At 38.3% G+C, this 63,234-nt stretch overlaps 1 protein-coding gene across 2 annotated transcripts; it reads left to right on the forward strand.

Moving 5' to 3' along the window:
* Positions 1 to 6,607: 6,607 nt before the first annotated feature.
* Positions 6,608 to 40,364, forward strand: prdm1b (PR domain containing 1b, with ZNF domain). 2 transcript variants are annotated; one of them, XM_088603044.1, is made up of 7 exons: positions 6,608 to 6,764; positions 13,836 to 14,111; positions 24,152 to 24,271; positions 28,408 to 28,660; positions 35,446 to 36,458; positions 37,045 to 37,173; positions 37,411 to 40,364. In XM_088603044.1, exons 2-7 carry the CDS (start codon positions 13,842 to 13,844, stop codon positions 37,948 to 37,950), a joined length of 2,325 nt encoding a protein of 774 aa, XP_088459170.1. In that variant the 5' UTR covers positions 6,608 to 6,764; positions 13,836 to 13,841; the 3' UTR covers positions 37,951 to 40,364. The 2 variants fall into 2 exon arrangements, with proteins under 2 accessions (XP_088459170.1, XP_088459169.1); XM_088603043.1 differs by lacking the exons at positions 6,608 to 6,764; positions 13,836 to 14,111; positions 24,152 to 24,271 and adding an exon at positions 27,768 to 27,888.
* The last annotated feature ends 22,870 nt before the right edge of the window (positions 40,365 to 63,234 follow it).

Here is a 63,234-nt window from a genome sequence, read left to right on the forward strand (position 1 = left end):
TTCAAGACAGTGGGTTGCATGTTCTGTGGTTGCGCCCACCACATTGGTTTAGAAAAAAGATAAGATTTACACACAAACATGCAGTATGTTATAACATAAAACGTAAAGTTTCTAAAGAGAGCTTTTTGCACATCAAGCCTCTTTGGTTGCTAGTAGCTAACTGGTCTGAGGAGCCAATCCTGATGTTTCCTGAGAGACAGCATTGGCCAGCAGCCATATCACCCTGCAACTCACAACTGGTAACCCACTGAAGCTAAGCAGGTGTCGGTACCTGGATGGGAGACCTCCTGGGAAAAACTAAGGTTGCTGCTGGAAGAGGTAATAGTGGGGCCATCAGGGGGCGCTCACCCTGCAGTCCATGTGGGTCCTAATGCCCCGGTATAGTGACGGGGACACTATACTGTAAACAGGCGCTGTCCTACGGATGAGACGTCCTGACTCTCTGTGGTCATTAAAAATCCCAGGGCGTTTCTCGAAAAGAGTAGGGGTGTAACCCCAGCATCCTGGCCACATTTCTGGCGCACTATGGCTGCCGTTGCATCATCCAGGTGGATGCTGCACATTGGTGGTGGTGGAGGGGAGTCCCCATTACCTGTAAAGCACTTTGAGTGGAGTGTCCAGAAAAGCGGTATATAAGTGTAAGCAATTATTATTATTATTATTATTATTATTATTATTATTATTATTATTATTATTATTATTAACAACATGGCTAGGACACTTTTTTCAGCCACCTCACAACTCTGTGTCAAGAAGTTCTTCTTACTCTAAAGTTTGAATGTATAACCAAGTTTCCACTTGTGTCATCTGATTTCTTATTCACTGTTCATTATGAAGAAGTCCATTTATTCTTTTCCTTGATTTTGTAGGATTTGAATACTCGAATCAGGACCCCTTCTTCTCTGTCTCTGTTTAAGACTAAAAATGTTCACTGTCAGCTTAGAACGTTTCCACTATTCAATTTATGCCTGAGACATTGACTTTTTCGGTAGTGCCTCTTCAGGTTCTTTGGTCAAATACATAAAAAAAATACACATTGGTTATACAGTAACTAATAGGTGGAATTACATTAACTTGCTGTAGTGCTCAATAAGAGATTTTAAATCTTGTAAAACGAATAAGGCTAGTGCTAGATTTCTTCACATTCTGAATATATTTATCACCGGTAATTTCTAATGAAATGGTTTCCCAGCTTGCAAACTAAAACTCAGAGCAAAATGAAGAAGTGTGTAGCAATTCCATCACAATATTTCCTACCTAATTGCTTCCAGAGATACAGTAGATCATCCAGATCACCCAAAATATTTTTTTCTGCTGGGTTTCACAGAGTACTGAAAAAACGTTTTTCCTCTTCATGATATGGCACTGCTTCCAGGCTTTGCACTGTGCCAGAAAAAGAGATTGTCGAGGCAATGAATATTAAAGCTATCTCCAGTGTATTATCCGATCTACAAAATTATTTTCTGTTTATTAAACATGGAAGACATGAACCGGGATAAATGGTTTATGAGATTAAAGAATGTAGGATGCAAATTATTCAGCACAGTTCTTTTATTACACTGGAAGCTGAGCTCAGTGATGGAAAATTACCTGGCTTACCTTTTGTAAAGTCTCATGGCACTCACCATACAAGCGTGGTATGAAATTAAAATTGATTTATTGATTAATCTGTCTGGCTATTCATCTAATTATGTGGCTTCTTTGTGTTTTTCATATTGTGGCATATCAATACAGTTGAGTTTTAGGTTTTTCTATTGCAGCAGAAAATATCTGGGTCCATAAGTAGAGCATGATGGTAAACTCTATGGGCCCTCAACACAGTGCCTTAAAAGTAAACCACCTAATCCAGACATGGAGATTTGGCACCATTGAAAGCCCAGAGTTGTGATGTCATTGACACGAGCACATTTCACACAATGGAGCTTGTAACACACCTTTGACATGACAAGTACTAGTCATTATGAACTAATTTTCCATGTTTACTTTTTAATTCACTCTAGTAGGAGTCATCCTTTATTGACAACTGGCAACTGACCAATGTACACAGATATATTATACTTTAATTCAACTTAATCCCGTAATGTCAAAATCTCTTTTTGCCTTCAGGATCAGATATACAAACTGGTGACATCACCATTTCACTCTTGCATTGTCTTATTTTTTATGTGTCGCACCACCAGTAATACATGCAATTCAATGAATCTTGAAGGAGTAATCAATCTTTCCAATGAACTTTCTGAGGTTAAATATAAAAGAAAGTTACTCAAACCCATCCAAGTATCTGTATGGATAAAAAGTGAAAGTGTATTTAAAGCCAAGAACAGGAGATAAGTCTTTACCCAAAGCGTGGTCCAATTCATACTCTTTAACCTAAATTGATTTTTTTTCCCAGAAACAGCTGGTTGAGATCCTTGCATCAATTAAAAACAAACAAACAAACAGGCTAAATATGCCCAATGACCTCTCCTTGTCTATAACCTTTTTATCTTCTTTTGCTGTTGTGCCCCTGGTTCAATTCTACAATAATAATAATCTGAAACTTTTATCTGTTGAGGTTATGTCAGAGATGATCCCAGGGTACTCAGAGACAGGGCAGGTTCTTAACGTTGCTGTCAAACAGAAATCAATGTATACATTAATTTAATTGCTGGTACTATATCACCTGGGTACACAGAAATATTCAAAAACATATTAAAATGCCTTTTAAAATATTTTTAAACATTAAAAATTGCTTTTTTAAGCAGATATTTTATCTACAGAGAATTTAAAAAACCTGAACAATTAGATAAAGCACAACTGTGTTGCTGTGCAGCTTCACCTATCATTACACCCAGCATCATACAGTATGCAACAGAGGTTAGATACACAGGAGGCAACTTTACAAACTGTCCTTCCTCGAGTGTCCTATAATAATGGCGCCATGTGACAACTCCTGCTCCAGGATCAGACAGCCTTGCACTTATAGTTTAGAAAAAGCTCATTTAGTCCAGTTCCCGTTGTCAGTAGGGCAGGAACAGAGACAGAGGCCGAGAGGATTTCCCTGTCTGAAATCTATCTGAAACTCCTTGACTCGGTTTTCTGAGGTCACAGTTATCTCGCCGTCATAGCTTGCTTACGCTTGCGTGAGTTAATGGAATTACTTGCACCTGAAAATGCTGGCTCCACCCAACATGTATGCACCCAGTGCATAAATAATGAGTCTAACGATACACAAGTTTGTGTTTCAGTCTATAGTAAATATCTTGTTTCTTGATTGTGTCTGGCTTCAGCAATAGCAAACAAGGAAACCACGAATAAGAATCAAATCAAATCAAATCAAATCAAATCAAATCAAAGTTTGTTTATCAAATGCGCAGCAATACAGTGTGCCGCAGTAGTTGCTGGCAACGAAATGTCTTTTCTGCGAGCTCACAAAAAACAAGAATCACAAAAATAAAAAAAAATAAAAAATCACAAAAATCACTAAATTAAGGTTATGAAAATAAGGTTACATAATAACGGATAATAATGCAATATACAGTATACAAGTAGTGCAGTATGCTGAATACAATGAAAACAGAATGTCCATGTAGCCACTACAAGTGATATAGGTGCTGCAGGTTGGCTGCTTAGCAGTCTTACTGCCTGGAGGTAGAAGCTGTTCCGTAATCTGCTGGACTTGGACCAAATGCTTCGGTACAATTTACCGGACGGTAGGAGGGAAAACAGTTTGTGACTGGGATGACTGGGGTCCTTGAGAATGGACCTGGCCTTCTTAAGACATCTAGCTGAGTAGATATCCTGGATGTTTGGCAGTTTGCAATACATACTGAGATGGTGTAATCCTCAGCCGAGAGTCCACATGCGATTAAAGGGTTTCTTATCGAGAGTCTGTCAAGAAGCAGGAAACCAATTTATTGCCCACATCAAATCCAGACTGGACAGTTTTGTTTTAACAACATCTTATCTCAAGCAGAATGTTTCTGACATTAAGGACATGATGTAATTGGTTGGCCTTGCTGTATAAATAGGTCTCCAGATTGTCACCATCAAATGGTGATTTGTTCTCAGTGGACCTACCTCTTATAGCATAAAGGTATAAAAACCAACAAAGATGAAAAAGACGCAGGCTGAAAGTGCACACCTTAAGCAGCTGATGACTGTGTCAGGCTAAGTGGTGTGGAGCTCAGTATCCATGTGTTTGCAGAGTGCAGAAGGAAAACTAAGTGCTGCTTAACTTGCTGTTCAGGTACTCTGGGGAGTGGCTGTCACGAAGTAGTGCATATTGAAAGTTATAAATGCACAGATCCTTTGCACATTAGTGAACCATCAATTATAATACTCGGTGCCTTGATTAGATAATATTTATTTCTTTAACTTCAATTACAGGATATATTCTTTAAGGAGCATATTTGTGGTGTTATTTATTTTGAAAAACTTGGACTGGTCCTTAGAAAACAATATCTGTGAAACACAATTGCTTTACTTTGTGCCATTTCCTTTTTTTGGGCTGTAGCATAAGGCCAATTAAAAGAAAAAAATGTCACACATTTTCAAGTTATCAAGGATGATTAGATTTATGTCTTTATGTATCCAAATAAGTAAGACTCTGTTATGTTGAATTGATTTACAACTCACAACAGATGCCAAGACAATAGATTAACTCAAAAATGTCACATGTGCAGACATGTGTTGTGACTTTGAGGTGAGTTTTCATTGTGAAAGCCAGCCCAATCGGGATCACCAGAGTTTAACCCTCGTCATCATCTTCCAAACTAAACTCCTGCCCTCTGCACATAAAGCAGCAAATGTATTTAAAGATACAGTAGGACATTGCATATTATCTAAAATGTAAAAAAATGTCCTGTAGATGTTATGGGAAAAGAACAAGTGCTGGAAAATATGCAAGGTGCAAAGTGGGAAGCTGTGTGGAGGGTGAACTGGGAAACTTTATTTTATTTGAATTCTTTCTCTTTGTTTAATGCCCCTAGTAAGAGACCAATCCATCCATCCTTCCATTATTATTTTCTAACCATCTTATCCAATACAGGGATGTGGAAAAGCCAGAGCCTGTCTCTGCAAACAATGGGCACAAGGCAGGATACACCCTGGAAGGGACACCAGTCCATCACAGAGCACACACAGACACAATCACACTCACACCAGGGCCAATTCTCCCAGAAGCCAATTAAGCTATCAGTATGACTTTGGATTGTGCGGTTAGAGTTAGATCACCCAGAGGAAACCAAAATAAACACAAGGAAAACACACAAACTCCACCCCAGGCCTGGAATTGAACCCAGGGCCCCAGCGCTGTGTGTCTGTAATGGTAACCACTGCACCACCGTTCTGCCATATAAACATAACGCATGGTATGGATGGCAGTGTGGAGTCACAGAGAGGACTCTGGAATCCTGACTGGATAGTTTAAATCCAGGTGAACGCACTGCTGCTTTACACCTATGGAAGACACTTCACCACGATCACTGTAAAAAACCCAGATATAATAAATGGGTTCAACTATCTGTGCACTTAAAAAGGCAATTGTAAATCACTGTTGATGAAAGTGTCAGTCAAATACTAAATTATAGCTGTGAAATAGGGCTGGTATGAATGTTTTTGTTTAAGTGTCTGGACGAAATCTGAAACTGAACACCTGAATTTTGTTGTAAAATTATCCAGTCTTGTTCAATTGTTTCTCTTTATGTTTCAGAGTTGCTCAATCTTTCAGAACTGCAGAACTGAAAATTATTACTCATTCTTTCTAAAAAACGAGTCTGTCAACATGACTGCATGTTTGGATACCAAACACCGTTCCTTGATATGTCAGGAACAATTTTAACATTAGAGTCATAGTTAGAGAGGGAGTTCGAGTTATAGTTAGAAGTTCTTGGTTTCTCATCGAGGATTGAAAAGTATATGGAAAATCTGTTACAGTGTATGGTATGTTTTCCTCATTCTTTCATCAGGAAGAAAAACACACTTAAACTGTGCATGGGACGGTCTGACATTGTATTTCCTTGTGGGCAATGTGTGACCCTTCCAATAGTCCTTCAAAATAAACTAACACCATTGGCGCTGTTGGTCAGTTATCCACCCCCTACCTGTGTCGTGACAGGGAAAATAATAAGAATGGGCAGCAGTAGGGGGAAAGTAAGTAAGGTCTCAGACGGATCTCGGGAGCGTCTGAGCCCCTCTTTGGGAAGGTTTCCGGAATTACCTGCCGAGCTTTTGACCTGGTCTATTTTATTGACCACTCTTCTTCACGTCCTAATCTAGGTCAGTCTGCTGGGAGGGTTAAGTTCAAGGCAGGAGAAGACTGACGCCAGACTGCTCGTTAAATAAATCAGCCTATGAGTGTTGTTTGTGTGTGTGTGTGTGTTACCCAGGCAGACTGCAAATCCTTCCATCTGGAACAGCATTTTTTTTTTCAGAGATTGCAGTGCATATGTGTCTGTAGATCTTATTTTAACCCCCCCAGTGGGTGTCAAACAGTTCTCCTTCTGTAATCCCTGTCACATGACACCAGTGGAAACCAATGAGGCTGGAGCATGTGCTCAAAAGCCTGGCAGGGCCTGGCTTGGGATCTATTTTGAGACGAAGGTTTGATCGGGGTAGCTTTTGGGGGAGCGTGGCATATGGATATCTGACGAAGGAAGCGGGGAAAAGGAAAAGTAGGGGAGAGAGAAAGAGAAGAAGCAGCAACGTGGATGGGTTTTGCTTGGGAGAGAAGAGGGATGGTTGAACTCAAGGGATAAACTGAAAGCAGCTCAATGACCACCTAAGTACAGTAAGTGATCAGGGCGCACACTTCTTTTGAGTTTTTTCTGTGATTGATGGCTTTGAAGCTTTCATGCTTAGAATGGATGTGTTTGGAAATCAGGGCCAATGTTTCTGTTTGATCGCTTGTTGTGTTGGGAAATAGCTGAGCAACAATGTGAGGAAAGAATATGGTGAATGAATATGAGAAACATGCAAGCTTAATCTGCATCCAACACTACTGAGGTACCATCGTAATCCACCATCATACATCTTTATTTGTCATATGAACTAAAAACAGAGTTCAGAAGTAGATGTTTTTCATAGCAGATGCCAGGTTCCTCTCATGACAGAAGTTTGTTCTTAGTGTATAATAATGTTATTTGCCACTGCTATGTTATTTGACACCTTGCATTACTTCTTAGCTTTCTTTAGTTGGGTTTTTATCCAGACAAACCTTCTTATGCTGAACCTCCTTGCCATGCTAGTGCAAGGTGTCAGCATGCAGTATCAGAGATGGTGTGGTGAAACGTAAAAACAGAAAAGACAAATTGTTTACTCCTGTACTAGATAGCACAGTCCAGTGCCTTTAGTTTTAAATAAAGTGCAAAAAGGAAAAACAAATGTCTGTTGTGTTTGACAAGTTAACATATTTCTTTCAATTCTCATAACTGGTTCTACCTATTACATAAAAAAAATCTAGAGAACTTAATGTACTGTACTAATATAATGGTTCATATAATGAGGTAGAACACTACCTGCATCATCACAAAAATACTTTGAAAAAGGGAAAATACTATACCCTTAATAATACCAATCCTAACAAGGTAACATTTGAAGGAAAGATACATGCAAAAAATTATGAAAATATAAATGTCAGCTTTGCAGCCTGAATGCCTTCATATATAATGACTATCAACAGGGACACAATGAAAGAAGCAGAATGTTTGGCATTATCTCATACAGTAACCTGCTTATCAAGCAGGATTTTAGGAAAGTGATAAAATACAAAGAAACAAATAACGTAGATTTCTAAGATTCACCTACACTTTAATTGGTCTTGGCTTTAGTGTTGGCTGGGTATTGTATTCTATACAGCAGTTCTTCGATCCTGTTAAAAAATGTCTTTAAAAAATCACAAAGTTCATAAAAGGCCATGCTGAGTTGGCACAAGACACAGATCTGTAACTCCTTAATACACGTACTTGTACCGCAGGAAATAGAGCACTTGCCAATTCAAATCTGGTAATTATGTTATACCCCAAGGGGTTATGAGGTTATAGTGTTTATGAAAGCAAATTAAGCTCATCCTTTTATGTTGGATGAAGTCATAGTACTTATATAAGAAACTTTCAGAACTTATTGGTATGCACATACTTCTCAGAAACAACTAATTTGCATGCTGACACTGTAATTAATGGACACAGTGATTGATATAAACCCTTCCCCAAAGCCAATACAATCATTCTGAATGTATTCACAATATCTCAAAGGTTTTTAGTGGGTGCTCTATGCAGGCTCAGCTTCAAAGGAAGAAAGCCTCCTTTCCCAATGAGGCACTTCAATAATGTATTATTGTGCTTTTCAGAATATAGTAGTAATTATGGTGGGCTCCTTTAATAGTTTACATTAGAAACAATGTCTCCCTGCACATATTTTCTAACATTTCTGTCAACAATCCCTAGGTTTTGAAAAGCAATGGACTGTTGCAAGTATGATTTAACATTAAGAGCATATATGAACTGTTTTTAATCTAGACTCAAACATAACAGGTGAAAAAAGGAAAGTCTTTGACAGATGCAGGAAGAGAGTTGCAAAGTCAGGACACGAATTTAAACTGAATGTTGTCTTTCCTTTTTTTTTTGCCTTCAACCTCACCCTTGAAATTCCAAGAAGTGCAGCAGCATCATCAGGCCTCAAGGTTTTGGCTCACATGGAGAAAGCCATAATGCAATTAATTCTGGTGCCATTTTTTTAAAATAATTTAAAGTCAATCCTTTATTTTACTAGATGTTAGAATAATTCACTCTATATGGTTTAGATATAAAAGACACCACAATATTAGTTGTATTTACAAAAAATTGAACTAAAGACTCAATGCTGCCTGCAAGACAGGTGTGATCTAAACCACATTTTAGCCAATTGCCTTGAAAATTGAATCGCTCTAGTACAGAGGTCTCTAACCCTGATGAAGAGCCCAGGCCAGCAGGTGTTACAGGTCATTGCTAAATCAATTCTTAAAAACAAGAATCAATTTGTTATTAATTAGGCAGAGAATTTGGTAATTAAAGTAAATAAAAGATAATTTAGAATCACACTGGATGTATCCTTAAGCCCACAACAGGAATCTGGCCCTTAATTGAAAGTTTAGCTCAATTCTTTAAAATAAAAGCAGGTGTTGCCTTCAGAAACAGGCAACATGACTGGATTGGGGCTTTCAGCATTAGGGTTGGAAAGCTCCAACAGGTCACCTTAGGTTTTCTCACATTATTTTTAGTTGGTCTTTCAGGACCCCTACAGGATCTTAGTTCTTCCTTGTTATTAGCCTCCAAAATAAGAGTGCAGTCTTTTTTTTCCCACTGGTCTTCCCTATTTGTTCCATTCATGACTCATTACAATCTGTAGAATGTCTCACCTGCTCTTTACTAAGCACAATATCTTCAAAAACCAGTAGCTCACCATCTACAGATGGCTGATCCCATTTGATCAGGGATGCCTGATATAAGAAACACATGCGCCCCTGACACAGCATAAGCCAGTCTGTTGGCTCTCTCCGAGATAATTCATTTGCTGGTGGTAAGGCCCAGGGAGTGCTCGGGAGCCATCCTGTGCTTTCTAGACTCCTTTCAACTGCAGGGAGAAGAGACAGCAGTAGTGGCAAGTTACAAAATGCCTCCAGTCAGCCCTTGTGCAGCTGGTCAATCCTGTTCCCTGGCAGTGCGTTTCAACCCCATTGAGACTGAAACTACCAATCCTCAGGAAAGGAACACGTCCCCCTCACTTTCATCATGACGTTTGGGTAGCAATCCCCTTCCTAGTTACTAAGCAGCCTGTCTGCCCAACACCTTTGATGGCCCCCAGGACAGCCAAAAATTCAAAGCTTGCTGAGCACCCCCCCCAGTAAGCCAGCTCAACCCATTACTAAAATGATCTGCTCTTGCACTCTCAAACACCCTCCTTCCAAGCTGAAGTGTAGACACATATGCACTCTAACCTTTTGCCTCCTAGCTGTTCTTATACAGTAAGTCTTTAGAACAGTCCAGGTGCTCATTACAAGCAGGGCCTATCCTGACAACTCCTTTCCCTTCCCTGGAATTTCACTCCCTCGGAGTGCTAATTACTCAATCAGACCAGGTGTGGCTCATTCTACTGTACAGGTTTTTTCCATTGCATTAACTTGTGATTAACAGGTGGCTCTGTCTAACAGTAGTACCTACTACTATGGTCTAACAGTTCAAATTAATCCTTCAATTCAAATTATTAAGTAAATTAAAGTTACAATTGCATATCTGAGTGCTCAGTTAGGTGGCAGGTTAGTGGGCCTCCAGTATGTATTACATTACATTCATTCCTGCTCTAGTGTATGAAATTACTGAGAGGACAGAAACTCAATTTCTGAGGAGAGGCCTTAACAAGACATTTTAAGACTAGAAGAACAGTTTGCTTTTCCAGAGAACTGTTGATATCAAGAAAATATAAAATATTAAGTGAAATGTAAAGCCATTTATTAGGGGTAGGGTCTAGAGTACTACACTCTTATAAAATGAGAGTTTAGCTCCATACCCTCATGTTTGTGTTGAGTTTATTAAAGCATATGGTCTCTTGGGTTGTTTGGAATCTAAACAACTCCCGTCACAAACACGCATACCAAGAGTGGCTTAATTGATAGAATAAACTAAATCGTTCACTTCAAAAGGTTCCACACAGCACTTAAAAATCAGTTCAATAATTTAACATTGTTCTAGATGAAAGCAAATTAACAACTATCTATGGTAAAGAAAATAACTTCCATCACTGTTTTAATTTTTCTCAATTAAATTAGAGAAATGTTAGCATTTACAGAGTGACATACAGTATATAGAAAACTTTGTTTCTGGAGACCTGATGACCTAAACATGGTATGGCGCAAAACTGAAATAGTACATCTGTTTCTAGAATCATTTATTGCCTATACTTACTTCACTTAAAATAGATCTTGGTAACAGAGGTCTACTTTAAGTATTGGTACAGGGATCTGTGTTTTCTTTTCTCCTATAGAGTTTATGCATAACCATTTATCTTAAGGACAAAGCTTAAATGTGTAGAAGGAAGTACACAGAATTTGTTTACAGCAGTACCTTAATAATCTCATTTCTCTATGATGCTGCTTCACTAGAAACAGCTGAATAACATTATCCTGACTCCAGTGAACTCAGGTAAGGCTGATTCATTCATCCTAAACTGGAGGTGTTTTTCCCTGAAATGCTTGAATTTACAGTATAGATATAACGGGGGTGAAGCCTGAAAGTGAGCTGTACTGTACATGCTGGATCCTGCACGCTATCTTAAAGCAGTTCCAGCAAATGGAATACAGACACAATAATGTCAGAAATGCCAAAATCATGCCACATATGGCTGGATCTCCCTGCTACTCTTCTGGCAGACATTTTTAAAGTCTACCTTTCTTGGTCACCTCAGCTGGGCTTTTTTGACTTGTTCTCCAATGACTGGAGACAGCTGCACACCTGTGCTCTTCCAGTACTTTCTGAGGTTTGCTGGAAACAATAACTACTGTAATTCAGTCAAAGCAGAAGAAACAAAAACCCTGCTCCTTATACAAGAGCTCTATCTAGATTTGCATTGGTAGTGTGGATGATTTTCTAGTTTTTCCTAATATTAATAACATCCCTTAAAACAATAAGACTTTCTTCAAGAATCCTTCCCTGTGTGATACTCAAACTGTCTAAACTCTAATCTCTTTGTGATAGTGCTCATTTGCCTAACCTTATATACCCCGAGTGTGGCCCCTCACCTTGACACACCTGTGCTCAATTAATTGAGGTCACATACCCACTTGCTTTAACAAGTTTTGTTTGATTTTTTACAGTCTATTTTTTTGGAACTTCACAATGTAAATATGAAAGGGCCCATAATAGACACCCACTGTAACCCTACCCTTTATTTTCCACACAAGTCAAACAGGTTTATAATGTCCCTCTAAACTGTAGAACTAGGTACAAGGTCTTCCTAATTATCCCACAACTGTTCTTATTTAAAATATGTTCAGTCCTTTTACATTTGCCCTAGCAGATGTCTTTCACCTCAACTCTTTGGAACCCATACAACAGGCATGGAAGGGATGCAGGTATATACAGGGCTAATTAAATATTTTTTATGTTTCTTATAGATCCGTGTGACATCCAGTTATAACTTTTTCTCATGTAAGAAATGCAGCTGAATCACAAAAATGTTAAAGCCTAGAGACAAAATACATCTATTCAGTCTGTTCCCTAGGCAAAATTCATGGAGTTAGCACCCTTAAGAATCATCATCCTTTAAAAACTTGTCTGGAAAGAACAACTGTAGTCAGAGAGCAAGGGTGGAGCAGGGTAGTCTTGGCACTTATCTAGACAGAAACAATGGTACACAATTACATATAACATAAGTACAAAGTAAGTCATTGCTGGAAAATGTAAATAATTTAATGGGTAGTTTTCTCTTTTATAATAATAAAAACATAAAGGCACTTGGTAAAAAAAAGGTTTTGTGGACTTCCCCTCTAGTTTCATTTACGAAGTAAAATTCAGAACTTACGGCAATACACCTGGTATGCTATTTTATTTCTCACGTGCTTCTGTAAAACTGTCACCATCACTAATATCCAGGTCAGTGTTCTCAGGCAAGGGATAGGCTCAGGCTCCCCCACAACCCTGATATAAAAAAGGATGGATGGGTTTTCAGGCAAAGAAGAGATTTACAGAGGGGAAGAGAGTAGTTTTCATCTTCACTTAAAGTAAAAATCTTCCTAAACTATACTACAGCTGTCATGCACTGAGACAGCTCTTGAACATTTCAGTACAATTCAATTCCAGTAAGCTGCTTTGGCTTGTAAAAGAGCACCCTTCCATGGATTTCACAGATTACCTGACAAAGTGAGAAAATCATGCGGACAATTCTGTTTGGTTGTATTGTCAGTTTCTGTCATCTCTTCAGTGCCGGGAAAGAAGAAAAGCAAAAATCCCTTGAATTTTTGTTCAGTTGCATTTAGTTTCACATACTGTTAAAGAGGCTTATGCATGAAAACATTGTAAGTGATCTTTATATGGACAGTATCTGTATATCTATCCTGGTATTTATTTGAAGAACAATGTAAAACATGACTCCCAGGAATCGGAAATATGATTTTGATGGGAGATTATATTCCAAATCTTCTCGTTTCAAAATCTCATAAATGGAGTTTGTAACAGACAACAGACAAGAGGAATTTAAGGATCCAAACCTCACCTACTTGTGGTCTCTTCCATATATACAGTACGTACATCATCCTGTCTTCTGGATTTTCCTTTGCACATCTCTCTCACCCCTCCCACCACCACAGCTATACCCTTGCAGCAGCTTACTGGAAAGCGAGGTTGTTCGGTAAGCTTTACCTTTGCCATATAACCTCTAATTCCTGTCATCTCTCTCGATTCACACAACTGAATTACACTTTTTCCCATAAAATGTGGATCTCCAGTTCTTTCTGAGGAAGGCAATCAACGGAATTCCCTGAGAATAGTTATATTCCTTGGTCAAATTACACAAACCTTTTGCAGTCTTTCATATCATATTCTAAGAGATGCAATAGGAATAGAAAGGTTTTCATTTGTTCAAAATAAAATTAAAGCAGCTTACCTTTAAGAAATGCTCTTGGCTAAAATCTGTTGTTTCATAGCAAACCCCCCGTTCCACCGGGGAGGCTGACCTTAACTATGAGAAAGAATAACCCCTGACCAAAATAGTTTGTTCTGGACGTTTCTATATTTTGACAATGTTTTGTCATGTGCTTTCCCCAGGACGTCCTTACTGGAAGCCTTCTGATCAACTCATCTCTTTCTCTTTTTCCCCTGTCTTTCCAGGAGTTAATGAGCTTTCAGCTGAGCGGAAGCTATAAAAAAAAAAAAAACTGGGAACCAAAAAACAAAACAACAAAGCACAAAACGACCACAGAGACTTTGGCTGAAATGAAAATGAAAGGAGAAATCGGGGACATGAACCTGTGGAGGGAGGCCGACTTCGCCTTGAACTGCACCTACATTGTCAACGACCAGCCTAGTGACCAGAGCACAGGCATTCCCAGAGCCATAACGTCCATACCACGAAACCTCACATTCAAGTATGGGCGAGACAATGAGGTATGTGCTTTTCTCAAGACCCTTGGCAGTAGAAAGAGTGAAGCATCCATACTAACTGTGTTTACCACCTGTACACAAGATCACTAAACTCTGCTACTTTTTCCAGGCTCTGTATCTTTGGATCTCTCTTCCCTTCTATCCTCTTCTATCTCCCCATTTCAGTATCTGCAGTGGGAGTTTTCCATTTCACACTCCTGTTGTAAAGAGTTATAACCTCTTCTGTCTCGTGACTCAGTTCTCTTTTCTATTTGCCGATAGAGGCCAAATATACTTTGAGTATAGCCTTCTTTGTGGGAGTGTTTTCCAGGTTTGCTGTACTCAAATTCAGCTGGTAGAAAGATTAAACAAGAAATAGAGACCCAAAACGTCAGATGTCTTTCCCTCTCTCCAGCACTCTGGAATATTATGTTTCTCAGTCACTAAACATTATCAAAAGCCCATCTGAGCTTTTCAAACTGATTTAAATGAAAAATAATTGCCTTAAATGCAAAACTCTGTATGATGATACCAGCCTTTGGATACCAACACAAGTTCTGGTTTTACTACAGTATATACCTTAAGGCTGATCTCCAGACTAATCTGGTCCTACTAAATGAAAAAAATAGTTAACCCCATATCCCCACGAGAAAATAGGTTAAGGCAAGATAAACATTGTGTTTTATGATAGACGATCTATTAAACAAGTCTTTATGAGAAAGCACAGTCTAACATCTGATCTACAGAGGGTGCTGTACAGTATTGTGACAAAATAGTCCTGTTGTTTACGGTTATTTAGAACGTAGCTTTTGAGAAAAAAAGCTTAAGATTAGTCCTGACATAAAAATACAGCATGCAGGGAGATTACATCAGCTTCCTGTATAAAGATGATCCAAATGTGTTATGTTTTAATGAGACCTTCAGTAAGGCTCTTTGCTCCTTTGCTCAACAATCCCTCCCTCCCCAAAAAAGAAGACCTTCATTGGTATTCTCATTGAATTAGGGGTGGCAAACCAGAGTGCATACTGTACTTCAAGTGGAAACACTGCCCTTGATTTGAGATATTCGCTATCACATCCTAACACATGATTGTTAATCCTTTTACTTGTGTTAGACAATGCAGGATCATATAACTCACTTATTAGATTTTTCTGTGGCTCTAGTTTTTACAGTTTAAGTTTTTCTAGCATTGGGTTCTGATTTCTCGCACTGATCAGACATATCGATAAAGCATCTCTAATTCTCAGGTTCCTCCATTCAGAGAAAACTAAAACCACATACAGTTCGAGTGTCAATCTTCCTTGTTTAGATTTCCCATAAGCATATTGGTTAGATTTCATATCTGTTCCAAGGAACTATGTTCTACAACATAATAATTGAGTGACTCAATTTTGATTGATTGAACACTTACATTATAGTCTATAATTAGCATTTAATTCTTTCCTGCTCAGTCCATGGCAGATCCAAATGTACTATAAATCTCCATGTGCACTGTCTAAAGCTGTTTTTTTTTCATGATCACCAGCAATATTATATTCTGATAGGACAATGGAACAAATATGTACATCACAACATGCACAAAGATTTGAAATAGCACAACGGCTCCTTAAGGGAACCTCAGAAAGACTGTGAGTGCTTCAGAAATCACAGGGAACGAAGAAGGCACTTAAAAAAAACTGCATAAGGAAAAAAAAAACTTGTTAATAAAAAAGAACTTCCAAAGAAATGTAGCTCAGCAGATGCAAAAATGCAAAAAAAAAAGAACATTTAGGGCAACGAAGGCCTGTTTCAGGAGAACTAATTAAACAGAGCAGTTGGCATTAATTGTATTCAGCTCAGCCTGCCTGAGAGGCAGAAAGAATCTGCTGAGATTCTAACTTGCATGTAAAGAAAAGTTTTTCTACCTTTGCTCTGTGTATCTGCATGTTTAATGTATTGACAAGCCTTCTTGATACCAAAACGTATTAATTAGATTTCTGACAACGAAATTGTTTGGACGTCAATGTGCTCAGAAGAGATAGAGAAGGAAAGAACTCTTCTCAACCACCTAGTCTTGGTACTGAAACAGAATACGACTTTACATCAATACTGTTTTACAACATGCAGCAGTTGCAGGTGATCAACTTTTAAAATCAGATTTCTCAAGCCAGATTTTTGTTACATCCAATTACATCCAATGCTCACTGCAGTTGTTGTTCTTTCTTTAATTTAAAGCTTCATGAAGCACAGGGAAATTAATTAGTTCCATTCCTACTCTGTGCCTCTGTTTCCCTGTCGATTTAACTATCGAAGCACACTGCTCCCTGCAAGGTTGATGATTTAATTCGTACGCCACCAGACCAGACCAACAAGTAGCAGATGGCAAAGCAGGTCAACTAGCGTGACTAGATAGCGTGGCCTGCCATGAAAATGAAGTATACAGGATGTGCCTGAAGGTAGCTTGCTAGTGTCATTTTAAGGAACCCATCTTTGAGATTAGCAGAAGACTTTATTTCTTTTGGGGCTTGAAGCTATATTATTCATCTTGTGTTTTTTAACTGATGCATTAAATTTATTCCAAAACATGCTTTGACTGTACACTTTTTACCCTTGGACCGACATAAATTAGAAGCATTATTTTCTATTTGCCAATAATGTCTTGTGGTTAATACTGTAAATGGACATTTGACACCATGTAAACAGGCTGAGAAGTTTGGCAGTTGGATAATGAACCAAAGCTGTTTTAATTTATTTGGAATTTATTTGTTATCGTTGTCTTTAATCACATTGAAACACACTACATACATATCCTTAATAATTGAAGAAAAACATCCTTTTTTTAAGGAAAAGAAACATTCATCAAAACAGTCGATTCTACTTATTAAAATAGCAAGTAAACATCCAAAACAATCAAATGACATTAATTCCCAAATTATTTGCCACCTCATTTATTTATTACAATTAGTCGTTGTTTTCAGTATGCTTTAAAGTGTACTTATTCAGTTGGAAGAGAGGTAAAAATGCACAAATGACGTCAGAGGTTAACAAGAAAATACAGTACATCATGCTGTGAAATACTGTACATAAACACCATTGTGATAATCTGAAAAAAAGACATATAATAGATGATGAGCTGTAACTTTTCTGAATATGCATCGGCATGGAACATACTGTATGAAGCTGAAGCTGATATCCTGGCTTCTATTAAAAATGCCTGGCTGAGATTCTTGGAACAATTAGCCACTAATTATCAAGCAGGTTATGTGAGCTGAATGGCCTCCTCTCGTTTGTTACGATTACGATTCCAAACAAGTTTTCTTGTGTTCCTATGAGTAGAAATGAAACAAGAAACAATAGAAAATATAGGTCATCAGAGCTTAAGGACGTCATCTTAAGGATGTCACCTTTGTTTGGTGAAAATGAGACAGATTGAGAGTTTCTCTTCTTTTTGTTAAATTTGCTTTCCACACATATTTATGAAAATCAGGAGGCAACACTCCTAAAAGAAAAAAGACTCCTCAAGTTGTAGCACATACAGAAGCTGACCACGAACTGCTGCAGTATTGTGGGCTGGCTCCAGCCAAGGTATCTTTTTCCACAGTAGCTCTGCTACTTACCCAGTACCTGTGAACATCTAAAGTTTTTAGTGAACGCTTTGTTTGTCCTCTTTCCGATGCTCTCCCAGATAGCATGCTGACATGTGTTTAGCTTTGGGGGGTTGCAGTTGGACCAAATTCAATATCCCCTAGCACTGTTAGTGATATGGATGAAAATAACATCCACCTCACATCAACAAAAGCTGTAAAGATGACGTGGTTGCACAACATTGGCAATCATTTGACAGTTGCCCATTTCAGGTGTAAGAATAATTCCGATTGTCTTTGTGTATTCTGCCAGACCCTGCACATTAATCCCAACATGTTCATTAACCAAGTCTGAGGCAACCCATGAACTATAAAAAAGAGATATTTTCATAGTAAAGTGGACACTATGTGTGGGGAGCGTTCTGGCGCACTATGGCTGCCGTCGCATCATCCAGGTGGGGCTGCACATTGGTGGTGGTGGTGGAGGGGAGTCCCCATTACCTGTAAAGTGGTTTGAGTGGAGTGTCCAGAAAAGCACTATATAAGTGTAAGCAATTATTAAAAGACAGTACATATTTGCAGTGCTGAAAAAGAAGCCATGGATGCTAACCATTTTATTTCTGTAGATAACAGAAGGCCAGTGCTATTCTGAGAGTTTTCACAGCATTATTCATTGAGGACTAACTTCCTCATATACCTTGAACTTTTCTCACATTTCTCATCAAATGTGGTCAGAAGAGTTTTGAGAATGTTCACAGCTTTTTGAGGCCCACCCCCCTGATCTTATGTGGGAACGACATTCTTAACAAACACTTTCTCACTGCTGAGCACAGAGTGTGAAAATGCCACTGTTATCTTCTTTATTTACATTTTTTCAGAGAGCAAAAACTAATAAATAGCATAGTTTGCGTTGCTGTAACCATTTCAGGAAGGCAAAAAAGCCCAGTGCCATCTTCCTGAGAACCTTACCAAGAAGCTACACTTACAGTATTTCTGCTTCGGCCTCTTTCAGAGTTAGAATCTCTTTTTTCAGTTTTCTAACTCAAGTGCAAACATTACAAATGCAACAAAATAAATACATAAAAACAAGGCATTTCATCTTCCAGTTAATTAGTCTATTGAGACAACTATGTTTAATTAATTAAGATTTTATTGATTATTTGGCTTGAATTACTGTTGCATGTCCAGGTTTGTGTGTATTCTGCAAAAATAAAAAATGAACAAATGCAAACAGTTTATAAACCTGTCCAGTAATTCACCATATCCATATATACTGTATTGCAAGCTCATACTCATATACCTTCATACTACACATTGCTCTCTCGTGCCTTCTTTTACCCTGTAACCTTTCTTCCAGCTAATTATTTGTCTTTTTCAAGCAATATCAACTGCAATTCTGAATATCTATTTTCTATTCACACTTGTATTTTGGCATTGTGATCTTGAAAAGAGATTTTCAAGTTTCTTGTATATTTTCTAGGCTCTTCATACATTAAGACCCATACATGTTCCTCATTATATAGTTATTGATATTTCCCAAACTTGTACAACTATGGAATTGCTTTTTATGTCACATGCTTATTAGTTTCACTCACTTATTAGTTTTCACTTCCTAAAGCACTTCGGGATGGAGTTCAATACAATTTCTATTATTAGGTGACATTTACCCCTGCAGTATATGGTGTGAAAAGACTGGATACCTTTAATCAGACTGTCCAAAAACCACCACACCCATTAAACCAAAAGTCATTATTAACAGTCATATTAACAGAATCTGTGGTGAGTTTGTTATACTGTGCATTGGAAGATTACACAGGTATCACTACATACAGACATTTTTACAGGGTGTCGCTATCAAACTGAAATTAAATCTGGCACAAGTGTGGTTGTCAGTTTCAACCAGCAACCAGTGTTAACCCAACAAGCACTGTAAATCACTGACAATGCTTCTTTTATTGCATAACAGAAAAATTTAATTGCCCCAAATTTCCTGACAACCTTCACATAAAATCAGAAACAATATATTAGCTTGACTCTTTGTGGTCTTCTTAAATCACTGATGACTTTTCTGAACTTCTTTGTTTCACTATTAAGTGACGTTTTTCAGAAGACTGCAACAGGCTCTTTTTTTAAAGAAGCTAAAAATAACATGCAGGGCAGCCAGCAGGACTGGAAGACCAGCCTTTTCTTTAAATGAATGCTGTTCAATGCAGGCCATCAGAAACAAAAACAAAAAAACCTCCCTTTATTAGCGCACTGCATCGCCAGGCAGTGTGAGATGACTTCACAACATTGTTTCATTTAGTTTCGAAGGGTGTGGGTGATTTCTGTATATATTTAACATCCTCTTTCATTAGAAATTAGGATCTGGGCCAGATCATTTGAAGTTTTTAAACACTTTTGAAAACAAAAGTCTGCAGAGTGCCCAGGTTCTGCAAAAATGCTTTTCTTGCGGCACTTTTATAAGAACCAGCACTAAAGAAAAACAAAGGTGCAAAAAGTGCTTCACCTTCATGCAAGAAGCCAACAAAGTGCTTATTCCTTTTGACTTTAAGAGCAGTAAAAGTAAAAAAAAGTAAAACAATACTCCTGTTTCACTGATTAATATTGTTCATACTCCTGCTTGTCTCATTTTATCCTGAAATGTACTTGGGGAGCTAAAAACAGAAGAACAGCAAGTGTTCATTGATTGCCACTGTAGTTCCAAAACAATTTCTTTCAAAGGAAAGCTGGCATTACCTATTGCTTTTATGAAGAACTGCAAGTGTAAATATCAGATATAAGATTGCCTTCACTGCACAGTATCTGTATTATGATTAGTATTTTTTCTTAGTATATAAGTGTTTAATTTCTTCATGTGATCAGCAGGAGAATAGTGTGTCTATCTGAAAAAGAGTGATTTAAGTTGCCCATTGCCTTCTTCTCTTTTAAGAATTATGTTCAATTTCTAGGATTACCTCAGTGTTAACAACATGCATGAATGTAAACATACAGAACTTTCTGGGCCTTTTTGTCTTCTCTGGTTTAGAACAGACCCTTGTGTGATATATTATTTGACCAGTGAAGAGTGTCTAGTCTTTGCAAAAAGCCAGAGATCCTTCATCTGTTAGTTGTAAAATTACCTGTTCAAAGTCGAGTGGTCCAACTAATTCATTGAAGGAAACAAAAACAGAGACTTTAAAGAAACACTGCAGGAAAGAAAGAGTTTCAAACCACTGTAAGCTTGCTTTGGCTCCCTGCCAAGCAATCTGACTGCTGAAAGAAAGCACTTTCTCCGGCTGAGCTGTGAGCTAATCATGCCTCAGCTATGTGCCTACTGTCAGACCCACACTTCCTCCCCCTGTGGAAATTTAGACACTCACAGCAATAGTGTGACATCATCATTTTCTCTGGAATGACTGCAGAGCTGGGCTTCCTGTCCTGTTCCTGTTCCTGAAAGTTCGTTACCCCCCACTCTCACTGGGCTTACACATCTCATTCATGGCCCTGTGCATCAAGATATACAGAAATAAAGGTATAATAAACAATATTAAAAATGCAGTGCAAAAAAACAGTACTAACCCCAAAATAAAAAATACAGTAACCGGGTACTATACAACTTGGTTTATACACTACAGTATGTCTTTACTTAACTTACAGGCAGCAGCTGTTCAACAGAGTTGGTATTTTCCACATTTCTACAGTAGATCCTTTTGAACTAACCTGAGCACTGCTACATTATACAAGCCTGAAAAAACCTTCACCACACTCCTTGGCAATGTTTGCTTGATTATTTTTTTTTTTAATAATGAAAAAGAACCTTTCCACAGGTAAAGACAATATAACCCCATTATTTGCTTTTTACATTTCCTGTTCATCCACTACCAGAGAGCCACTTCTTCCTGGTGAAACTGGGTAATAATGAGCAGAATATGGAAGCTTCACACAATCTAGAATGAATCTTGAGGCCCAAACGCTGGAAATGAGAAGCATTAACCAAAGCAAGCAAATAATAATTAAAGGGGAACTGCAATGTTATGTTTTTATTTCGGGGTTAGATAGAATCGACTATTGATGAGTGTATTTCAAAGCACAATGAAGTAAAATGTACACATGTAAAACCTCCAATTTATATCACAAACTAGACAAAATTTCCAGGAATGTGCAATGCCATATTCTGTGATTCAGAATGAGGCAACAAAACGTCCGGTGATCTGATGCGGCCCTATGACACTGTAAACCAGCAGGTGTGTGAATACATCTCTTTAAATCCAATAGAAGTATTGCTCTCAACTTTGAGACAGTTTTGCCAACAAAAACAATACTACTTGTTATCTTTGCATGTAGATCACATTGGAACATTTCTGTTGCACAATCTGTACTTATTCACTCATACATCACATTACATTAGTCTTTACAGTGACTAGTGAGAAGGAAGGGCTGCTGCACATAGCAGTTCATGCAAACCCTCGCTGTCACCCATTGGGAGACCATGGCATGTCACCCATGGCAGAGGAATCCTACTCCGTTGGGCCCTTGAGCAAGTCCCTTAACCCCAACTGCTCCAGGGGTGCCGTATAAATGGCTGACCCTGCGCTCTGACCCCAAGCTTCTCTCACCCTGTCTGTGTGCCTGTGTGTCTCATGAAGAGCAAGCTGGGGTATACAAAAAGACAAATTCCTAATGCAAGAAATTGCATATGGGTAATAAAGTGATCTGATCTTATTTTATCTTATCTTACCTGGGGTTTTCGACAACATGGTGACTATCCAGTACTTTCACAAAGTTCAGGATTTGAACATTTTGTGATATTGTCAATTAATTTATTTTGTTACGAATACTTAATAACCAATCTGAGAAATCAGGACTGCAGTTCACCTTTAAAGGTTAACCACCTCTGCTCTAGAAGGATTGCCCTCAGTTGAAAATGTGATGATGGTAAATGTGATTGGGACTGAGTGGTACTGATTGGTCCCACTAGTTCCATTGTTTCGTGTAGCATTGTTCTGGCGTGGAAAGGTGATGGAAATCTGCCTCATGTTTCTCAAACCAAGAGCTTTCCCTAGAACTCTAGAGCTCCTAATCTGGCAGTATAAATCTCCAGGAGCCCCATTCACAAAATGTTCTTATGGGATAAGGTTTACTTTATCCATTGGCCTATTGTTGGTTAAAGTGCAACTTGTCACATAGGACCCTATTGTGAGTGGGGTTTCTGACATTTTCTCTTGTGCTCACACTTGTGTTTTCTTATTCATTAATGAGGATTCAGCACAGTATCATGTAATATTACATGAAGCATAATCTTAATTGGCAGTGCTGACCAATCTGGAGAGACGTTAGAGCTGCAGAAGACTAAAGTAGGAGACGTCACATTGATTCTTGAATATCATCCATCAAGGGCCACATGTGGCAGATGGGATTGTCTGTTGTTACTCAGTGTGAAATCTAGGTTAAGCGGTTGATTTACTTTCATTAGAGCATTACTAAGTCTTCATTCCCTACAAATCCTTGCTTAAGTTACCCCAGGACAGGGCCTGACTCTGACATGGAGTCATGCTGGTGCCTCTCTAAACCTTTCATTTGTTAATAGCTGTGCACCACAAAGAGATACACTTAATCATGGAGTGTTAGCGAACATCATTCAAACCTTCAACTCCAACACCAACACCAACACTAAGTAACAGTTTGTCTGTCTTATATCATTTTAGTTTTATGACAACAGCCCTTAGATGACAACCTGAAATGCTATTTGACACATTGACAATTTATATGGAATGTTGCACAAGATTTATCTCATTTATAGGTTTATTACTATCACTTTCCATTTTGTGCCTAAATGTAACAATGTGCTCCACTCATCAGAGAATGAAGCTATTAATATCTCAGAAATGCACTACTATAATATTACACACACTTTCAGGAGAAAATGCTAGCCAATCTTTTTTAACTTTGTAGTTTTAAATATTCCTACACAGGTCAGGTCTTTTCAGAGATAGTAATTACTGAAGTGATATTTTTCTATCATTGAAACTCTTCAATTTTGTAAAAATAAATTTTCAACACATACTGAATGTGAATTGAAGGACTTGTAGGCTCTCTCTAAAATATTTAGTTGACTCTTGATGGCTTTTCCCATAATGCTCTGCTGAACAATGTGACAATACACCCGACAGAGGGTTAGACCACCTTAAATAATAAATGGAGAATGTGATACAAACATCTGAGAAGACCACTGCATTGTTGTTTGCCATTTTGGCTGCAGCCTGAGCAGGAGAACAGGCTTTGATTCCCATGTAATAGATCTTATTGCTCTAATGACAAATAAAAATGTCAATTAAGAAGGGATGAACCAGGCAGAACTTGTAACTTGTTTAATCTCCAAGCTGATGGCTTGTTTTCCAGAGTGTAAAGGGATAATGAGGGTGAAAGTATAAATCCCTTCCTTAGTTAAGCCCATGAAGGAATTAGGCCAATTTAGAGACATGGGTTTTATATTTACTGGTTTTGTTTACTTCTTTGCAGGTGATTGGAGTCTTCAGCAAAGAGTACATCCCCCAAGGAACACGATTCGGCCCACTGCTTGGGGAAGTCTACACCAAAGATGATGTTCCAAAGCATGCCAACAGAAAGTACTTCTGGAGAGTAAGTCAATGAGTAGAAAGAAACATCTAGCTGTCTTAAAAAATGTGTGGTGAAATCCACCTACAGTACCATCCAAAAATATTTTAGAATAGGCAACTTCCTCTGCTTTTTTGTGTAGTGGCTCATCGGGCAGTCATGAGACACCAAGCAGACAAGCAGTGGGGCTGGTGATGTCAGACCCAGGAAAGAATGCTGGGATAGATTAGAACTTGTCTGGGATAGTTGGGAACTATCAGTGACTGTGTTAACTTCTTGGACTTGGGGAGAGCACAGGGGTTTGTGAACAAGTTATCTAGTGTATGTGTGTGGCAGTTCCCATGTTGCCTTATCTAGGTCTGTGGCCTCAGGTACCCACTCTGACGCGCCTGGCCTCTGTTAGTCGTGACGCCCACCTTCACTCCATGTTGTGGTGGATTTTTGCTGGCTGGTGAGAGCAGTGCTCATAAGGAGCAGTGCTGTGGCTAAGGATCGGCACCTGTGGCTAGAAGGTTACTGGTTCAAATCCTGCAGCTGGCAGAGGAATCTTATTCCACTGGGCTCCTGAGCAAGGCTCTTGACCTCAACTGCTCCAGGGGCGCCGCATAAATGGCTGACCCTGCGCTCTGATCCCAAGCTTCTCTTCCTGTCTGTGTGTCTCATGGAGAGCAAGCTGGGGTATGCAAAAAAGATGAATTCCTAATGCAATAAATTGTATATGACTAATAAAGTGATCTTATAAAAAAAATGGAACTTTGTCTTCACTCGATCTGAGCAAAAAGGCCAAGAAGTTCTTCTATGCGTTCATTGTTCACATTACATTATCTATTGTCGTGCGCAAAGTCAGTTAATGATCCCAATATTTTTCTTGTGAATTTACCTCATTGCTTTACAGTCTGATTCTGTCATAATTCAATGCGTCACAATTGGAAATATATTCTAATATGTCTATTTAATTTATCCATCCATCCATTTTCAAACAGATCGTTTCAAATTAAGGGTCGCCGGGAGAGCTACTCTGTTTATTATGCTACACAATAGTAGATCCATACCTATTTTGTAATAGAATACATTTTAATTAACTACTGTAAATGGGGAACATCACAAAATATTTAAGAAATGATCAAAACAATCATAGCTTGTCCTTCACATTATTTTGTATTGAATACTTTTCCAAAACCACCATTTCTAATCCAGTATTTAGTATTTACAAGAAGAAATACGTTTCCTTAGCAAATGTTGCTAAATATGCCAAGACTTACTGTATGTTTTATATAATACATAGTAAAGCCCTTTAAAACAGACCTCCAGATTTCCTTAGGAGTTTCATTGGAGCAAATATTAATAGCCTTCAGTCACTGAATGCAAAAGAGGAGATCTACACACAGGAGTGAATTGAAAGCAATTTTTATTTTCTTTCTGGTTGACATTTTTTTTTTCTGATATTATGTGTGAATGTAAGCGCTGTGGCTATTGTGGATTTTTAGAGTGGCCTCTACTGACTGAGGAAAATCCAGACGCGAGTACTTGATATCAGCGCCAACTTTTCTCTTGAGGAAGTGAGAGACGCGCTGCGCCTGAAAAGGAAACGTTCGCTTTTGCTTTTGAAGTTTCCCGCGACTGACGGCTTGCCGTCCTTATCTCTTACAACTGGAAGTGTGAGCTGCTTTTTTCTTCTCTCGGCCCGTAAAAATGGTGTACTGTTTTATGCAAATTGCAGAAGTCAATAGTCATTTTACAGGTCTGAGAGGGGCTGAGATTTTCCCAGCTTCCAGGTTCCTGTTTTTTATTTTTTGCGTCTTCAGACTAAACCAAGCCACACTGTCACGCATCACGCACAGTACACATGTACAGTATAAGACAAAGTCCGATCCTGAAAGGTTTCAGTAAAACCCGTGTCGAATGATATGGTAAGAGCCTAATCCTAGGCACCCTCCCAGTATTTATGGTAACCCAATAGTGAAAGCACTTGAACCGATCTGTAAGTGACTCAGTTTTGCTTTTCGTTCTTTTTCATTGCTCCGTATCAATTAAGGCATGAGGTATGAGGCAGCGCAATTAGGTTGTATTTGTGATGGTGGCACATTAATTCATTAGTTCAGGTGGGTAGCTCGTCAGCATGCGTAGGCTGCAAAGGAACAAGTAATAGGTTTATTCCATGCTGAAAAAAAAGAAAAAAGAAAACACAACCTTTCGGCCGTGGAGCCTTCTTCAGGTGTGAGCCTCAACCGAAACGTTGTGTTTTTTTTTCTTTTTTTTCAGCATGTAATAAACCTATTATTTGTTCCATTAATTAGTTTATTTTTAAAGGGATCCAAGCCTTTCATTTCTTTTGGGGTGTGAAAATAGGGAAATATTTTCTGTTAAAAGCCAAAGGCTATCTTCCTGGAAGAGAACATTATTTCAATAAGATTTTTTTTTCCTTTCCTTTCTCTTAGTCATCCAGGTTCTCTTGACATCATCTTTTTTTGTGTTTCCCTTCTTGCTATAGTGTTTCTATTCACCTGAGAATCTGAGAACCAGAAATAAAACCTAAAGGATCATTCTTTACAATTATATGGTTCATGACTATTCAAGAGTTTCCATTTACTGGGCATGGCACTCTGGCAGTATTCTGTAATTCAGCAAAGTCACTTTTCCTAAATAGTTTCACTCCAGGGCTGGGCTCTGACGTGTTCATTTACTATGTTCTTTGTGCCCGTCACATGGCCTCAAGGAGTGTGTATACGTAAGAAGGAGTTGGCTTATTTTTTCCACATTTAATACCTTCATTAGTACTGGCATGTACATCATTACCTATGAAGGACCTACATTTAGGTTGTGAGGATTTTCAACTCGTGAAAGTGATAATTACACTAGCAATAAAAAGGGCAGTCCTGCATCTAGTTAAAATGTGTTTCTGATTTAAATCCAAATTGTTTTAAAACTTGAATGATTAGATAATTAATCTACAGTAAGTACTTCTTTGGCTCAGTCCTTTTTGGAGAATTACCATTTTCTTTTTTTGTGTTAGTCCTGAAATTTGTAACTGAGTGTTTGGGGCTTGTTTCTGTAAGAACCGACTACCTGAGGTAAAATCTGAAAGAACCCCCTCCCCTCCAGACACTCACAAACACATACTTTATGAAAAGTGGTTTCTAGGTATTATCCTTAATTAAATAATAAAATGGCTGGCTTCAGCAACATGATGTCATGGAGAAGACCGGAAAAGGGCCACATGAGATTCTAAATTGAAATGTGTGGGTTTTTTGTAATCTTTTACAGTAATGGTATAAAATCAAGTTCACAACCACAACAATGCATCTAAGGTCTGAGATGATGAGAGGGACTTTAAGTAAAGGGTTAAATTTGAAGAAACTCAGCCAAGCAAACAGGTTGAGGCTTGATAGAACACAAAAAAAAATCCCCTGGCCAAAGACCAGAGACGTCTAATGAGGTTTCCTGTTTTATTACTTCCACTCTCCTTTCTATTTTCATAATGTGTGAAGCCACGCCCACAGGCCACGACTTAAATACTTCAGTGCTAAAGGCGTGCGAGCAGAGCTAGTGTTGACACTCATCTCACTGACAGGGTTTACCTCATTCTACTGACAAGAGACGCACCACGGCACAGGAAACTACAGAGCACTTAAATGGCAGAGGTTAATACATACTTTTAATATCTTTCATGAGACTTAAAACTGCTTAGCGTTTACTCTTACAGTGAATGGGATGTGAATTTATGGGAGGACATGATAATATTATTGTTGTGTGAATGTCTATGCTCACATGACATCTGTGTGTATTTTTAAAAATCATTCAGAAGATAGTGTAAACATTTGCATAGACAAGGACAGTTTCTTTTCTTTTTTACAAATTTCAAAATACAAGACTGGAAAAATGGATCTAGTTTTTTTTTTCTTTCCTATGGACGTAAACATTTTGATTTTATCATTCACTTTTATTATTTCAAACCGTGCTGTGATGGTATTGAAGTAATTTTACTCTGTTTGTATATATATAGGGATCATGGAAGCATTGCTATTTTGAATATTTGTGGCTCTAATTGTAGGGGGGAAGGGAAATGCTTCCCTCTCTCCTGTTTATCCATTCGGTATTTTTCAAAACTGCTGGTACTTGTGCGGTCGTTCCCTTACGCTGTTCTGTTTTTCTTCTTGAAGATCTACACAGGTGGGCACCTGCAACATTTTGTCGACGGGTACGATTTGCAGAAAAGCAACTGGATGCGCTATGTCAACCCGGCACACTCCCTGCACGATCAGAACCTAGTGGCCTGCCAGAATGGCAAGGACGTCTACTTCTACACCATCAAGCCTGTGCCGCCACACAGCGAGCTGCTGGTGTGGTACAGCCGTGAGTTTGCTGACCGCCTGCACTACCCCTCTCCTGGAGACCTCCTCTTCTCCAAACATGGTGAGTCCACTTTCCAAGAACAGCCGGGTAGCGGACCGGCAGAGCTGATGGGCAGTGGGAGCTAAGTGATCGTTGTGGCATTATGGCCTTAACCCAATCCTGAGTCATTAACTTTTAGGTCATCAGTCAATCATAGCCCTTCTTTAATTTATTTTGGCTTGTTGTGTCATATTGTGCATTATTAACATCAGTGTGTATTAACATGCATATTGAGAGGCATTAAAAACACAACGGTGCTATTGAATTCCAATGCTGGCTTATTATTTTCAGGGTCCCTCTGTATATAAATATTGTATATACTGTTCCAGATATTACAGATCCTTTTGCATCTCTTGTTCCACTGGTCTTATCGTGCATGTTTAATTCAGACAAGGCAAACATGCTATTATTGTGGTTAAGAAACGACAGTTGGTTATCCTGTCAAAACATCACTTGGAGGACCTTAGGCTAGATTTTGAAATTATTTTTACACTTGTGTTGAGCACCGTGATTGTGTGGAAGCTTACAAAAAAAACTTGGATGAGCTTGAAGGCTCAGCAGCGGTAACACCGTTTTCATTTCCTAAAAAGAAACATGAGGTTTTCTCACATGGCTTCACACAAATTCCTCTGGGACTTGCACGAGAAAATCTGTCTTTTCACGAGGTGTTTTTATCTAGCATCTTGCTTGCAAAACCTTGACCACTTTGTGCAAACCCAGTATTTTGATGAATGATCAATCCATCCCTGTGCTTCTTTAAGAGTGGTACCACAGCTTTATGGCTACATTATGATTAGCAGTTGAGAGACCAAAGCCATTAATTAGCAGATGAATAGTTAAGCTACCACAAAAAAATAAAATATTAAATATGTTACTGTTTAAGTACTGTATGTTAGACAATGTTTTAACAAGTTTTTCAGAATTCTAAATACTTGATGGGTATAGTTTGATTATGTCAGACATTCAGAGTTTAATACTACAGTAAACTTACAGAAACATCTTCTCACCATGTTATTTAGATGTTAGAATGCCTTAAAATCCAAAGTGAACATGACAGCATCATATGTTAGCTTTATACTTAGCTAGCTTTGAAAACACTGCTTGGAGTCTTCCAATGTGTGTTGCAACAAATTTCTTCATTAAGCTGCACCTTTCTTATGATATTTCCCCACCATTATTTGGGTAGTTTTTAACGCTTAGCAACAACCAAATTATATTAGACATGACAATCTTTTTGTTGCTGCTCTTGCTCATTGTAAAGTCAGTTTTTGTTGTCACTGCTGAGGTTTTATTCACACAGTTTGGATAAATAAGACAGATTTCCAGCTTAACACAGAAATCAATCTCACCAGAGTCTGATTTTAACAGTATCAGATGACCTTCGGTAGAAAAAGATGCCAGCAGTTTTTTTTTTCTGAATCTAAAAAGGGGTTTCTATATTTTCAGAAATGCTCAGCAACATCTTTAAATGGTAATAGCATGTTTTCTGAGAAGAGCAGAATTGGTATTCTAAAACTATTGAGAAACCCACAGAGAGGAAGACATTTGGAGCCTTTTTTTGAATGACTGGGTTATCATAAAAGGGGTTTCATAAACTGTCTCTAATGTAGTTCTGGTTGTCAATGAAACAAAAAACAACAAGAATGAATCATAAGACTTTCTCTGAGGCGTCAGAAAATTAAAAGACAGCAGCACTATGGGTTAGTAAATTCCGTTTGAAAGCAATAAAACAAAATCCAAATCAAAGCAAAAGTCTGTAAGTCTGAGTTGCTGCAAAAACTTGGGCTTGGGCTTTACATGCTAATTTAGACATTTCGTCACTGTGCCGTCATTGGCTAAATGTGAATACATAATTCTGCTTAAAATGGATAACATAAATTCAATTACATTGAAATGAACTCTTTGGAAAGATCAAAAAGGCTTTTCAAACATGCCGTTTTCTCTGGGGGTTACTGCTAATTGAGTTTCTGAACTGATCTCATTTGACTCAGCAAGAAATAATGTCACCAGTGGAAATGTGTGAGGCAAGTACTTGGCTCAAGTCAGAACTTTAGTTTGGGAGCGCTGAAACAGTTCTCTCGAACAGCAGTATCTTCATACACATGCGTTGTATCATTGCTTCCACAATTAAAAAGAAAAACTCTCACGGCTCATGCATCAACATTCCAAGTCCGTCTAAGCTATATAATGCATTTCTAAATTATATAATGCATTGTTACTTTTTTTTAAAACTACAAAGCATGCTGGCATATTTGCTTCCCATTAGGCTCACGAATTCTGAAGGCAATTCTGTTTTGTAAATATGTCCATGTTCTCCATTAAATGCATTTTTTATGAAATAAATTCTTCCATAAGGATACTCTCTTTTTTTTAGAAATTCGTACTAGATATTCCCTGGTTCCTTCCTTGTACTCTGTAAAAAAGAGAACTGTCAGAGCCCAGAGGCACCATTATATATGTGTGTTTGTGGAGCAACACTTACATTTATAATTTTTATTAACAATATAAGTGTGAAGGAAACAGTAAAGCCATTAAATTGTGTAGTCTGCCTCCTACCACTCAATCAAGCTTTTTATCTTATACTGGAGTTGCAAACTGGGTTATCATAAAAGGGGTTTCGTAACCCCTTGAAAAAAAGACCTATTATACATCCCAAAAACTACAATTTCTAATGTTCACATGTTTAAGACATACCGGTGATTCATTGTCACATAAAGAACAAGCAGAAATAACTGTGAGTGGATGTGCCAGCTTTTTTTCTTTAATGTTTCCTGGGAAAAACTAGAAACTGGAAACCTAGAAATCACTTGTATTAGCCTGTTTATTTTAGTGCTGTTCTTTAACAGGATAAAGTGATAAATACTTGGCTCTTGATTGTCTCTTCATAGACAGCTCTTAATCCTAATTGAAAGAATAAATGTTCACGGACTACAACATGCTAATCATTCTTTAGGTTAAATGTCTTTCAAAGGTTGTTTTTTTTTTACATTTTCTTTGGAAAACAGCAGCATGGATGAATAAACAGGAAATGCTTTTTATAGGTATGATATGGACAAGACATCCAATCACACTATAAAAATATTTATTTATAAGAGAGCCACCAACATAATATCTCGGTAATTTGGTGAAATTTATTAAAATATATTTAGCTAATTTTTCTAAGGTGTCACTCTGTAGCCCACCATATCTGAACTTCGATCAGGCTGTCATGGTTAGTTGTTCTGTTTCAAATCAGTCTTTGGAAACACCCCAGTAGGTCTTCTTTCTATTTCCCTCCACTCAAACCCACATCTACACATTTCTGCAGTTTCTGAATCAAAGCAAAACTGAGGCTGCACCATCTTCTCACCCCTATCCCCTCCGTGTGGAGAGTAATGCAATGTTGTCAGTTTCCTGTTTTGTTCGAATTTGAGAGACGTGTGAGTGTGAACGAGCACTTGTGTGTCATACAGAAATTGAAAAAAAGAATTGCGCAAATAGTTTCTGCCATGTCACTAAAAAATCTCAAAAATAAGTTTACTTTTAATTTTGTTCAGTCACTGGAAGGCGAGAGGCCATGAATATGTGCAGTTCTTTTTACTTATAACATTTTTTTAACCTTTTTTCTCAGTCACAACAATTATCGTTTGATTTTGTTTTGGCAGATCTTCAACTCAAAGTCTTTCATTTTATCTATTGAATTCTGAGGAGCTAATGCCCAAATCTGCTGCAGAGTGAAAGCCAAAAAGATTATACAAAACAAGTCAGGCATTTCTATTGGATTTACCATCTTATTTTAAAAAAATAGATGTTTCCATTTTCATTTTAAGAAAAAAGAAATGTTTGAATGAGTTTAAGACTTTTTATGTGACGCTTATAGTTTCAGTTACAGAAGCCTCTAGGTCTCATACAAGAACAAAAATTATTAATATAAAAAATTCCAGGAACATCGTCTCACTCTTTAGAAAGCTTACAGATAAAATATATATTAAATAAGGTAGATTTTTATACCTATATACGGTAGCTTAAAGGCTGCTCTCATGCTATACAGCAAGTTCTTTTTAGGTATGAATGAGAGAGCTAGATCAGAGTGCAAGTTGCAAAGGAACAAGAGTACAGTAATTTCATGCTGAAAAGTGAAAAAAGTGACAAAGCACAGCTTCAGCTTTGAAGCCCTCTCCAGACCTAAAGAAGCCTTTACAGCTGTAATGTTGAGCTTTTATTGATTTTACTTCAAAGGGTGCCCTTATTTTCTGTCCTTTTATACCTATTTAGTGGGTTATTATATTAGAATCAAAATAATTTCCTTACAATCTCTAATAATTTTTTCTCAATCCCTCTGATGCATTGTGTTTGTAGCTGATGAATCACAACGAGCTGACAATTACTGTAACCATTGTACTGGTCTATGGCGTTTCTCAGATCTATGCCAATTAGTTTCTTCCAGCTGCACAGAAACCACACAGCACAGACTCCAACACAGCCTGAATGCTAACATGCAAATTCTGCAAACTTATAAAAGCAACACAAAATCAATTCTTACAGTTATATCAAATTGACCTGATGTTAATTTAAGAAAAAGCAAATCTGGGACTGACTCTACTCAAGGTCTGAGAAACTACACCTCAGAAACTCCATTTATAGTGTGCAAAATCTACTCCTTTCAGCTACCATTGGCTATGCTGCTCATTTCATTATTGTCACTTATAGGGGTTCTTGCCTATTCTCTTTCATTGCGTTGCTCTTATCTGCTCTACATTCTTGTGGCTAGTTTATTTTTGGCTTAAATAAAATCAAGTAATGTTACGTTAAAGCATTTTTATGTGTGACATTACTCTTCTCTATAAAGCCACTTAAATTAGAAAGCAAGGCTATTGAGAGGCAGACTTTAGTAATGTGTGGAGCATTTTTTAACCTCTTAATAAAAAGCTGCAAGCTGGGTTCTTGGGCTGTGGATAACTTAACATCCCCTTTTGAGGCTACAGTACAGTAAACAAGTGCTATAAATGTGTCATCGGAAAAGACCAGAAATCATGTGCCTTACTGTTTGTGCCCCAGGAATTCTAAAGGCTATAGAAACTGAAAATTCATGAATGCATGTGGGTTTGTAAACTGGAAAATGAGATCACTTTAACAATATCCAACAGCCCGGTTTGGACACCGAGCTGCGTGACTGTGAATTGGCAGACTGTGTGACATGATTGTGTAACATGCTCATAGCTCTCCGGCATGGATTTGCCAAGTGGAAGTGTGCCTTTAAATGCCTTTGCCATCAATCAGATCATAATCAAGTGTTTCAATGCAGCTTTGTCAATAAGGAGCCAGAGTAAGGCATTACTTGTCTAACGAGTCCTCCGAGATTAAACAGACACCACTTTGTGAGTAATCACTCAGTGATCTACCTTGTACAGAGGACCACATACAGTGTGGAGCCACACAGTGAAATGCCAGGCTGGCAGCAAACCATAAGCACTGCCGCAAAGTGCAGTCAGTAGTTACTGCGGATTAAGCCTAAGCTTCTACATAAGTTTTACATAAGTTTAATTAAAGCACAATAAAAAAACAGATTAGTTTTATTGGCCTGTCAAAAGAACACACAGGCGAGAGAGGGAGAGATGAACAAAATACAAATATTTTATTTATTCAGTATCCGGAAGCTGCTTATTCTTGGAAATCCCACAAGCACCGGGTGCAAATCAGGACCCCTGATCAGGACATCAGTCCATCACAGGGCACACAAGCACACCGACAATTTAGAGACCCCATTCAACATAGTCCGCATGCCTGGTGGCAGGTGGGAGGAAACCAAAGCAACCAGAGACAACCCACATGGAGTGAATATTCAGACTTACAGAAGGTGCCCCGTTTCAAAATCAAACCCACAGCAGTGCTGCGAGGCAGCAACAATACCTGGCTTGCCACCATACGAGCCTCTTAAAATAGTTTCTAAATACATATCTCAATCTGTTTATTTCAATTCACCTATTGTTTAACGCATTTCAGTTTGTAATTTACTGCCTCCGGTACTGCAATCCAGTTCAATGATTTGGGTTTTAGGCATTATTAACATTATTAACCCCAGGTCTATCAATAAGACCAATTGATCCAAATAACTGAGTTGCTGGATGTAACAAACAGCCTCGTGTATGACTGTTAAGGGTAGATGGGTGTATAATGCAGGTAGACAGGCAGACAAACAGATACAAGGGAGAATAAAGCTATGTTGATTTTCCATATCAGCTGCTACTCCCACTCACTAATTTCTTGACTCAGTTTATTTCTGTGATTCAGCGCTTTTGCATTTAACAACTCATTTCTAAAGAGGCAAATTTCAAGGCCTACTGGACCCACCTACTTCTCTAACCACAGAGCTTGCTAATATATTCATTTGTCTTGAAAATTTTACAAGCAAACAAAGATAGTCCCAGGCTGAATTGCAGAGGCTCACTACCACATGTATTTTATTGAGAGAGGTGCAAAATACATAGTGCTTTATCTAATACCAATATTAGATCAAACAACAAATGTTTGAAGACAGCTAATTTGTCTGATATCCTGCTTTCAACCCTAAAATCCTAAAATTCCTGAACAGATCCAGAAAGTTTGTTTTGAGAACAACACTTTGTATGGAAAATAGATGCTGATATGATCTAAAACGTGAATCCACAGCTCAGCTGAAGTATGGAAAACTGCCTGTTTTCTCTCAGTCCCTCTCTCTCAGCCTTGTTCTCTCTCCTTCTGTTCTCCTTCTTGTTCTCTCTCCAAGGCTTCTGTCCTTCATTCCTTTAATACTGTATGTGTCTTGTTCTCTTTTCGCCCTGCTATAGGCCACATAACCAAGGGTATCAGGGATTCACCTTCAGAGAGCCAAAAAGACCAGCTACCTCACAAAGACAAGACCTTTGAGGAACACCAAAATGCAGAAGCTAAGGAAACAAAGAGAGAAGAAGAAAGAAGGGACAAAATGGAGAAAGAGATGGAAGAGGATGAAAGGATTGATGTGGAAGTGCTGGACAGAGACACACCTCCTGTCACTCCTGATAACCAAATTGTGGATTTCAGCAAAAAGCTTTATGAGTCACATGCCAAAAAGGACACATATGCCCCAGCAGAGCCTAGCTACTCCCCTTCACATTCTTTGCATGGAGACACCCAGGACCAAAGAGCAGAAGTGCCCAGAAAGCCAATGGGTCCTTATTGTTGCTCCACAGACACACCTACCTCAAGTCAGAAAGAAATCCCCTTGCATCTTCATGGTCTCTACACCCACAGAGAAGGTCTGGTGTCCTACCCTACATATCCCCCAACCAGACACCTCCAGCAGCCTTGCCTCTACCCTTATAGCTCACATTACCCCCGCTTTGTGCTACCTCAATATCCACCCCCGTTCCCCAGTGTCTTGTCCAGGGTGCCCTCAGCCTACAGTGGTTACCTGAGCAGCGATGGGCTACCTTACTCCCTGGTGTCACAGCCCAGCCTGCTACCTGTGTCCATACCCTTCCAGGCTCAGGCAGGCAAAGAAGGCCTGATCGTCCCCAGTCCCCCCACTGCCTTCTCCCTCACCTCTCCTGGTGCTGGTGGACTGAAGGAGAGACCCCCCAACAACTCCCCACCCAGCGGAGCCCCAGCTACTCCTGAGCACTCACCATTGCCCAAGCTGTCTTCACCAAGGACAAGCGAGCGGGAAGAGGCCATCAACCTTAGCACGCCAAAGAATAGTCAAGCCACCACTGTCCTGGGATACAAGTCTCTGCCCTACCCCCTGAAGAAGCAGAATGGCAAGATCAAGTATGAGTGCAATGTGTGCCTGAAGACCTTTGGGCAGCTCTCCAACCTAAAGGTAAGTGATCCCCACTTGTCCCTCTCTGTCTAAATGCATGTCTTCTGTGGCGATCATGCTGCATGTTTCTATTTCTCTACTTCATGCCCTGTTCTGAATAACCTGAATAAACATTTCCCTAGCCAGTTTCTGAATCCAGGGTAGTCTGATGGCTTTTTGGTCAATTCCAAGGCATGTACGTCTACTACTTACACAATAATAATTTGCTCTCAGAAAACACTTACTGAAACTAACAGAGATACTGCTGATGTTTTTAAATTAAAGTGTTGCCAGTTATATTGGGGTGTCCTTTCCCAAGTTTTTCAATCTTCATTATTTGGAGATCATGAATTGACTGTTTTATGTTTCAATTACAGAGCTACCAATCTGTTGACCTAACAAAACTACAGTATGTTAAAAACTATTAAATATGAAGGTCAGATTTAGAAAGCAGTGTCATAGTCATGCATGATACAGTTTTTATTGAACAGTCCATTACTATTATGTTTACACTTTAGTCACTTGGCAGTTTACCACAAAGCAGCAGCATTTCCTCAGTTTTTAGGCTTCTGATTAAAACTTGTCTCTTTTGTTCTGCCCATTACAGGTACACTTGCGGGTTCACAGCGGAGAGCGGCCCTTCCAGTGTGTGGTGTGTAAAAAGAGCTTCACCCAACTGGCACACCTACAGAAACACAACCTGGTTCACACTGGAGAGAAACCACATGAGTGTCAGGTACAGAGCGCTCCTCCCTGCTCCTTCTGTAAACTGGCGGAACCCTACTGCCGCCTTTGAAAACATATTACACCCATGATATGTTAGATAATATGTGTTGCTTCTGAGAATGAATAACATAAGGCATAGCAGTTTGCTGTTTCTAATGACCTTCAGTTGAACAATTTGGTGTTTGGATGACAGCAGCCACCCACATTAACCAAGAAAATTGAACCCCAGTTCTGTTGCTTCCTGCAGGTGTGCCAAAAACGTTTCAGCAGCACAAGCAACTTGAAGACGCATTTGCGCCTCCACTCGGGAGAGAAACCTTATCAGTGCAAGCTGTGCTCCACCAAGTTCACTCAATACATCCACCTCAAGCTGCACAAGCGCCTGCATAGCCGTGAGCACCCTTACAAGTGCCACCTGTGCTCTAGAGCCTTTGTCCACCAGTTCACCCTGCACATACACACCAGGGGCTACTGCCCTTCAGTGGCTATGGCCGGGCAGTCCATGGAGGAGCTGAGCCGCATGAACGAGCTCATCGACAAGTTTGACATGAGTGCCGACGCCGATACCCTAGAGGAGCGGGCCAGCTTGGCAGAGGTGGATGCAGTGGTACAGAAGTGGATCATCAAGAACATGGAGAAGAAGGAGGGCAAGGAGGACCAGGTCGAGGTCTGCTTCCTTAAGAAAGAGAGCCTACACGCTGCTTCTTTTCAGGAGAGGGACACCGTCGTTCACATGTACCGGCCCCCAGCACACCTACCCCTCACTGTCAAGCAAGAGCTTCAGTAGATTCTTTGGTTGAATGGACAGGGGTGTGAACTTAACCCCAGTGAAAACAAAGCCCCTGTTAAATCATCAGCAGTGAAATGCAAATAATGGGAATCGCCAAAAACCTTTTAAGGAATGCCAACAAACCAAACAACTGCTTCCCAAAGACAGCCCCAGAAAAATCCCTGTAATTGCACTTGTGCTATGAACAATCGTCTCAGTTCTGCTTTACCAGCTCGCAAAAGAGAAACCTTTTTAAACCTTTCCCAAAAGAACTGACTTTCCTTTGTTTTGTATATGTGCGTGTGTGTTCTAATTTATTGAGAAAACATGTTTTGTAATATATTTTGAAACCTGTATTTTATTTAAGTTTGTTTGTGCGTGTACGTCTTTACCTGTAGTAGCATTAGTTTAATTTAAACTGATGTACCTGTGACATACTGGGTGTTCTTAAATTAGAGCTAGCATTAATAAAAGCACATCTCTTCGGCTTGAAAGGCTATATGTAATAGAAATGATTAATGAAATGCTTACAGTTTATTTAAGGTAGCAAGGCAGGAATAAACTCTCAATTCCTCATTAAGATGGGTTTTGGTATGGTTGCACAACCGTCATGCAGTAAGACAACAATGCATACTTTATAAATTTATCAGATCAGGGTTTTCCAGATTATGTCCCTATTTATGAAGATGAAATTAGTGGTAAGCATATATTTAAAACACTTCCCTAATGTTCCAATGTTCTTTCCTAGTTGTACAAAGAGTGCAAATCCTTTTGACTGCAAGCAGTTTTAGGTTTTCTTTGTTCCCTCCAAGGAATAAACAACACTTTGTATTCTTTGTACTTTTTCTTCAATTTAAAAAAGAGGAAGATTGTTTTAGGTTGGTAGGGGAAATTCAGCTCACCGAGTCTGATGTTCCCATTTTATGTTATGTTGGTGTTGTTTCTTTTCTTTTTTTGATATTTTTGATAAACAGATAACAAAGGCTTTATAAAACAAGGATGTTGGAACTGCATGTGTAAAATGATTGTACCACATAAGCCAAAAAAAAGTAGAATCTAGAACAAAAAAGAAAGTAGAACAAATACAAGGTGAGATGATAGTTCTAAATCTTGATAGTTAATCAAGATTGTCTTTGGGCTCCAGCATTAAAAAAACCCATACTAAGGCTTTAGATTATCCTAGATAGCATGTACCTGATAGACAACTTTCACAAAGACCAAAAATAAAATGTACAGCAATTAAATAATACTGAGGTTGGAAATTCAACTTACATAACTCTAGTTATGTTTTTATCCAATCAAGAAAGAAAACTGTTTCTGCCTGTAGCACTTTTAGATAATGTTTTTATTGACACAAACTTTGTGAGCAAAGGGACATATTTTTAATAATGAGCAAAACCACCAGCAATGCACAGCAAGCATCATGTTAATTCTATGCCTCATTGTAAGGAATTCCCACGACAGTCACAGACGCAAATGAAAGTGTTGTAGTTCAGGATATTTCATACCAGGCATGATGCGCCAAGCTGTTGCTAAATCCACAGAAATGGGCTTAGAAAGACTAGCAAACTTCCCTTTAAATAATGTTTCGCACTGTTTTGCGAAATTAGCTTTAAGCATATAAACATACAATGTCCTGACACAATTCAAAACTTACAGTAGATGTGCAAACCAAAGTACTTAAAAAAAATTAAAACATAAAATTGATTTGCAGTATTTATGGTATGTAGGCACATCTTCTTAATCACTTTTTTACTGTAATATGTATTTTACCAGCAGAGTCTCTTAGACCATGCTGGTGGTCAGTCTGTTTGGTTAATCGGTGGATGACTCATGACTGACTGTCAAAACGTACATATCTGTTGTGAAAGCCATAACCTAGCAAAGTTAGAATTCCGGTTGAGTCTTACTACTGACTTTAACCACTTGTTGCTGAATCAGTAAATTAGTACATTAACATGGGCTGATGATTTCAGCAAAATAATGTGGATAGGCAAGCACTTACAAATAGCTCATTTTTTTCTCAGGGCTAATCATTCTTTTTATAAATTAAAAAGAAAACCAGACAATATCTCAGGAACTTTTTTATACCAGACTCAGGATAATGGAATTATCAATAAATATATTTCTATTTACACCACTTTATCCTTTGGCTTTAAAATCAGTATTCCCAAAGCTCCGAACAAATCAACTTTAAGAATAGGTCTGTGTGTTGCTTTGCTTTATATGTGAATAAACACCAAAGCATCTGTTACTGATAAATAAAAAGGTTTAGACTTTTGGTTGCTGTTAGTTTTGTACAGGTTGTCTCTGTTTAGATATTTTGTCTATGTTTACAAGCTGTTTACACTTTATATGTGAAAGATTTATTTTGACTAAATTTTTTATAATGTATGTAGCACATACAATAAACTGTCTTATGTTTATACAAATGTGTGAGCTTTTTTTCCTAGCGTCCTTGTGTGTCATTTTAAGCGAACAATAAAGCCATATCCCCCTAAGCTCTCAAACTGATACTAGTTACCTCTAGATACTAGAATAATAGTGTAAATGAGACAAACTACTGCAAAGTCTAGACTCAAAGCAAAATCAGTCCATACAGAATAAAACTGCCTTGTTAATTATATCTGTTGAAATCCAAGATAGTAAATCCTAAGAACCTAACCAAGGGCTCAATGCATTAACGTTAGTGCTACCAGCCATGTGCAGATTAACTTGCTAATATCATCAAACAGAGGCTAAACCACATATTGCCAAATATACAGTAAACACAAGTACTGATGGTAAAGGGCTTGAAATATTAATTAATATTATATTAAAATGTAGAATGGCTAAATAACAATAGTGATTGTGTCTAATTATCTTTTAGAAATGGCAGAGATGACTCCCTTTCTTCATGGCACCTGATACCTGTTCATATATACCAATTTTGCACTTTAATAACATAGGCCTGTCTTGATTATGATGAAAATACTTTTTAAATGCTTTTAATATGAAGGCTTTCAGATTTTTCCTTGTATTTTTATATACTGGAGTATACCAAGCTGTTTTACGACTGTCAGCTGTTTAAGACTCTTTAAGATTTCAGGTAACAACATGCACATGTAAACAGCCCACCATGTACCACGCACACTGTACAGATGTACCTCCTCTCGCCGAGTCACATGTGCATGCATACAAATGCAAACACACAGAAACGTCCAGAATTCTAACCATAAAGGCTGGAAATTAGAAGCACTTAATACCCTTATTTCTCAGGTCCTGTAAGTTCTGTAGGCCACTACTCCACCTAAGCTCTGTTGCCTGACTGTCAATTGTTTACTTAGTGCAAATGACTATTTTACTCCTACTGACTATATAAAGACTCTTTAAACCCACTGTACTTTACTTTGGGGACTTCTTTTTCTCTTGGGTTTTTAACACTGTTTTCTCACTGTTCATTCTTTTTTCATTTGCTTGCTTTAACATGGCTCTGCAGCATGAATCAATGTGGCACTAGGATATTTTTAAAGATGAGTGATATTTTTGGTGTTGTTTTGATAAAAACTGGTCTTTTTTTTTTCAACCATCAGCCGGCCTGTCAATTTCATGACTGTAAATAGATCATATCGAGCACAAGGCACTCCACATGGAAAGTTTACCTACAAACCTCTTCTTCCTGTAACTGTTTTTTTGTTAGCACTGTTATTTTAAGGTTACGCTTGGTGGATAGTGGGTAGTGTAGTTAACCTGAAACAATAAAAAGCATCTGGGTGTACTGTATGTTGTCACAGATAGACTTTTGAAGCTTCACCACTAACAGGTCATTCACCTGTATTTCTTTTCCTGGTTGAACCACCCTGTGTCACTGACCAGCTCTACTGCATGTTTGGACAGCTTCATTTTGAATTTGCTTTGTATCACAGTACATTTTCTTTCTTTCTCTCTGCTTCATTCCTGATGAGGCTCCACAGCCACAATGTTGTGTTTTTCTTTCTTTCTACTTTATAGCAAAAATTGTACATTTAATAATGTTTTCCATTTTTATTTGCTGTAAGTAATGGTACTCATGCAATTTTCAAGTGCTAAATATTATATGGTTATATTTTATTAAACCAAACTTTTTATATTCTGGCTCTTATTTAAATGTGTTCCTGACATTTGGGGCGCTGTATAAATGGCTGACCCTGTGCTCTGACCCCAAGCTTCTCTCCCTGTCTGTGTGTCTCATGGAGAGCAAGTTGGTATGTGAAAAGACAAATTTCTTATACAAGAAATTGTATATGGCTAATTAAGTGATCTCATCTCTCTCATTTTGTCTCTTCTTTTTGTAAAATAATTGGAATCACCAATAATTCTTTTGCGTTAATGTCCTCCCAGGTATGCATCATCCACTGTAAATGAAGTTGGTTTATCGCTGCAGTACGAAGCCCTCTCATTTGACATAGACCTTGCTGGACATATTAAAGAAGAAGCTCATTTGGAGCTATATTTTTGTTAGTCATCTCATCTTAACTGAAAATCTGCATCCTCACCATTACACATGCAATCGATCAAATCATGAAAAGATTAAGTGTTGTTACAGGAACTCTGCTTTGGTCAGGCAGCAGACCCTAATTTGTTTTTAAAACCTCTCTCCACTGTTATTAGAAAACTCCATTCTTTTCTTTCCTTAATCTTTTTTGTTGGTTTGGGTTTGTTCATTTAGTCATACATTTGCATTTCTTCATATTTTGACCATGTTCTGTGGTATTTTTTTCCCCATGAAAAAGACGCGCAATTCAATGAAGCATTGTGAAATCCAGTGTGTTATGACATTTGGGCACCAACAAAAACTACACTCCATAGTCTTGACTTACATATTTGAAAATACAGAACCCATTTAGACATAATTGACCATGCTTGTAAAGAGATGCAGTAAGGCTACATAGTGATAACTGCTGCTGCATTAATTTAACTCCTTTGCATTATTTGATGAAACAAACTAAAGGAAAAAAAACAGTGGATCAATGAGACAAAAACAACCTTTTTTTAAGATGCAAACCTTGACTAACTGATACAGATGATTAGCCTAGGAACAAGCTTACACTTGCTTACCAATCAGCTACCAATTTTTAGTGTATTTTTTCCCTTGGCTTGGGGCCATGCTTTCGAGTAATGAAACCAAACCTTACAGTAATACGGGAGGAAAACAATTACAGTAATAAAAAAAAGTTTTTTTCTTTTTCAGAGTTTAATTTCTTTTTCCATGCCCTAAAGCTAAGCCCCTTTCGGAAGCTGAGAAACAAGAAGAGGGAAAACCCCCACGTTCATTTAAAAAAAAAAAACACTATCGCATTAAAAAAAATCGAGAGAGGAAGGAAGCCGGAAAAAAAAAACTGTGAAAAAAGCTTCCGTCAGCCAAGGTAGAAGACCTGGACTCTGCGTTTTTTTTTTTTTTCATGAGAAAGCTAATGTGCGGGGGGAAGTTAACGGGTCTTGAGCAACTCACCATTTTGCTGTAAATGACGCGGACTCATTTGCTGCGTCAATGACGGAGGGCTGGTTCTGTCCGGGCCCTTGTTTCCTGTTTCCTTTCTCTTTGCTCCGTGAAGCCATTTCTGTAGAAGCCTTAGCCATGTAGTTATGTAGAAACTCCTGACTTGTTCCCGTCTGATGTGCAACAAAGGACCGTAAACAATCTTTCACCAGTGCCTTTCTGTGTGCTTTGCAGATTTTTTCTACCAGCAGAAGAACTGCATTTCTATAGGACTTTTCTTTTTACAAAGCTGATAAAACTAATTCAAGACTTACAGTGGAAGACTCCAGCAGTGCCCTGGAATCTAGCAGTGCCAATGTCAATAGAGAGTGTAGTATTTTCCCTATGTGAAGGATTTTCTCTGTAGGATTTCTCTGTGTGTAAGATTTGCCCTGGATGCAAGATTTTCTTGTGTGAAGAACATGCTGTACAGACAACTGTTGTTGCCACAAAGAATCTTATAGACGAGGTGAACAATCATATTGTTGTATGGAAGTCTGTAGAAAAGTCTCAGATTTTAACTCTAAATATATTGACCCTAAAATATGTGCTTTTCTAATACCATGTTTGGTACATAGAGGAGGTGTTCTAAAGTATAAAAGAATGCTTGTGAACAATGATAAGCAGATCAGATAGGTAGAGACTCACTCTGTCACTCTGATCTCTGTGTTACTAAATAAACCTCTTTCAAATTTTCACTGAACTATGCTGAGACTCCTTGCTTTTCAGTTTTATTTTTTGGCAGTCCTGTGATTCCTTCATCCCAATGGCAGCAGTGAAAATAATTGCAACAAAAACAAAAACTGCATGATACATCTCATGTCAAGTGAAAAAAGTGCTTTCCCTAGGGAAACAAAGAGGTATAAAAAGCCTGCCTGTCATCTTACATGCTTTCAAGGAATGTTTTTCCACCACATTTTCAGTTCCACATTCACACAGCTCAACATTTTTACTGAAAATGTACTCCTCTCATTCTGTCAGCTCAGCGCTGCCATGAAATTGCAGTTTCTGTTTTTTTTTTGGCCACACTTTTAAGAGGCTTATTGTCAGCCTGCACAAACCTAGAAATGGTTGGAAATGATTCACAAATTATGGTTATAATAAGAACAAGGCAACTGTGTCAGGATGGGATTTTACAGACAATGAGTGAGAAACAATTGTTCTTTTTTAAGCAATTGACTGTGTTTGAACATAAATGTAAAAAATAGGAGTTTCCAAGTGGCCAAGGACCTTGTACTGTACATTGTCTCTGAATTGGAACAAAAGAACATGGTAATGTGTGGAATTACAACACAGTTGAAGAATACAGAAACATAACATTTCAAGATAGCCTTGGTGTTTATTATTATTGCGTATAACAGTGTTTTATTTTAATTCTTCCAAGTAGTTTTTGGAATAAATATTTTGTTTAGAATGGTATCAATGCTCAACGCTGATACTAATTTGTTTTTATTTTATTTTATTTTTTTAAATCTATCCAGTTTCAAAGAGTCTTGTTGACTCTGGGTGCCATCACAAATTAGGTTTACAGTCAGTCGTTCATGTCTCGGTTAACATGTTGATTTGTTCCGGGCCTTAATCCTTGATATGCCTTAATTATTAAATTCCTGGCAATTGTTAATTTTGTCAAAATATGTAAACAAATGGAGTAGAGTGCCCTAAATACTGAACATACTTAACATCACTTGACACTGCACCCATCTTCTGCCATGGGACCTCCAGGTACTGTATCTCATTTGTGGTCAGGCACTTGAGCATATAGTTAAGATGTCAGTATATCATGTCTAATATTTTCATTAGCCAGTCTTAGAAGGGATACCCCATGTAAATAGTATTTAGATGTGGAGGCCTTTGCTTGAGTGTAAAAAGGCTACCCTTGATTTGGCATCACCCAGCAGTGCCCCTGTGATCTTCAAGCACTTCTGATTTTGTAGTGTATCACTGAAAGCCACAGCACTTGTTGTATTACTTTGTTGTAGATTCAGCATGGATCTCACGATGCAAAACATGCTAGACATGTCAACAGCACATACATGACAAGAAGGTATAAATACCGATCTCTCACACGCTGATATGAGGATTGTATGTTTGGCAGTGTTAATTAACTGATGGTTCCAAATTCTGAGGGAGGAGTATGGAAAAAGAAAATATTGCAGTCTGGTCAGCTATGGTCATTATTAGGCAAGTTCTATGTCTCAGAAAGTTATGAGCTCATCCCTTTTTGAAAGACTCCCCTTCCCCCTTGGTGTTGGTCTACTTTGGAATCTGTCCAAAAGGACACATTTTGAAATCCATCAGATTATAACTCTGATGTGTGAACGCTTGAAAGTGTCTGTGCTTGCTACTCTTGTATAATGATTTGTTGCATCTCCTATTGTCTGTGGCTGTTCTCTCAGCCCCTTTACTTTTTTTTCCTGGGAGGCCCTTGCACAAGCTATTACGTAAAGCTATTATGTAAGCACTTACTGAGATCAGGAATCTGAACAGTAATCTCTGTAAACTGACAATATTTTGCCCCTTTTTTAAAGTTCCCAGCCTTCTTCCTGACATATCTTTCAGTTTCCTGGTACTTTCTCCTTTTCATGCCCTTGAAGTCATCTGTTACGGTCTCAGTCTTTGCTTCAGTGTCTTCTATTTTTACTGCTGCTGACGCCTTCAAATACTTGGGTATTAAAATCTATAACATATTGCCAAAGATTAGAAACGGAAACATGGGTAGCATGTTGACAAAGTTGCAGCTACTGTATATTTGACTAGATGGTGCCATTTCATCACACTGCATAGTAGAATAGCAGTGATTAAAATGAATGTTTTGCAGTGGGTTAACTTCCTGTTTATTATCCCACTACTGTCACTTCCTCCCAAATGTAGCGTGAATTAAATCATTACTAAATTTGCATGGAAATAATTACCTTTCAATGTCCCAGAGAGGTTGGGGAACTTGTATTGCCAAATTTGCATCTTAAATACTGGGCCTTTCACAGCTGCGCTGTGGTTTAATCCAGGTACTCACGTCAGAAAGGACAATAGCACATTCTTGTTGATTACAATGTCTTCCATTCTTCCAATTAATGCGTAAAAATGTTTTGTTGAGGATAAGCAGTGTAATTGCTGACACCTTGTTGATATGGAACAAATCTTTTTCCAAGTACATAACTCTTTACGTGCTCTATCACTAATATGGTGAAATGGTTCTAGGGGTTTCCGCCCCTGCCGATCCTGCCCTGCCAGTTTGTCCCTCACTGCCTGGGCACGAACCTGGGTCTCTGGCGTCACGCAACAGGGAACTTGCCAGCTGAGTTAAAGGAGAGCTCCCTCAGCACGGCCCACTGAGATCCCTGTTATATGCAGGGGCAGATCCATTACAATGGCATAAATGGAGTCTATAACGAAAGCTCAGGAGGGATGATAGCTGCCAAGTTCAATCAACCTCAGCTGTGATTTGTGGTCATTCCCGATGTTATTTCCTCACAATTAAAGACTAGAAATTCCAGACGTAATCCCCTTCTCTCCCTTACCTCCCTCCTCCATCCCATCTTCACTCATTACTGCACATGGTGGTCCAAGTCTCCTTGTTCTTCTGCCAGACAAGCAGGATAAGCCAGATTTACTGTGACTAAAACACTCTATAAACCTTTCAATACATTTAATTCTTGGGTGTTGTTATTCCTAGTGAATTCTAGTTAATTGACCAATTCTTGCCCCCTTAGCTACTGTCCCTGGTCAACCCGTGACATTTTTATTGTGATGGACATATTTGATAATAATTCAGTATAATTTCTTACGCTTACTGTATATAGCGCTTTTTCTGGACACTCCACTCAAAGCGCTTTGTAGTAATGGGGACTCCCCTCCACTGCCACCAATGTGCAGCCCCACCTGGGTCACCACACATCAGCTATTGGGGAGTGATGAAGCCAGTTCATAGATGGGGATTATTAGGAGGCCATGAATGGTAAATGCCAATGGGAAATTTGGCCTGGACACTAGAATAACACCCCTACTCCTTTTCGAGAAACACCCTGGGATTTTTAATGACTACAGAGAGTCAGGACCTCAGTTTTAAGTCACATCTGAAGGACGGAGCCTTTTTACAGCGTAGTATCCCCATCATTATATTGGGGCATTAAAACCTAGACAGACCACTAACACCACTTCCAGCAGTAACCTTAGTTTTTCTCAGGAGGTCTCCTCTTCAGTAGATTGTTAGTTGTGAGTTGCAGGGTTATATGTCTGCTTGATGATTCTGGTCTCATCGTTCATTCCAGGACTTACAAGGTCAATATTCTCTTCTGGGTTGTTATCCTTAAGTCTTATCTCCTACGCTGTCACCTCCTACCAGATCTATTTAATAAAACCTCCATTAAAACGGAGTTTAAAATGTATCAGCAGAACACAATATATTATGTTCTCTAAATATTAAGCCCTTCCTTGTGTTATTATTTTTGGAAAGCAGAGTTGATTAAGTGGAATGTTACACTAGACTGGCAGGTGATCACTGGTAATATTTTTGCATCATCCATAAAACCATGTGCACCATCCCATACACTTTTCCATGTCAAGTTTATCCACAGGTCCCATGCTATTCCGTTCAGGAGTGAAACCTGAGATTGTGATTGTGTGCTACGCTGCTGTAGCATGGATACTGTTGAAGGGGATGTCTGCAGAAGGGGGAAAACTCTGCCTGACTCAGAGGTGGAAGACAGCTGCTTCTTTCCAGTAAGTTGTAAAAAGCCTGGGGAAGCCCTGAGGAACCAGGAAAGATCAGCACACCTACTGCAGCAGCTGCCTTTCGTTTTCACTTAACATGAATCACCTGACATGGACACTTCGAACTGTATTCAGACTACATATCTCTATAATGCATGTCCTGTGATATGAACCCTGAAAATGTTGGATTACTATTCTGATGGCTTGTTGAAAATGTGTGCAGGTGGCCAGAAATTGAAACTGATTGTCACGAACAGATTGCCCTCACAGAACGTTTGTTTAACTTAAGTACGCAACAGTCTACACAAAGCCACTGGACATGCTGCAGAAAAAAAGGAACCGTCTGTTTACTTTTAAGGAAGTTTGCCTTAATACTGGTGTCAAAATCCATTCCTTTTTGTCTCACTTACTGTAGAGACTAGTACTCATGAAATGTTTTTCTAAGTGCTGGGTTTCCTGTAATTTGTTAAAAATAGAATAAAACTCTTTTTGATTATATAAAACTGACACTTTCACACTGTCTAAAACAGAGATTTGCCTGCTCCAGGCTTTGAGGTTTGCATTCCTGAAGGTTTAACAGGTTTCTTTACATCAGCATCCCCCAAAGAAAGGAGAAATACAGCATCTTATACAGCTGTAACAAAGCCAATAATTATTTCAGTTATTTCAAACATTGAGGTGTGGTGCTTAATGTTTTATGATTGCAGCCCAGAATTATTAGATCATCCAGTCCTATTAAAAACATTTTGTAGTTCTTAACTAGTTTGACGTGTTTAAATGTCACAGCCCTTGTGCTATATTCAGCCTTTAGTAAAACCATCATTTTTTTTATTTTATCAAACAATTTTCACGATAAGATACAAAGGGTTAAATACATAGAAAGCAACAGAAACACAGAGAAACAATAAAGTCTTCAATAAAATAAGTATTACAACTACAATGCAGCAAACAGATATTCTAAAGTTCTAAACACTAAATCACAAAGCAATTTGTAATGTTTGGAAATGTTGGAAACAGCAAAAGAAGGAGCTTCCCAAATGGGGGATGGGTCATTCCATAATTAAGGACATGTAAAGGAAACTTCCCTAATCCCTGCACTTCGCCTCTCCACCCTTGGGATCCCTTAGGATATTGAGCAGAGCTGCATTCTGTTTGACTTGGGAAATATGTAAGATAAGATCACCTTATTAGCCATATACAACTTCTTGTATTAGGAATTTATTTTTTCACATATCCCAACTTGCTCAAGTGAAGCTCAGCTGAGGGTCAGAGCACAGGGGCAGCCATTTATACAGCCCCCCTGGAGCAGTTGGGGTTAAGGGCCTTGCTCAGGGGTCCAACAGAGTAGGATTCCTCTGTCAGCCATGGGATATGAACCAGCAACCTTCCAGCCACAGGCACAGAGCCACCACGCAAGGAGGCTCCTGTTCTTTTTATTATGAGGGACCAAAGTCAAGTAGAGCTTAAGAATTTAAGGATTTCAAAATTAATTCTGCCAAGAAAAAACCTTTGTCACCATTAGAACAAATGACTTGGATTTTTTTGGAAGATTCTCATGAGAATCATAAATTAAAGAACCTTGACCAACAATAACCAAGCAAATCACAGTGCATGTTGGGAAAAATGAGGATCTGGATGCAAATGAATTGAATGCCAGGTCTTAGAGAAACAAGATGTGTATGCATTCACAATTACAGTTTTCCCATATATATACTTCTGTAGTTTTGTTGATCACATGTTGAAAGCAATCTTTCTCATATTTTCAGCCACGTGGCCATCACCTATTATCACTATAAAATAGATTAGTTTTCCTGATGTGAACAGATTTAAGGCTGACATTAGAAGTCCCAGTATGAAATGACCTATAAACACAGCTTGACAGAATATCAATATTGCATTCTATTCCTCATTTCAGTTCCTATTCATAAATACAAAGACCTCCCTTCATGTCAAATTACTTTGGCTGGAGGGTTACAAAAAGAATTGTTACTATCATCAATTCATCCATTGCAGAAGTATCCTCAAGTAGGATATGAATGCACCACCAGACATTCAAATATTAGTCCAGATCTCTAGCTTTTGTTTCATGATGCCAGACTAGTAACACTAAAGTGTAAACTATCTCTTTATCCCAAGTATATTTTATCATTTTTAAGAATCACAGAGTGACAGGAGGTTCTGTATTTACCAGGGTTCTGCTAAGCAGTTGAAAATTCAAACCTGATGTACATGTACATGTGACTTAACACAGGGCTTCCTTGGAAGACCACACACCTGCTGATTTTTGTTCCAGTAATTCTATTGTTTACAGAATTGAACTATCTGACATAATACTAGCATTAAGTTGAAGTGTTTAACTGTTTCAGCTCTTGTAGGAGACTATGCTTAAACTGCCGCATTTCATAATTCACATGGCATTTCAAACCTCTGACCTGAAATCAAAACTTGCAAATATTCCGATCGAGTGACTTATTAGTTCAGTAAAGGCTACAATTAAGTCATTAAACTTGACTGGAATGAAGTCCAGCAAATCTATGAGCCTACGGGACCAGGAATCTGAACCTCTGACTTAACAGTCATCAAAACTCTCTTTTTGATTTTTATCATTGTTCCCCCTGTCTTTCTGAAACTCTACAATAGCCCCAGGGGCTGGGATGGGTTTGAAACCACTGGTAAGATGCCCAGCGCTGGGTTGACACTACATGATAGGATCAACAAGGCAAATAGTACCTGCAGCTCACACAAAAAAAGCTTAGTACTTTTTACTGTTTCTATAGTTGCGAGAGGGTCACTGCTAAAACAGATGCTGGCAATCTGATGAAAGATCAAGGCAAACAACAAGCCCAGAGTTCTATCTCAGTGACTCACTGTCTCACTGTGTTTCTTGACGCCATGGGTGTAATTAGTCTCTCTTTGTTTGGTAAGGAGGAAAATGAAAGCACAGTACACCACAATTGAAATGTACACAATAAGCTTATAAGGCTCAGATCCCATTTGAACCTCTTCCTCGGCTCAAAATTTACAAAGCGGGCATCATTTCAGAAGAAGCAAGTATAAAAGAAGCTCTGGTAAAGACAAAAACTGTTAAGCAACTGCCTGGAATCTGAACAGGAATGTACAGTTGGTGGTACTGCAGCGTATTGATTAGGGTTCTGAGCTCAGCATAGGAATACAGTAGGGACAAATCCCAGGTAGACACTTTTGTGTTACCTTAGAGCAAGGTACCACCTTCAATTCTTCAGAAACAAATTCCCATGTGTACAAATTATGCTGCATTTAGATAGAGTTACCAGACTTCTAAATAATTAACATTAACAGAATGTTCAAAAGACACATCCAGTATTTAGATTTGTATATTCCATTATTATAATAATTGTAGAATAATACAGGGTACTCCATACCCTGTATTGTGAAAAACACAAGAGGGGTCCAGAATAATAATTCATTTTCCTCACTGTTGTAAATGAAACACCAGCTCAGTGCACCATGATAAATTAAACATTCTAGGTTTCTGCTGATACTACATCAGGCTTCCAAAAAATCCCATGTGTTTTATAGTTTATGATCTGTCTCTCTTCTCTTATGCTTGTATATGAATCACACAAAGTATGATATTAAAATCCCTGAAACAGCACACCCTATTAATTGTTTAAGGTTTCTGATCTTATTTCACAATAGCTTAATTCCACAAACATAATAGAATGCTTGGAAACATCAGTACACCGCTGTCTTAATTTGTACTGGTGTTAATTGACTAATATTGTATGTGGCTTATCTGAGTCATGTCACATAACAGCAAGTCTGTTCCAGCTCATTACATGCTCAATTGCAAATTTAGTTTTATGACACATTAGCAAAGAATCCTGGCTGTCTATGTGGCAACATAAGGCAACATCTAATTGTTGCTAATTAGGAAGCACAAGCTAATTCAAAATATTGACACACCCATTAACTTCAAATTCCATTTCTACTGAGTGGACACAAGGAGTCTTCAGCGTACACCCAAAAGAATCCGGAGCCATCTTTCCTTAACGTTACTTTAACTCCTTACGGATACTTATGTCAACTCGTATTTCCTTGTTTTTACAGGAAACAACTACAGACCAGTTGGGAAAATCTGCCCATTTACAATCTGCCCATTTACAGCAATTCATTTTGTGTTTAAGTTACTGTGCCACAGAGTGTATTTTTAATTTCCTGTATTATGAAATACTGTACATTACGGTATGTGAACCTTTTTCCACAGAGCATATTGAGATGATTAAATTCAAGTATTATTTTTCTACAGTCATAAAGACGCAGATACTGTACAGTACAACAAGTTATGGTTTACAGCTAGTATAGGTTTAAATCATATGGGATTACTATTACTAATATAATTAAGAATATTAACCCAATAATAGGGAATGAGAAATATTTTTTCGAATCTACTTGAATTAATCGAGCTACAGTTACATTAGTCTTAATTTAATTTTTTACCATTATATTCTAATTCTTAACTTTATGATGCTTCCCCTGTTTAATCCTCTTTCTCTGTTGCGTCACCTCATTTTCCAAACTTGACATGAAAGACGTGCAAAGAAAGAGTTGCTTTTTCGACACCAGCCCAGCCAGTCTGCGAAACATCGAGCTTCTGGGGAAAGTTAGCTGTTAGTCTGCCGGAACTCTCTCAGTGCAACAGGAATCCTGAAAGCCTCCTGGTTGCATGCAGTCCTGTCAGTGTGCAACACAATTTCTTCACTTGCTGCTGAATCTCCAGTAAGGGGCTGTGTTGCCTGTGATGTGTTAAAAGATAAGAGGCTCAAAGAAGGGAAGAGCCTGTGTACGTTAACTCTCCCCCATGTGTGGCCAAGGGGTCGGCAACCAGGATCAGAGGCATGAAAAACACAATTAGTGATTTCAAACTGGGTAGGGTTATAAAAAATAATTGACAATTTCACTTTTATACAATAATGCACCTTTAATATGCATGCAAAACATATCAGACTTTCTGATTCCATTTTGTGGTTATCAGATTAGCTTCTATTGGTAACCTCTGTAACAGTTACAGCCACCCAAGATTAACATAGCAGTAGTGTATGACATGTTGCTGCTCATATGTCTCTACTTTACCTCAGTCACTGACTTCTACAAAGTGTTCATATCCATTTTAAAAGGAAGTGGATGTTCAAAGCACTTTACCTCCAGTACTCACTGAAACTATTATCTCTTTCCTTTCATTGGTTTCTGCCTGAGTCAGAAGCCTGAGACAAAAGGAGAAATGGCGAATATTGAAGACCTTGATCGTTCAAGAGAGCCACCTATTATCTATTCCCCTATCCAGGTCTCAGTTTCTTTCTAACACTCCTGCAGCTGTATTTAAAAACAAGGATGAACAAAGACGATGATTTAATAAAGAAGCTGCCATTAACCATATTTTCTGTTTTTGTCACGTTTAAGATAGGTAAATGTTCAATAAGTATTTTTTTGTCTTTCAGAAAATCTTCAATTGAACACCACAGGTATGTAGTTGTAACGTTGGCTTTTCATAGAGCTGCATTCCTAAACCATAAAAAAAGCATTGGGAGATAAGATATTTGGCATCAGAGCCTGCGTCTGGGATGTATCTTGTTTGCATTTCATGGCTCCTAGGTGCACAAGAGTTCTTCTGGTTCACGGATCAAAGCATAAAAGCCTGTTATTCTTGTTTTGAAAAAAAAGAAAAAGAAAAAAAGAGTTTCTCTGTAATAAAAAGTAAAAATGACACTGGTCCCATCGCTAACCAAATAAACTGGAACACGAGAGGTCGTGCCTCCCCATTTTCCTTGATCTCTTCTGACACAGAGGCTCTGACAGATGGCTCATTTTCATATTCTCTGCAATGTGTCATGACGGCTGCTTTGACTTTCACTGGCTTCGTCTTTCTTTTTAAATATTTGTTTGCACATTCATCTCACCCTCTTGTACACTCTGTGGAGTGACAGCCCCTCGAGGGTGCAAATAACGAAGGGGATGAGAAAGAATTTGAATTTTGCACTTTGATTACTAACCAGTGTGTGTGTATATATATATAGTATTAGGTAGGTAGCTGCATCAGCATGCGTAGGCTGCAAAGGAAGAAGTACTAGGTTTATTGCAAGCTGAAAAGAGAAGAGAGAAAACACAACGTTTCGGCCGTGGAGCCTTCTGAAAGTCAAAACTTTGTGTTTTCTCTCTTCTGTTTTCAGCATGGAATAAACCTATTACTTGTTTCTATATATAGTATTATGCACACATTCTACAAAGACGTTGGTCTCACGCCAACATTATGCTTACACAGAATGAGGGTGTTACAATAAATAAAGTAACAAAAGTTCACATAGTAGTGTTTTTAGTCTAATATACACAGCTGTGCAAATCCCTGAGACACTTTGCATTGTTATGCTCTTTTAACTAAGTGTTCTTTGGTCTTTATGCAGAAACAATTCTGTGGTGACTATCTACTGATATTTTAGCCATTTTATTTCAGCTAACAGTTAATCCTGATAGATCTGCATTTTCTTATACTGAAAGTACATTTTATTTAGCTATTAGATTCAGTCTAGATATTGTGTCTTGTGACGTAAAAGTGGCCCTTCCTGCTCACTAATCGCTGTAAGCAAATGAGAAACATAGTCACCTAACAAGGTTAACTATTTTGAGTGTATTTTGGTTGGTTGGCAAGTTCCCCTTTTTTTGCAATACTTAAAAGTATCTAAAAATGTGTTGTCTTGTGTCGGTTTCATGAAAATATTTACTATTGATATAGCAGCACAATTTGCTTGGTCTAAAGCACGTTTACAACATAATAGGGCCACTTTCACTTTTTTGTTGCCTCTTTCTGAATCAGACAAAGCAGACAATGACAGCAATACGGCTCTACACATACATTGAAACTTCATCTCTTTTGTGATGTAAATTGGAGGTTGTACTGAGCACTTTGTAGTTGCATTGTGGTTTGAAATGTACTCATCACTGCCGATTCATTATAACTCTGAAAAGTAAAAATAGTATTGCAGCTCCTTGTTAAGCATTCGTGAAGATGGAGGGAGAGCAGAGTGGGGAGACAGAGAGTGAGTGGACAGACAGACTGAGAGGCCAGAAGTCATTGTGACTATTCTTGAAATGCTAAGCTGTATTTGCTGTAGTCATTCCAATTTACCCCAAAACAGTAGTGGGTAGTGGGTACTGATTGATGTAATCTGCCATCGCACTGAGATACTGTCAAATGCTGAATATCAATCCTGGAGCTGAAGTCCGATTGTAGTTAAAGATAAACGACTCTGAGACTTCTTTGTGAATGAACAGAGCTGTGTATGTGCAACCTATTGGTACTAGATACAGTATGCTTTGCTTTTTAGATACTGCTTTAGAAAAACATAAATATTAATTACTTTTACTTTTACTTTTACTTTTACTTACCTTTATTCTGTTTACTGAACCTTGGAAATCCAATACTGTTATTTGTTTTTTAAGTTTAACAACTAATGTAATTTCTCACTACTAATGCAATATTTAGCAAAGATTTACTGCATAATCACGATCTTTATCATTTTGCCTTCCTTGCTGATTTAAAGGAGCAGCACAAGGAAACACATTTCTTATAATATTTCTGAAATTCTCTCAACAGCATAAGACCTTGCTCCTCTGAACTGTTTGAACAGTGTCCCAGTACGGATGTGTCAAATAAGCTTTGAAGGCATATACAATATTGCACAATACTGCATATAGATTTAAAGATGATATTCAGTTTAATTGTGTACACAACCATCAACGTTTTCAGTCAAGTTCATGTGGATATTTCTGCAAAACTGCTTCTTTCTTGTTTGGAAACTGTCTGCAGTATTCCCAGCATAAAATGAGAAAATGTACAGTAGTTTGAGTATATTAACACTGAGAGTTAACTGCGTTCAGTTGCTGGCAGCAAGTGATGCTCAGTAGAAAGCCATCTTTACGATGCTCTCCCTAGTGAGACTAATCTGACAAACCCAGTTTCTGTGATAGGTTAGACAGTCATGCCTTATTCCACCATTATTTTTGGTGCAAATGGAAGCTCTTTAGTTAGGGTTAGTTTTGGTCAAAAGTGACTATGGGAAAGTGGTAAAGTGTAATTGACATTTATCTTCTGAGCCCTGCTATAGTATTTACATTATAGTATTTTAATTCCTGCCTTAATATTGTTAAGGCCTTAATATAGTTCAAATCACTGTGAAATACCCCTTTCCCCGCCCAGACAAAAACTCATTCAATTTGTCAGGATTGTAAATGTTGCTGTAATGCCAAAATCTGAAAATGAACGAAAAACATTGTTCTCTGAATCCAAACATGGTAGAGCCTTGAAACCTGTTGGGTAATTTTGTTATATAACAAATAGCAAGGTTAAAAAAATGCATTGTGGCTATGATTTCACTGGACAGATTCACTTCTGAGCAGAAATGTATTGGAAAAGAATCAACTTTTTGAACTTCTCCATGACCAGAAAAGAAAAATATGTGGATAAGTGTCTTGAAGGGAAGTGTCTCTAGGATTGAAAGCAGGGAGTATTGCTCGAACACCAAGGTTAGCAGGAGTCTTTACCAAGCTGCCCAAGCTTGTTTTTGAAGCTGATAGCTAAGAATCCTTCAGGAAAGAGCTGGAACACATATTAATGAGCCTCTTACAACCATTGCTCTCATTTCTTTTGTTCTTGTACACTGTAGGCTTAACTACCAACACTTACAACTGGACTCATTACACAAAAGAGAAGTCAAGACAGCATAATATTTAATACCTGAGTATGTGCCCTCCCCTCATCAGAGCTGGGTCTTGCATAATGTACTGTAGCTTTTGCTCTGCCATCATGATAAAGTATGTAGATGAAAGTGAAAGGTCTGAGCAAACAATGATCCTGACTGTTTGTGGTGAGATTAGGGCTGTGGTAGGTTTCTGAGTCAGGACTGGAGAGGGTAGGGAAGCCTGGGTTTATTTACAAGAGACAGAACATGCCAGATACGTCTTGCAGGCAGTAGTGTGTTAGATTCCAAGTGGAGTTTGTGTTCTGTGTCATAGTGTGTGACCTCTTCCCTCCTAGAAACGCAACGCTCTCCTCCTTTTCACTGGAAATTAAAAGTAAATGTTGGCAAGAATAAAACTTTCCACAGTTGGGTAACAGAAAAAAAAGGAGTTTAGATCTTATCATTAGTGTACACATAGAATGTTGCTTCCTTTTATCCAAATTAGTCTGCAGCACACAGGCCAGGCATGCTCCTTAATTTTGGAAGCAGAGTTGCTCTCCTTAGTATAAAGCTAGTTTTATTTGAACATTGTAGAAAAATGCTGTTAAAAAACCACTTGGATGGCTTGCTTTTAATTATCATACCAGTGACACTTTCACACCTTTTTCTAAATGAAAAATCCTCCTGGTGGGTCACCTTAGCACCCATAACTTTAGAGCAGGGATCAACCGTTTACAGTCATGGACCTGAACGGCTGGTGTGAATACAGCTTTCTAGGTTTCTTTGAAGCAGCAGCACCTGAAGAGCTAGGAGATGATAAATTGGTTCAACTTTTCCAGTTTAAGATTGGTCCATTTGAGTTGATATAGGTTAAGACATGATTTGGAATGAAAATCATCAGATGTTTAGGCCCTCCAGGATCAGGACTGGAGACCCTTGCTTTTGAAAATGGTATAATTATGTTTCCTGCTGTGTGTTTAGTTATCTCATCCAATACTTATTTCAACTAATTTCTACACCCAGCTGGTATTGGTGATTTTTCTGAAATGAGTATATTTTTAACGTTACCTTAGACGCAAAGAACTAAAGGCTAATATGGTGTCTTAGAATCTTTAATTCACCACCATCCTACTATTTATACATGGAATTTTAAAATGCTTGAATAAAGTAAGTGATAGCATGAAAGTAACACAGTCTTGTGGTCCTTCAGAGTCAGGGATGATCACTGTGTGCTATCTAAATTCAGAAAGTAAAATGCAGATTTCGAGCACATGTTATTCTACAGAAGCAGAAAAAAACACAGCCTCTATATCTAGATAGATACTTTATTGATCCAGTGAGGGATATTGCAGAATATAGAGTATATATACTGTAGATCTAAGATATATACATATAAACATGCATATGTTTACACACCATTTCATATGAATATAACACCTAGGTGCATTTCTTAATTATAACCAATCAAAATCATCTGTGGAAGTTAGTCCCTTGAAGAAAAGTAAAATAAGACTAGACTGTGTCTCACAAGATTGAAGACATTAACCACTGCAAATCTTGTTCCTATTACTCTTATTACTATTAGTGTGGTCGAAGATGTGCCTTGGGAAGACTGCAGACAATTTCTGAAACCCTGTTCAATGCAGCTGATGCTGCACTATTTCTTCTACCCACTAGAGGGCAGTGAAATTTCCAAAAAATCATCCAGACTTGCAGAAGAGGTGCCAGATTAAGACAAAGTAGCCAGACAGTGAGATTTATTATTTAATAGTTAACTTAATTAGATTGGCAATTCTAATTTTGGATTGCAGATAAAAATGGTATTTGCCTTTGATGTTCTAACGACATTTTATGTATCACAATAAAACTACATACAAATTTTGACTTTTGCCTAGGATGAAACGGAGCATATAGTTTTATTTTACTCTGTATTATAAGAAGGGTAGTGTTATGGTGCAGTAGTTAACATTGCTTTGGGTTCAATTCCAGACCTGGGGTACTATGTGCATGAAGTTAGTATGTTCTCCCCCTGTTTGTGTGGGATTCCTCCAGATGCTCCTGTTTCCTCACACAGTCCAATAACATACTGGTAGGTTGCTTGTATTCTGGGAAAAATTGATCCTACTGTAAGTGTGAGTGTGTGAGTTTCTGCCCTCTGGTGGACTGGTGTCCCATCCAGCCTGAACCCTGCCTTGCACCTGTTGTTTGCTGAGATAGTGGATAGATGTTATTACTAGACTAGGCCACAGACCCGGCACTCTATTATTTGTCCACTCCTGTTTCTCTGCTGCTGACAGTATTTTCTCCTTTGCTGAACTTTCAGTCACGTGTTAATGTGACAAATACGCATGAACTTAGCTGCACATGTAAAGACAATCCATGAATGGCTGCTACTGTATGAGGGAAAATGTGCAAATCTGAGAAAAGCAGTGTAACTCTTGAATAAAAAAGAACAGGATAAAAATTAAAGAAAAACAGGAAAAGGAAATTAAATGGCTGTGATTTATAGTGGCAGAAATATTCTGATCAAAAGTGCGTACGACAGAGTTGTACTTTATTGTATTGTTGAAACTGGTTCCATAGAAACTGTAGATTTTCTATTGTAGCAAATTCAAAGATTTTGATAAATGCTGTGGATTTCTGTTACAACTACAACTGTTCTCCAACCTCTTATTGATATCCATATATGGACAAGACAAATGCCAGCAGAACAGTTTCTTTGAAAAGAAAACAAAAAAATAATCCACCTTCCCTATGTTTTCCATACATGGGCGTTTACAAAATCACCTTCCTGTAGTGTACCTGGTGATTTCCAAAACAATCTTTTCCCCTTCAAAACAAAACTTCTCACGCACCCAGAACAACCACATGGACTTCTATGGAGTATGCATAAACAGCTTGAGCTGTCTAAAGAGCTAAAATCCTTACATTACAGAACCCATTAATTCCACGTTGAAAAGCAAAAAAACACGAAGCATAATGTTTCAGCTGTTAAAACTTCAGGTGTTACACAGCTGTTTCTTTTTCCTACTTTTCAGCTTAGGATCAACCTTGACTTGTTCTTCTGCAACCAAACACATAACTCCCCACTCAATATGCATTCGTTAATATGTTTATTCTTATTCTTTATATTTATGCGTTTTCTTCCATGACTTGAACAGTCTATAAACACATGGACGCTCCTGTTCTGTGCCACACATAGGCATTGCCTGTCTCATGTACAGTAACTCTCTCATTTGCCTTGGTTGTGTTTTTCATTCATTGGCCTTTATAGGAAAATGTTGTGCCAGTGCAGTTTTTGTGTAATACAGACAAATGCAGCCAAACACACTCAACTCACTAGATCATTGAAAGGAAGGATTTGCTGTTAGCAAAATTAAATGAAAATGTATTCATGTCTTAGAGGCAAGTTGTTAGGGGTTAGTCACTGCAGAAAATTAGGTACTATACACAATGTGAACATGTGGGTGCTATTCTTACAAAATAAAATTACATGGAATTTTGTGGTCTGAGCAGTTCCAGTGCCAAGTCACCTTAATTTGACAATTCCTTTTTACAGTAGTGTCTTTTTCAGTTTTGGCACAATTTAATACTTTTCTTAATTCCATTCTATTGCAAATAAATAATCTAAAGCGTCTAAAAGCATTCAGAAGTGAAAAGCACAACATCTTTATGCTGTTGGTTCTGATCCATTCATCCATCCATTTTCTAACTGCTTTATCCAGTAGTAGAGTGTTGTGGGAGAGCCAGAGCCAAACCCAGTAAGCAATGGGCACAATGCCAGTCCATCGCAGGGCGGACACAGACAAAGACACAAACAAGCACACACTCACACCAGGGCCAGTTAGGCAGTGGGAGGAAACCTGAGTTACAGCACCAATGTAAAAACTTGGGTGGAAGGTAAAGTTATATCATTTGTTTATTGCAAAGAAGTTTCCCTTCTTCCATTTTGTTATATAAGTTGGATTGCCTCTAGTTCAGGGCTCTGTGTTTTATTATTAACTCTTTCAGGAGAGTTAAAGAGATCCAATAAATGATGCCTAACAGCAACAGCAAAGAAGAAGAAATGTAGGAGGGGCAATCACAAAAAGTACAAGACCGACAACAGACACAGTCAAAGCTATTTAATGTGATCAGCGACTTCATTAAGCCAATTTCTTGTATGCATACAGTTTGAGGCTGAAAGATTTTTCACTTGCATGGTTTAAAATTGGGGATGTTACAGTAGTTCTCTGTCCCTTTTAATAAATGGTGATGATAAAGAAAGAAAAATAGAAATATATTGTTACAGCTTTAGGTGATTGAGAAGTGTCTCTTCGATTTCAGATATAGTTTCCCACACTTGGAAGAGTAAACATTTCAAACTTCAAAGGAGAGGGGATGTTTGCTGAGGTCTGGGGGGTTCCTTGAGCAGAAACAAGTTTCTCTTAGTAAACCTAGGGAAGTTGTGGGTTAATCACTGCAAAGGAGCAGGACAGAAACAGACAATATAAAATCACATTAGGAGGACAGAGAGAAGGAGGGGAACAGGGGAAGAAGACACAAGAAGCAGGAGAGAAGGAGAAGAGAGAGGAGTCCACAGGAGTTGGGACGTGTAGTTTGTGCCTGGAGAGAGCCCCTACTTCATGATCATCCAAACCAAACCTGACTGGAGCTCAGTATTTGAACCTTGTTACAGAGAGCATGCTATTCTGTGTTGTTAGGGAACTTGGGTTTCCTGGGTAAAAGATACCTCAGTTAGAAACGTCTTTCCTGCTAAGGGTGCATTTTTATGGATAGGGATATAGGCTCCCGTTTATTTTGTGGCATCCAGGGTGCAGAGAGAGAGATTTAACTACAGGTTGCTTTGTATTTAGTTAGAAGGCAGTTCATCTCTGGTGTGGCCTCTGTAAGCATATTAAGAGTTTAATGGTTAGTAGCAGTCTGGGGTTTTCTGAGTGACCAGAATGTTAGGTCTCTGAAATGCCTTGTTTGTAAATACTGTAAATAAAGTAACTTGTGTGTTGTATGTTGTGTGTAGTGTAGTTTGTGGTTTGTCATTGCAATAAATATTTGTTTAACCAAGTGTTCCTGGATTATTACTCCTCTCACCAAAACTGTGCCAGAGAACAAAGACTTCACATGCCTCTAATTATACCAGCTGCTCAGGTATATTGCTACAAATCACTTTCAAGTTGGGGGTTATTAATAATTATTTCACTGATTGACTAAATCGCTTGGTTAATTCCTGATTTTCACCAATTTTGTAACGCCAAATTTGTAACAATACAGAAAGCTATTGTAGGTTTCTCAAAAGAGATGTGAATTTTTAATTAAATAAAAAGTAAGTACAAGACGTATAAATAATCTTTCAGGGGAGGTTAAGAAAGACTATTTTGTGATGGAATAATTACAGTTCTGTAGCTATTAAACCTGATACAAGGGTGGAGTCATTATGATACCAACACTAATCAATAATGTTTTTGAAATTGCCAGATAATTACAGTAGGTGATGAGAGTTTCTGTAGTTAATTGCAGAATTATACCATTCTACAATAAAGTCCAAAAGAGCATTACACATTTTATTCATTGGGATGAATTAACTAAAGAACATTGGACTTTTATTTTCTTGGTTACATTGAATATGATAATAAAAGAATAAAAATGATTACAAGCAGAATAATGTGTTTTGTTTTTGGTGCCTGCCATGGTAACCGACAGTGCTGTTGAGTCAGGTGTTCTGTCCTGTTTCAGAAGGTGTGCAAGGCAGCAGTGTGGTTCCACCTGAGTAATAATGCCGAGTGGGCAGGACAGTTTCAGTCTTTACTGCCAGGCTGGGAGACAAAATCTGAATGCTGCACCAGTAATACGCTCACAAGTAGCTGAAAGAGTCACTGGGCTCCACTATGACCGTGTGTAATATAGCTCAGTATGTTTAACAGAATATTAACCAGTTTTCTTTTCCAGTCCTGCTCTTAAATGAAAACTGTGCAAGAAACACCATCTGCTGTGAAATTTCAGTTTTGGAGGGAACCAGATCAGGTTTCAGCACCACAACCTTGGGGTTGCTGAGATGTTCTCTGGTGTGAAAGAACAGATCAGTTTTAATCAATTAATTAAAATTAATCAATTTCGAAAGGCTTGGGATGAAGAGCACTCACCAAATTTCTGAGGCAATGTAAACCACTGGAATGCAGGAAATCATGGGAGTTTAAAAGTTGCATATGACAAATGGAAGAATATGTGCACATTTTGTGTATTAGTACTGTATTTGTTTTCCGTGGTGAATGTTAATGATTGTGGCAACAGACTGTTTTAGACTGCAGGTGGGAAACTGTCAGGCACAAAGACGGTGGGTTTTGAGACCAAGGGTACATTGCACAAAATTAATGATTTTGCATTTAA

This window comes from Lepisosteus platostomus, chromosome 13, assembly GCF_059453375.1.
Source record: "Lepisosteus platostomus isolate fLepPlt1 chromosome 13, fLepPlt1.hap1, whole genome shotgun sequence".
Lineage (NCBI taxonomy): Eukaryota > Metazoa > Chordata > Actinopteri > Semionotiformes > Lepisosteidae > Lepisosteus > Lepisosteus platostomus.

Coding starts and splice junctions, on each gene's coding strand:
- prdm1b (XM_088603044.1), top strand. CDS start 13,842: ATGAGCTTTCAGCTGAGCGGAAGCTATAAAAAAAAAAAAAACTGGGAA. Junction 14,112..24,151: donor AGTATGGGCGAGACAATGAG/GTATGTGCTTTT, acceptor ACTTCTTTGCAG/GTGATTGGAGTCTTCAGCAA. Junction 24,272..28,407: donor ACAGAAAGTACTTCTGGAGA/GTAAGTCAATGA, acceptor TTCTTCTTGAAG/ATCTACACAGGTGGGCACCT.